The 72,089-nt window shown below is 42.2% G+C and overlaps 1 protein-coding gene across 1 annotated transcript; it reads right to left on the bottom strand.

The window, feature by feature from the left end:
- Positions 1-25,078: 25,078 nt before the first annotated feature.
- Positions 25,079-57,100, bottom strand: UFM1 (ubiquitin fold modifier 1). Its single transcript, XM_073662573.1, has 6 exons — positions 56,971-57,100; positions 43,785-43,841; positions 39,949-40,006; positions 35,570-35,609; positions 32,001-32,033; positions 25,079-27,288 (listed from the first exon to the last, which is right to left on the bottom strand). Coding segments are annotated over exons 1-6 (258 nt in total). The 5' UTR covers positions 56,973-57,100; the 3' UTR covers positions 25,079-27,220.
- Positions 57,101-72,089: the final 14,989 nt, after the last annotated feature.

Genomic DNA, 72,089 nt, shown 5'->3' with positions numbered 1-72,089 from the left:
ACAAGGGTACAAAGTAGAATGGGGACATTATATCAGGATGGGGGACATTGTACCAGAATGCAGACATTATACTAGGATGGGAACATTATACCAGGACGGGTGACATCATACCAGAATGGGGACATTATACTAGGATGTGGGGCTTTATATCAGAATGGGGACTTTATACCAGGATGTGGGACATTATACTAGAATGAGGACTTTATATCAGGATATGGGACATTATACCATGATGGGTGGCATTATACCAGGATCAAGACATTATACCATGATTGGGACATTATACAAGAATGAGGACATTATACCAGGATGGGTAAGATTATTACCAGGGTGGGGGACATTATACCAGGAAAGGGTTCAGGATGGGAGACATTATACCAGGATTGGGACATTATCCCAGGATGGGTGACATTATACCAGAATGGGGGACATTTAATCAGAATGCGGACATTATACCAGAATGGGGAACATTATACCAGGATGGGTGACATTATGCAAGAATAGGAACATTATACCAGAATGGGGGACATTAGTCAAGAATAGGGCCATTATTCCAGGATGGGGGACATTATTCTAGAATGGGGACATTTTACCTGGATGGAAGATATTATTCCAGAATGGGGACATTATACCAGAATGAGGACATTATACCAGAATGGAAGATATTATTCCAGAATTGGGACATTATACCAGAACGAGGGGCATTATACCAGGGTGGGGACACTATGCTAGGATAGGGGATATCATACCTGGATTTTCAGAATTATATCAGGATGGGGATATTATACCAGGGTGGATGGCATTATACCAGGATGGGTGGTATTATACCAGGAAGGGGCCCAGGATGGAGGAGATTATTACAAGAGAGAGCTAGGACAGAGGACATTATTACATGGGGGGCTAACACGTATGTTTTTATAGGATCTAGAGTGCTACAAGGGCACAAACATCTGACCAACATATACAGTGGGGAAAAAAAGTATTTAGTCAGCTACCTATTGTGCAAGTTCTCCCACTTAAAAAGATGAGAGAGGCCTGTAATTGACATCATAGGTAGACCTCAACTATGAGAGACAAAATGAGAAAACAAATCCTGAAAATCACATTGTCTGATTTGTAAAGATTTTTTTTTCAAATTTTGGTGGAAAATAAGTATTTGGTCAATTACAAACAAGCAAGATTTCTGGCTCTCACAGACCTGTAACTTCTTCTTTAAGAGGCTCCTCTGTCCTCCACTCATTACCTGTAGTACTGGCACCTGTTTGAACTTGTTATCAGTATTATTATTATTATTATTATTATTATAGCGCCATTTATTCCATGGCGCTTTACATGTGAAAAAGGGGGTATAATACAAGAACAATTTCAATAATCTTGAACACAATGTGACAGTGACTGGTACAGGAGGAGCGAGGACCCTGCCCGCGAGGGCTCACAATCTACGAGGAATGGGTGAGGATACAGTAGGTGAGGGTAGAGCTGGTCGTGCAGCAGTATGGTGGAGCGGTGGTTACTGCAGGTTGTAGGCTTGTCGGAAGAGGTGGGTCTTCAGGTTCCTTTTGAAGGTTTCCACGGTAGGCGAGAGTCTGATACGTTGGGGTAGAGAGTTCCAGAGTAGGGCGGAAGCACGGGAGAAATCTTGTATACGGTTGTGGGAGGAGGAAATAAGAGGGGAGTAGAGCAGGAGATCTTGTGAGGATCGGAGGTTGCGTGCAGGTATGTAACGGGAGTCTAGGTCGGAGATATATGGAGGAGACAGGTTGTGAATGGCTTTGTATGTCATGGTTAGGGTTTTGAACTGGAGTCTCTGAGCAATGGGGAGCCAGTGAAGAGATTGACAGAGAGGAGAGGCCGGGGAATAGCGGGGGGACAGGTTGATTAGTCGAGCAGCAGAGTTTATGATAGATTGGAGGGGTGCGAGAGTGTTAGAGGGGAGGCCACAGAGCAGGAGGTTGCAGTAGTCAAGGAGGGAGATGATGAGGGCGTGCACTAGTGTTTTTGCAGATTCATGGTTTAGGAATGTGCAGATCCGGGAGATATTTTTGAGTTGGAGTCGGCAGGAAGTGGAAAGGGCTTGGATATGTGGTTTGAAGGAGAGTTCCGAGTCCAGGGTTACCCTGAGGCAGCGAGCTTGAGGGACTGGGGAGAGTGGGCAGTCATTGACTATGATGGATAGGTCAGTTGGGAGGGTTGAATGAGATGGCGGAAAGATGATGAATTCTGTTTTGTCCATTTTAAGTTTTAGAAATCTAGCAGAGAAGAAGGATGAAATAGCAGACAGACATTGTGGGATTTTGGTTAATACGGAGGTGATATTGGGTCCAGAGAGGTAGATCTGTGTGTCATCAGCATAGAGGTGATAATGAAAGCCATGAGACTCTATGAGCTGTCCCAGGCCTAAGGTGTAGATGGAGAAGAGCAGGGGTCCTAGAACTGAACCTTGGGGGACACCGACAGATAGGGGGCGAGATGAAGAGGTGGTGTGTGAGTGGGAGACACTCACACACCTATCCGCAACCTCAAACAGTCACACTCCAAACTCCAGCTCTTTGGTCTTCACTTCCATGGTGAAGACCAAAGAGCTGTCGAAGCACACCAGAAACAAAATTGTAGCTCTGCAACAGGCTGGGAAGACTGAATCGGCAATAGGCAAGCAGCTTGGTGTGAAGAAATCAACTGTGGGAGCAATAATTAGAAAATGGAAGACATACAAGACGACTGATAATCTCCCTCGATCTGGTGCTCCACACAAGATTTCACCCCGTGAGGGTCAAAATGATCTCAAGAATGGTGAGCAAAAATCCCAGAACTACACGGGGGGACCTAGTGAATGACCTGCAGAGAGCTGGGACCAATGTTATACAGGCTTCCATCAGTAATACACTACGCCGCCAGGGACTCAGATCCTGCAGTGCCAGACGTGTCTCCCTGCTTAAGACATTACATGTCCGGGCCCGTCTGAAGGTTGCTAGAGGTCATTTGGATGATCCGGAAGAGTATTGGGAGAATGTCATATGGTCAGATGAAACCAAAGTAGAACTGTTTGGTAGAAAAACAACTCGGCGTGTTTGGATGAGAAAGAATGCTGAGTTGCATCCAAAGAACACCATACCTACTGTGAAGCATGGGGGTGGCAACATCATGCTTTGGGGCTGTTTCTCTGCCAAGAGACCAGGATGACTGATCCATGTACATGAAAGGATGAATGGGGCCATGTATCGTGAGATTTTGAGTGCAAACCTCCTTCCATCAGCAAGAGCATTGAAGATGAAACGTGGCTGAGTCTTTCAGCATGACAATGATCCCAAGCACACCACCAGGGCAACGAAGGAGTGGCTTTGTAATAAGCATTTCAAGGTCCTGGAGTGGCCTAGCCAGTCTCCAGATCTAAACCCTATAGAAAACCTTTGGAGGGAGTTGAAAGTCTGTGTTGCCCAGCGACAGCCCCAAAACATCACTGCTCTAGAGGAGATCTGCATGGAGGAATGGGCAAAAATACCAGCAACAGTGTGTGCCAACCTTGTGAAGACTTACAGAAAATGTTTGACCTCTGTCATTGCCAACAAAGGATATATAACAAAGTATTGAGATGAACTTTTGTAATTGACCAAATACTTACTATAAATAATATATTATTTTTCATCTTTTTAAGTGGGAGAACTTGCACAATTGGTGGCTGACTAAATACTTTTTTTCCCCACTGTAGGTGAGAGCCTAGGTCCAAATTTTGCATTGGGGTCCATCGGACTCTACACTGTGTTCAGAATTATTAGGCAAGTTGTATTTTAGTGAATTATTTTTATTATTGATCAACAACTATGTTCTCAATCAACCGAAAAGACTCATAAATATCCAAGCTTAATATTTTTGGAAGTTGGAGTGTTTTTTTTTTAGATTTGGCTATCTTAGGAGGTGCAGGTAACTATTACTGTGCAGAATTATTAGGCAACTTAATAAAAACCAAATATAATCCCATCTCACTTGTATATTTTCACCAGGTCAACCAATATCAGTGCACAAAATTTAGAAATAAACATTTCTGACATGCAAAAACAAAAAAACAAAAAAATTAGTGATGAATATAGCCACCTTTCTTTATGATGACACTCAGCAGCCTTCCATCCATAGATTCTGTCAGTTGCTTGATCTGTCTTCGATCAACATTGCGTGCAGCAGTCACCACAGCCTCCCAGACACTGTTCCGAGAGGTGTACTGTTTTCCCTCCCTGTAGATCTCACATTTTATCATGGACCACAGGTTCTCTATGGGGTTCAGATCAGGTGAACAATGGGGCCATGTCATTATTTTTTCTTCTTTTAGACCTTTACTGGCCAGCCATGCTGTGGAGTAGTTGGATGCATGTAATGGAGCATTGTCCTGCATGAAAATCATGTTTTTCTTGAACGATATCGACTTCTTCCTGTACCACTGCTTGAAGAAGTTGTCTTCCAGAAACTGGCAGTAGGTCTGGGAGTTGAGCTTCACTCCATCCTCAACCCGAAAAGGTCCCACAAGTTCATCTTTGATGATACCAGCCCATACCAGTACCCCACCTCCACCTTGCTGGCGTCTGAGTCGGAGTGGAGCTCTCTGCCCTTTATTGATCCAGCCTTTAGCCCATCCATCTGGCCCAATCAAGAGTCACACTCATTTCATTAGTCCATAAAACCTTTGAAAAATCAGTCTTAAGATATTTCTTGGCCCATTCTTGACGTTTTATCTTATGTTTCTTGTTCAAAGGTGGTCGTTTTTCAGCCTTCCTTACCTTGGCCATGTCACTGAGTATCGCACACCTTGTGCTCTTTGATACTCCAGTAACGTTGCAGCTCTGAAATATGGCAAATCTGGTGGCAAATGGCATCTTGGCAGCTTCATGCTTGATTTTCCTCAATTCATGGGCAGTTATTTTGCGCCTTTTTTGGCCAACACGCTTCTTGCGACCCTGTTGGCTATTTGCCATGAAACGCTTGATTGTTCGGTGATCACGCTTCAAAAGTTTGGAAATTTCAAGACTGCTGCATCCCTCTGCAAGACATCTCACAATTTTAGACTTTTCAGAGCCCGTCAAATCTCTCTTCTGACCCATTTTGCCAAAGGAAAGGAAGTTGCCTAATAATTAAGCACACCTTATATAGGGTGTTGATGTCATTAGTCAACACCCCTCCTCATTACAGAGATGCGCATCACCAGATTTACTTAATTGATAGTTGGCTCTCAAGCCTATGCAGCTTGGAGTAGGACAACATGTATAAAAAGTATCAAAGTGATCAAAATACGCATTTGCCTAATAATTCTGCACGTGGTGCAGTTTCACCACTGGCAGCAGTAGTGCAACATACTCTTAGGCTGTGTGCCCACGATGCGTATTTCATGCGTTTTTGGTGCGGAAATCTCCGCAGCGTAAACGCATGATAAACGCATGGTAAGCCTTCTGCCATGGTCCCCTATGCAATTCCGCACTTTCAATGCCCATGCTGCGGATTTTTCCGCAGCGTTTATGCTGCGCTCCAAAATCCGCAGCATGTCCATTAATTTTGCGGAAGCACAGCGTTTTCGCCGCCATTGACTTGCATTAGAACGCGCCAATAACGCAAGACTGCATCTGTACTTGCGTAATTGGCGCGTTCTAATGTGCGAATGGTACCCGGGTGTAGAGGAGAGAAGACTCTCCTCCACACCCAGGTACCATAGAAACTGTAAAAAAAAGAATAAAATAAAAAATAAAGATTATACTTACCTTCTGATGGCCCGCGCTGCGCTCCTACTCCTTTGCCGGCACATCGCGTTGGACTGTAGGACCTGCGGTGACGTCACAGTCATGTGACGGTAGGTCCTTCAGTACACGGCATTGCGATATCCTGGCAGCGAGGAACGAGCGCAGCAGCACACCCCGGGCCATCGGAAGGTAAGTATCAGGTTTATTTTTTTATTTTTAACCATTTAAAGGTCACACTATATAAATCCATGCTGTTTGCATGGATTTATATAGTGTGACCTAGTTGTCAAGCACTTTCAAAGTGATGCTAAAATCGCTTTGAAAGTGCTTGTCAATCCGCATGCGGAAACGCATGTGAATCCGCATGTATTACGCAGGAAAAACGCATGTACAATCCGCATGCGTTTTTTTCTGCCAGGGAGATGCAGAAATGCTGCAGAAATTTTCTGCTTCATTTCTGCATCGTGGGCACATAGCCTTCGACTTTTCTATCCCTACCTCTAATGATGAGCTCTGCCTTCTAAACTACTATCTCTAAGCTGTAAGGCTAAGTGCCCATAAAGCAGAAATGCTCCAGATTTTTTCTGCATCTCCCCGGCAGGAAAATTGCATGCAGATTGTACATGCGGATTGTACATGCGTTTTTCCTGCCAGGTAGAAGCGTTGGTGAAGCGTTTTTGCATGCATCTCCGCATGCGAGTTGTAAAGTGCTTTTCCAAGCGATTTTAGCATCACTTGGAAAAGTGCTTGACAACTTGGTCACACTATATAAATCCATGCAACCGGCTTGGATTTATATAGTGTGACCAAGTATTGATGCTGCAAATCCAGCATCAATAGTAAAAAAAAGAATAAAATCGTGAAAAATAAAAATAAAACATTATACTCACCTTCCGATGGCCCCTGGTCACTTTCTCCGGTGTCTTCGATGGCTCGCGGTGGTGTAAAAGGACCTTCGATGACGTCATTTAGTCATGTGACAGGTCACGTGACCGCTGACGTCAGCGGTCGCGTGACCTGTCACATGACTAAATGACGTCATGGAAGGTCCTTTTACACCACCGCGAGCCGCCGAAGACACCGGACGCACTGTACAGGAGACCGGGGGCCATCAGAAGGTGAGTATAATGTTTTTTTTTATTTTAATTCTTTTTTAAATACAGGTACTATGGTACCCGGGTCTGGAGGAGAGTCTCCTCTTCTCCAGACCCGGGTACCATCCGCGCATTGAATCGCTTAATATCTTATTGTGCACATGTAGTCATGCTGATATTAAGCGATTCAATGCAAGTCAATGGCGGCAAAAACAACGTGATAACGCAAAATAATTGGTAGTGCTGCAGATTTTTCCGCAATGATAATCTGTAGCGGAAATTTACGCAGCATGTGCTCAGCACATGCGGATTATCATTGGGGAACATAGTGCATAGTGGGCACACAGCCTTACAATCGTCTGTGCACTGTAGAGCTGGCTGTTAGTCAGTGCCAGGGTGTGGTTACAGCCGCCGCTTTCACTGCTGTGAGTGGTGACTGTAGTGGTGTTGGCCATGACTGAAAGCCAGCAGCTCCCGAGAGGAATAATGTTAATTTTTTCCTTGGTGCTGCACTTTCAGTACTGCGGCTGGGCACTTCCATAATGCTATTAACCTGCAGATTAATCCTGTATCCGAAGGTTAATAGTGTTATCGGACCTGACAAGATCCCTTTAAATGGTAGTTATGTAATACATGTACTCATGCGAATATTATGCGATTCAATGCAAGTCAATGGCGGCAATTACGCCGCGTATCCGCATAATTAATGGACGTGCTGTGGATTTTTCCGCAATGATAATCCGCAGCGGAAACTTTGTCAGCATGTGCACAGCACATGCGGATTATCATTGGGGACCATGGGGCTCGTATTACCAAGCGTTTTTAAGCGTTTTCGCTGTGGAAATTCCGCGGTGAAAATGCTTGAAAAACGCATATTGGGCACGCAGCCTAAAACTCTGAAATGGTGACTGCTTTCCTTGCCTCATCTTTAATAGTGGCTGTAATTGTCCCCCCAAGACTGACTGCTCTAGACTATGTGATGTAATAGCGGCAAAGCATTATGAGGAAGCCCACGCAGCCGTGTTTGGCATCATGTGAGCATGCTCTATAACTGAGGAAATCTTCGGCAATGTGGAAAATGGTACTGGGCATTTTTTTTTTTAGCAATCTTCATGAATTGAATTGCAAATTGTTAATATATGTCAGGACATGCAAATTTCATGAAATACACTGAGGATTCATTCAATCATCAGTAGACAGCTGGTTTGGGGCTCTTGCCCCTCATCAGTGAAGAATAGATTAATGAGAAAATAAATAAATATAATGGAGCACTCCTTGAGAGAGGTCATCCTGGGAGATTCATGGATTATATATGTCACACTATAGATAAGAATTCAACCAGAAAACTCAGATAACAATAATCAATACTTTCCTTTATGACAGGAGATAAACATTGCACAGCGGCCACTAGAAACCTGTTCCTTATATTGGAAAATATCACTTGGTCTGATTAGGTTTATGTGCCTCCTTAGTGGGTGTGCTGTGACTTTTACAGCTTTTTTCCTCACTACAGAACACCTGTCAAGAACAGTTTATCACATTGTCATTATCTATGGCTGCAGAACATTTTTTAAAACATTGATTCTTAGGATGAAAACTGAGAATGTAGCGGACAATAGATTCCTGCACAGCTGGCTGACCCTTCCACTTATCCTGCCTGCAGGTGAGTTTCATTCATTTCACATTTTTAAACCATGATCTGATCAAAAAATGCTCCAAACATATCACACTCTAACCAGTTCAGGCCCAGGGAATTTTGAGGCTTCAGAAATAAACACAAATTAGCCATTTTTTGGTGTGTGTTAGTTTAAAGGCTAACTTTTTTATTTGTAGATCTATCAAGGTGACTTTTGCTGTAGGAATTTTTTTTATCGTTCTTAAAGGGGTGGTCCAAACCTAACATTTATTTTAATCCTAAATGTCTGCCTATTTAGTGTCATAATTAGTGATGAGCGAGCATGTTCACCACTGGTTGATACTTGATCAAGCATCAAGGTGCTCAGATACGTTCATTACTCGATCGAGTATTGCGGGAGCTCGAGCATGAGTCCCCGCCTCGCATGTTTAGCTGCTGCTAGACAGCCATACACAGTTATGCTGTAGCCATGCTGTGATTGGCCGGCTGCATCACGTCATTGGGTCTTATATAAGACCATATGACGCGAAGCTCGACACACTCTACTGTGGAAGCAGTTCAGGGAGAGTTGATCTAGGAGGGAGAGCTTAGATTAGGACAGGCATATAGGAAGTGTTTAATTGTTATTACAGTACTAAACAAATGTCCTTTTCAGGGCTACATACTGTCCTTTCTCTAGTAAAACTGTTGTAACCTGCATTCAGTGTAGGGATAGCTGGTGGAGGAGGGATAGTTTTGGATTAGAGGCATATAGGCAGGGTTTACTGCCTTATAGTCCTGCGATAGGTCTACTGCTGCTGCAACGTAAAAACAAAAGTTCTTTTCAGGGCTACATATTTTCTTTACCCTATTAATACATAAAAGTTTGCAAGCATATATTAAATATTTCATTTAAAATGTGCAAGGCATGCGGCCCTTGTTGATAATTTTTAGAGGGTCATCAGGCGGTCCTCACTCATAATTTTTAGAGGATCATCAGGCGGCCCTTACTCATAATTTTTAGTGGGTCATCATGCATCCTTCGCTCATAATTTTTAGAATGTAAACAGGCGGCTCTCGCTCCAAATATTTAGAGGGTCTTCAGGTATTCCTCACTTATAATTTTTAGAGTGTAATCATGCAGCCTTCACTCATAATTTTTAGAATGTAAACAGGTGGCCCTCGCTCCAAATTTTTAGAGGGTCATCATGTGGCCCTCACTCATAATTTTTAGAGGATCATCAGGTGGCCCACTCTCACAATTTGTAGAAGGTCTTCAGGAGGCCCTTGCTCATCATTTTAGAGGGTCATCATTCAACCCTCGCTTGTAATTAATTTTTCCAGGGTGTGTATGATGCCCTTCTCAATAATTTTTACAGGATGTGTATGAGGCCTACCTCTACAATTCTCTTACATATATATATATATATATATATATATGTATACCCCATAGGGCTAAATGTTTTTCAGCCCTTGCACAGGCTTTACAAGTCTAGGAGTCCCACTGCTTAAAAATAGGAAAAAAGGCCCTCCACTAGGTGTCTTCCAGGGTGTCTTGCATTCCCTCTTTTAGGTTTTGGCAGTTCTTGCACTTAGTGCATAGGTTTTTTGAGTCTAGGAGTCCCACTATCTAACAATTTTAACCCCTTTAAAGCCCAAGACGTATTAATACGCGTCTGCGCCCTGGGCTTTAAGAGCCTGACCCGTATTAATACGTCTTTGCGATCGCGGGCGCGATCACCGCCGGGTGTCAGCTGATTGTCACAGCTGACACCCGGTACTATGTGCAGGGAGCGGTCCCGCAATGCTGCAATCGAAGTCGATCGCAGCACTGCGGTGGCAAGGGGAGGTGATCGCAATACTTACCTCCTCTTCCGGCCTCCAGCGCTGTCTCCCACGGCTTCCCGGATGTTGCCATAACGACCCGATGTCGTCATGACAACATCCAGGTCACCAGACAGCAGAAAGATATTTTGCGCAGTGCATGACCAAACTATCTTCTCCCTGTGCAGCGCTGACAGCCTGCATAGCACAGGGATGGTGCTCCATTGCTGTGCTGTGCAGGCGATCAGAATAAAAAAAGTGAAAGTCCCATAGTGGGACAAAGTATAAAGTAAAAAAAGTGTCAGAAAGTGAAAAAAAAAATAAAAAAAATTGTAAAAATAGAAAAAAAAATAGAAAAAATAATCCACTAAAAATAAAAATATAATGTACCCATCAATAAATATTATTATGAAAAAAAAAAAAACAATAAAAGTACACATATTTGGTATCGCCGCGTCTGGAACGACCTGACCTATAAAACTGTCCCACTAGTTAACCTCTTCAGTGAACACGGTAAAAAAAAAATATGAAAAACGAAGCAAAAAACAATGCTATATCATCATACAGCCAAACAAAAAATGGAATAACACGCGATCAAAAAGATGAATATAAATAAAAATGGTACCGCTGAAAACGTCATCTTGTCCCGCAAAAAACAAGCCACCATACAGCTCCATCAGCCAAAAAATAAAAAGTTATAGCTCTCAGAATAAAGCGATGCAAAAAAATTATTTTTTCTATAAGATTGCTTTTATTATGTAAAAGCGCCAAAACATAGAAAAACGATATAAATGTGGTACCACTGTAAACGTACTGACCCAAAGAATAAAGCTACCTTATCAATTTTACAACACGCGGAACAGAATAAAAAAAAATAAATAAAAACAATTCCTGAATTGTTGGTTTTTGTTTATTCTGCCTCCCAAAAATCGGAATAGAAAGCGATCAAAAAACGTCACGTGCCTGAAAATTGCACCAATAAAAATGTCAACTCATCCCGCAAAAAACAAGCTGTCACATGACTCTGTCGGCCAAAATATAGAAAAATTATAGCTCTCAAAATATGGCAATGCAAAATCTAGATTTTACAAAAAAATGCGTCATTTAGTGTGTGACAGCTGTCAATCATAAAAACCCGATATGATTCTGGTATCTCTGTAATCACACCGACCTGAAGAATAAAGTCGTCTAATATACCGCACGAGGAACGGCGTAAAAAATAAACTCTCGGGTTAGGGTTGCGCTAGGGTTGGGGCTGGGGTTAGGGTTGTGCTAGGGTTAGGGTTGGGCTAGGGTTAGGGTCGGGCTAGGGTTAGGGTAGGGTTGTGCTAGGGTTAGGGTTGGGGTTAGGGTTGGGCTAGGGTTGGGGTTAGGGTTGGGGTTAGGTTTGGCATTGGGCTAGGTTTGAGGTTCGGGTTGGGCTAGGGTTAGGGTTCGGGTTGGGCTAGGGTTAGGGTTCGGGTTGGGCTAGGGTTAGGGTTGGGATTTTTTTCAAAAGTAAAAAAAAAAATAAAAGATGACAATATGGCAACTAGTGTTGAGCGCAAGTGCTCGCTACTTGAGTTTGCATCGGGTATGCATTGAGTATCGCGGGTGCTCAAGTGACATGCTCGAGTCTCCGCCCCATATGCTTCGCGGCCAAAAAAAACCTTGCGGGGATTGCCTGCCATGCAAGAGCGATCCCCGCATGTTTTTTTTGGGTGTCTAATAACCGTGAAACATGCGGGAGGGGACTCGAGCATGTCACTCGAGCACGCGTGATACATGGTGCATACCTGAGTACCTGATGCATACTCAAGTAGCGAGCACTTGCGCTCGAGACTAATGACAACTTATTCAATATGATGACCTAATGTTATCAAATTCTGTATCGTACCCCATGATAAAATCCGTGAGGGGTGTAGTTTCCAAAATTAGGTCACTTGTGGGGGGTTTCCACTATTTAGGCACATCAGGGGCTCTCCAAATGTGACATGGCGTCCACTCTCTATTCCAGCCAATTTTGCGTTCAAAAAGTCACACAGTGCTCCTTCCCTTCTGAACTCTGCCGTGCGCCCAAACACTGTATTTTCCCCACATATGGGGTATTGGCATACTCAGGAGAAATTGCACAAAAGTTTTTGGGGTTCATTTTCTCCTCTCACCATTGTGAAAATAAAAAAATTGGGGCTAAAACATCATTTTTGTGGAAAAAGTTTGGTTTTTTTATTTTCATGGCTCCATGTTATAAACTTCTGTAAAGGACTTGGGGGTTCAGGGTGCTCACCACACATCTAGATAAGTTCCCTGAGGGGTCTAGTTTCCAAAATGGTGTCACTTGTGGGGGGTTTCCACTGTTTAGGCACATCAGGAGCTCGCCAAATGCAACATGGTGTCCGCTAATTATTCAAGCAAATTTTACATTCAAAGAGTCAAATGGTGCTCCTTCCCTTCCGAATCCTGCCGTGCGCCCAAACAGTTTTTTTCCCCCACATATGGGGTATCTGCGTGCCCAGGGGAAATTGCACAACAAATTTTGGGGTCCATTTTTTCCTGTTACCCCTGCGAAAATAAAAAAAATTGGGTCTAAAATAACATTTTTATGAAAAAGGTTAAATGTTCATTTTTTTCTTCCACTTTCCAAAAATTCCTGTGAAGCACCTGAAGGGTTAATAAAGTTCTTGAATGTGGTCTTGAGCACCTTGAGCGTGCAGTTTTTAGAATGGTGTCACTTTTTGGTATTTTCTGTCATAAAGACCCCTCAAAGTGACTTCAAATGTGATGTGGTCCCTAAAAAAATGGTTTTGTAAATTTTGTTGTAAAAATGAGAAATCGCTGGTCAACTTTTAACCCTTATAGCTCCCTAATAAAAAAAAATTTGGTTCCAAAATTGTGCTGATGTAAAGTAGACATGTGGGAAATGTTATTTATTAACTCTTTTGTGTGACATATCTCTCTGATTTAAGGGCATAAAAATTAAAATTTAGAAAATTGCAAAATTTTCTAAATTTTCGCCAAATTTCCATTTTTTTCACAAATAAACGCAAGTAATATTGAAGAAATTTTACCACAATCATGAAGTACAATATGTCACGAAAAAACGATCTCAGAATCAGGGGATCCGTTGAAGCGTTCCAGAGTAATTACCTCATAAAGTGACAGTGGTCAGAATTGTAAAAATTGGCCTGGTCATTAATGTGAAATCCACCTTGGGTTGTAAAGGGGTTAAGAGAATGTATATGAGGCCCTCCTTTATGCCTAATACAGGGTGTATCGCAGTTCCTCTTCCTTCTAATTTTTGGCAGTTCTTGCATTGTCCGCATAGGCTCTGTGAGTTTCACAGTCTCTTCTTCATAAATTAAACAGGATGTGTCTGACTATGTCACACACACCACATGCCCAGATAAGGTAGTAAAATGTTAAAATTACATTTACTGGTGGGTGTATTTTTATCCCCCCCCCCCCCTACTATGTCATCTATTGTAGTCATAGGCGACAGGGAAATATGGTGAGAGACGGTCCGGCTTTTAAGGCGTGGAGGAGGCTTTTTTTTTCTCTTTGGAATTTTGCCTTACAGTATATACAAGTCATTATACACGTAAGAATGTTTCCAATCATATTTTTCCAGTAATATCCATTTTATCTTCAGTTTTATATGTTTTATTGTCAATCCGTAAAAGTGGAGTTATACTCTGACAACATTGTTCCCATCAACAACCGGGAGTCAGAGATGCATCCAGGGGTCTTCCCCATGCTGTTCCCATTCAATTTGAGCACTGTTTCCATCAATTTGAGCAATTTTCCTGCCTTCCCAGCCCTGCTGTTCAGATCTTCCAGAAAAATCCTCGAGTTTCCCATTAACTTTTATTATACTCGGTACTTGAGTTGAGCCTGTCCAAGCATCTGACCTGCTTGATTTGAGTACTGAGCACTCAAGCATTTTAGTGCTCGATCATCACTAGTCATAATCTAATCTCTTTAATTAAAAAGTCCCTATCGTTCCCTTACTACGCTAACTGCTTTATTTTTATATTTTACCTACTTCCTGTTTGATAACACTTCATTTGAGAACCTCCAGTGCATGCTGGGATACTCAAATGAGACGTAATCAGGGGGCAGAGGCTGCGGTCACTGCCATAGCCTCTGTCCCCATCCTGAAATGAAGCGTCATCAGTGACATCCGTTTCAAGGGCTGGGCTAGTGACAATTTGCTCTGTCGCCGACTCTGATGAGAATTGACGATCCGAAAAGAGAACACACTGTCAGTGTGTATTATAAGGAGAAAACCCGGTGAGCCAAGACCAGCCCCGCTTCCACAAGTGATGTCACTTGCGGGGTTGGGGATGTTCACTGTTCGCTGGGTTTTCTCCACACAATGCGCACTGACAGTGCGCTCTGCTGTCGGATCGTCAATTCTCATCAGAGTCCTTGAGTTAGCTACATGTCAATGTGCTTTAAAATGAATATTGCACAGTGACAAGATCCTACTGAGTATATGTCGGAATTGACAACCGACGCATGCACTGGGGGTTCTCAAATGAAGCGTCAAATAGGAAGTAATAAAAAATAAATAAAATAAAGCTGTTAAATAGTGTAGTGAGGGAACAATAGGGATTTTTAATTAAAGTATATTAGAAAAGAGATTAGATTATGATATTAAATAGACGGACATTTAGGATTACAATAAATGTTAGTTTAGAACCACCCCTTTACGTTTTAAATTGTATTTAACTGCTAACCTAATGTTAGACTTTTCTATTTTGCCACTGATCTAAATTTTTGACATATCACATCTATTTTAGTGCATATTCAGACATCCATTTTGCACACAAGAAAAAATAGACTGTTCTTCATCAATGTGCTGGATCCAATTTTCATCTATTGTTCGTCTATGTGTCCATTTTTATGAACAGTGTACGTCTGTTTTTCTCGTATGCAAAAGAAAAAAATCCAGACTTTCTCCCACCCTTCAATCGTTTCCCACAAGCCCTTTTTCTACATTTTTTGTGTATTCCTTTATTTTTACCTTCTTGCAAGAGTAATAACTGTGTGAGGGTGTGGCTTTTTTTTGCAACATGTTTTGATTTTGAACAACACTGTTCATTTTATCAAAAAATGTACTGAAAGACAGAACAAAAAATCCAACTGTAGTGAAATAGGGAAAAAAATATTTCTTGAACTGCTGTTGATTTGTTCATTCTGCCTCCCAAAGATCGCAGTAAGGCCTTCGCTCTACACTGAGCGCTTACATTGGAGTTTCTGTGTAAATTCACTGCAATGAGGCAGATGGAGTCACTTTGAACTCCCGTCTAGTCTGTGATACAGCGGTGTTCGTCTTCTTATGCTTCTTTTTAGGCATGCACAAAAGCACGGTCAATCACAGTTTTGTGCACCTTTAAAAAGACGGGCACCGCTGAACAGAGTCCAGAGTAACTCTGCTGCCTCATTATAGTGAATCGGGGTATCATCTGAATCACGTATTTCAGAGATTTAAATGGAAACCCCCATGTAAGTGTTCAGCATAGAGCACAGGATAAATATGAACTGATCCAAAATGTTCTGTACCCCAAAATGCTAACAATAAAAGCTTCAACTCAGCGTACAAAAAACAAGTCCCCTCTCGGGTCTGTCACCTGTTAACGGAAATATAGGGGGCTTCCGCATTACTGGTAGCACTAAGGATTTGAAAAAGTGATATGGCTCCTCCCAAATGAAATCCTGCAAAATGTTTGGCATTATTATATCGAGGAGAACATGCTTAATTTGCAGGGTCCATGTCTCCATGGCTGGGCACTACAATGTTTTGGACACTACAATGGCAAATTTGCAATTTTTATTCTGCAACATTCACTGCATTTGACTCCATGGGCGTTTTCCAGAAACAAAATTGTCACTATACCAGTATATGAAGTCCCAAAGGGGTGTAATTTCCAAAATAGGGTCACTTGAGGGGTGTTTCTGCTTTTTTAAAACTTAAAGGGTCTGCTAATAGAGTCCGCAAACTATTGTAGGAAAATCTGTGCTCCGAAAGGGTATTGACATGTTCAAGAGAAATTGTGAAATAAATTATGGGGCCATTTTTACCTATATCTCCTTGTGAAAATTAGAAAAGTTGGGCTAAAACAACATTTTAGTAGTAAAAATGTAATTATTTTTCATCACGTGCCATTAGTGTCAATATGCTCACTGCAACCTTAGGTGAATTTAATGATGGGTACAGTTTGCAAAATGGGGTCACTTATGGGTGATTTCTGCTGTTATAAGGGGCTCTGCCAATGTGACATGGCACCCGCAAACCATTCCTGCCAGATCTGCACTCCAATATGGCGCTCATTCCCTTCTGGGCTTTGTACTTTGCCTCAAAAGTCGTTTTTGACCACATATGGGATATTGGCGAACTCAGCGGAAATTGTGTAACAAATTCTACAGTCGATTTTCTCCAATTACCCAATTTGAAAATTAAAATCTTAGGGCCAAAGCAACATTTTAGTGGAAAAAAAGGTAATTTTTCATTTTCACAACCCAATGTTATATAATTCTGTGAATCACCTGAAGGTTAAAAATGCTCACTACACCCCTAGATTGGTTTTGGAATGTCAGGGGCTCTTCAAATGTGTCATGCCTTCCGCAATCTATTTTACCCAAAATGGAGCTCCAAAATTCTAGCAGTGATCCTTCCCTACTGAATGCTCAAACAGCAGTTTGCGACCATATATCGGGGTATCGTTGTACTCAGGAGAAATTGCACAACAAATTGTGTGGTCTAATTTCTCCAGCTACTATAGTGAAATGAAAAATTTTGGCCTAAAGCAACATTTTTGAGGTAAAAATTGAAATTGATCATTTTCAAATCTCAATGTTATACAATTCCATGAATCACCTGTGGGTTCAAGATGCTCACTGCACCTCTAGGTGAGTTCTTTGAGGGGTGTCGCTTCCAAAATGGGTTCACTTGTGGGGGGTTTCTACTGTTTTGGCATGTCAGGGGCAACATGGCATCCATAATCTGTTCCAGCCAGAATAGCATTCCAAAATTCGAATAGTGCTCCCTCCCTTTAGAGCCCTGCCATGCACCCAAACAATAATTTTCCACCACATATGGGGTATCTGTGTACTCAGGACAAATTGTACAACAAATTGTATGGTCCATTATCTCCTATTACCCTTGTAAAAATAAAAAAAAAATAGCTAAAGCAACATTTTTGGGAAAAACATGTAATTTTCCATTTCAACTTCCCAATCTTATAAAGTTCTGTGAAGCACCTGTAGGTTCTAGATACTCACAATACTCATACATGAATTCATTGAGGTGTGTAGTTTCCAAAATGGGGTCACTTGTGTGGGATTTCTGCTGTTTTGGCATATCAGGTGCTCTTCAAATGAAACATGGCATCCATAATCTATTCCTGACAAAATGGCACTCCAAAATTCATATAGGGCTCCTTCCCTTCCGAGCCCTACCATGTGCCCAAACAGTAGTTTCTGACCATATAGAGTATCATTATACTCAAGAGAAATTGCACAACAAATTGTGTGGTCCGTTTTCTCCTGTTACTCTTGTGAAAATGAAAAATGTGGGGCTAAAGCAACATTTTTGTTAAAAAAATGTAATTGTTCACTTTCATTTTCATGTCCCATTGTTATAAAATTCTGTGAAGCACCTGTGGATTCAAGATAGTTTACACACACCTTGCCGATTTCCTTGAGGGGTGTAGTTTCCAAAATGTTGTCAGTTGTGAGGGGTTTCTACTGTTTTGGTACCTCTGGGGTTTTGCAAATACAGCATTGCATCCGTAATTTATTTTAGCCTAAATTGCGCTCCAAAATTCAAAAAGCACTTCCCTTCCCTTCCGAGGCCGGCCGTGCACCCAAACAGTAGTTATCCCCCACATAGGGGGGATCGTCGTGCTTAGGAGAAATTGCACAACAAATTGTGCTGTCCATTTTCTTCTGTTACCCCCTCATGAAAATGAAAAATTTGGGGCTCAAGCAAAATTTTTCATTTTTTGTTTCCACTTTGTTTGACTTCCTGTGAAGCACCCGAAGGATTAAATAACATCCTAAATGTGATTTTTAATACCTTGAAGGATACAGTTTTTAAAATAGGGTACTTTTGGGTATCTTTTGACATTTTTAGGTCTCCTAAGTCACTTCAAATGCGAGGTAGTCCCTAATAAAATAGGTTTTCTAAATTATGTTGCAAAAATGAAAAATTGCTGCTAAACTTTTAACCCTTGTACATTTCTAACAAAAAAAAGTTTAAAAATTGCAAATTTTTCAAAATTTTTAACAAATTTTATCAAATTTTTAAAGAAATAAACACAAATCAGACCTAAATTTACTACTAATATGAAGTACCCCATATCACAAAAAAACTATCTCAGAAACACTGGGATATATTGAAGCATTCCAGAGTTATTGCCACATAAGGTTAAAAGACCCCACGGTAGATCGGCACTCAATGGAATAAAGAGCTGCTCATGGAAGAATTTAAAATGTAGATTTCAATTATGTCCCAGCACTCACATTCTAATGAATAAGACTTTTTATTCAATCAACACATAGAGTGCATTTCAGCTCATCCCAGGCTTTCATCAACAATGGCAAAAGAAAAGAGGTTGTTTATCATTTACACGAAGGCCACTAAAGGAAATTACCTCATCAATGAAATATTAAAGAAAATAGCACAAAACAAAATTTTGAAAAGGTTTAAAGAAGTTGTCCCCTTTTTGATGTTTTTCCCTGTGAAAAAAAACCCCACTTATACTCACCTTAAGTGCCGGCAGGGTTCCAGTAGTGTCAGCACTCACGTGCAGTTGTTGACACGTGAGCCCTGTGCCCAATCAACGCTGCTGTCACTGTCCCCGCCTTTGTACGTATACATAATCAAGAGGAAGTCAGAGCTGTGGCTGGCTACTCACTTCTTGATTACTATAGGTCAGAAGTCGGAGACAGCGGTATTTAGATTTGAATAATTTTCCACTTACACAAAATAATTTTGCAATAGAACTGTTGGAATTAGTTGTTAATGATAGGTATGTTGGAATAAAAAATAATTATGTGTAAAAATGTAGATCAGTGATGTGTGCAAAGGTAGCCCTCCCATTGGCAAACCCATATGCAAACGGTTTCATGGCATATTTGGAGAATGTGAGTGCTGGGACTTCATTAAAATCTACATTATCACGTAAACTGACACTGGTCAGAATTGAAAAATTTGGCCCAGTCAGGAAAGTGAAAACTGGCTTCGGCAGTAGGAGGTTAAATAGGCAGACTGACTAATCACAAATTTGTAGACACTTGTGATGCTACTTACAGGGCACATCTTAGTTTAACATGTTTCTATGGTCAAATTATTTTCAATCTTTTCTACGGGTACCATCATTTTTATTATTATTTTTTTTTTTGCATATTTCTGTTAAACCACAGTTCAAAAGCAATGACTGATTTTCATTAGTTGATAGTAAATTTAAACTGAAAATTACTTTTGACAGTTTCCAAGTTATTTCAGGGACCATTGTGGGGTTTTCTTACTGTACCAGACGGGTGCCACCAATTTTGTCCATGTGTGCATCCACCTCTATTTCTCAGCATTAATTCTGACCAGATGCCCAACTCCATTTGCTGAAATGCAGCCCCAAACTTGCAGGACCCTCCACCATGCTTCATTGTTGCCTGACACTCATAATTGTATTGTTCTCCAGCCCTTTGGTAACAAAAGTGCCTTCTGTTACAGCCAGATATCTCACATTTTAGCGCTAATCCAGAGCACCCGCTACCATTTTTCTCTCCACAGTTTCTATGCTATTCTGCATAGTTGAGTTACTTGACATTATTTCCATGATGAAAGTATGTTTTATGGTCCCGATTTTTTCATAAAGACCACTTCTAGACAAACTTTTCCAAACAGTAAGTGGGTATAGCTGGGTCCCAATGATTGCTGCCAGTTCTGAGCTCAAATCCATGTGCTTGTAAATGTGTTTTTCCAACTTCACAATGTGATTTACATTGCTTCTTCTCCTATACTGATTACACGTTAATTAGCATAGACCGTTGGAGATGTGATGTTAATTTGGAGAGATAACAAATTATAGAGATTTCATAACTGTTTTGGAGATAATAGATGAGAATATTGTAATCTTAGATAATCGGATAGGATGTAATTGCTTAGACGTCATGTCAGCTCGGTTTACAACACCTGAATTTTTCTAAATCATATAATGAACTAATGTAGTCATGGTATATAAGTATCATAAAGAATGACTATGCAATCCAGTAATAAAATTGTAAGCCGAGATGCATGAGAGAAGAGATGTTTGTTGGGGATCTTCCTGCATGTTATCTTCACAATAGGAGTTGCTAAGGGAACCCATGTCTTCATTAACATATTAATCAGTAGTTGGGAAAGGACCAGGAAGCAATTTTTCACAGCTGACTTTTCTCATTTACTTGGTATATCTGCTAAAATGTCATTACGGAACTTGCATGCAACATGGAAAAAGTGTACACATGTATAAATGCAAAACAATGGAACAGCTGACGTGTCCTCTAACAATGGACTGGATAGAATGGACGTCATTCAGATGGTAATATTAAAGCACGATTTGCAATCAAGTGGTCACAATGGATTCATTCTTGTGCAAACTTTGCAATTTTACTTGCAAGAAAGAAAATAAAAAGTTGAACAATGATGATGAGCGAAATGGCTTGATGAGACTTTGGAAAATGACAGAGTGCGTTGATGATTAGAGCCATTGCAATGCGTCATTGACATTCTGCTTTGTTTTGGGGGTAAAAATTCCTCTCCACTTATATAGGTGTCATTAAACAATGGCAGGTAAGACCTAGCAGCACTTTTTAGTCTTCATCAGATAAGGCAACAAAGTATGCTCGATGATGACTGACATGCCACTACAGGGAAAAGATGCTGGTAAACTGATTGTATGATGCACCAATATCACCTCCCCATCACACTGGTATAGAAATAACTCTTCCATAACTAGCCATAGCGCTAACATATGAGACAGCAGTGGTGGGGGTCCCTGATCAGGTGTCTTCATTAGTGATGAGGGAGCATGGTCGTTACTCGAGATTTAAGAGCATGCTCGGGTGTTTTCCGAGTATCTTCAGTGAGCTTGGGTGTTATGTTTGAGTCACTCCGTGGGCATGATTTGCAACTGTTTAACAGCTTTAATACATGTGAGGAATGCCTAAGAAACAAGCATTCCTCACATGTATTAAAGCTGTCAAACAGTCACAAATCATGCACACAGAGTGACTCAAACATAACACCTGAGCACGCTGAAGATACTTGGCGAGCACCCGAGCATGCTCGCCGAAAGGGTTAACAGAACAAGCTCACCCATTACTAGTCTTCACTGATCAAAATAATGCAAGAGTCGACTCGAGCCCCTTAGTCCGAACGTAGAGGGAAGATACAGAGATGAGGGAGTTATGAACTCAAGTGTCGCATCTCTCAGATGAGTGCATGAGACTCCACTAGAGATGAGCAAATCGGCTGAATTTGACCGGGAAATTCAATTTGCATCACATTTATGAAGCTCAAATCAAATTACTGTTAAATATTTATTATGCTCTAAGGTCTCTCCGGACCAGAGAACATAAACTGAAGGGTTAAAAAATATTATATTCACGTCTTTCACCTGTCCTGATGCTGCAGCTCCCCCATCCAGTCCTCCACTAGCCTGCTACCTCCTCCGACATCAGTCTTCTCTTCCCTCTTCTTCGCTCTACTGTGCATCGAACACGCCATTTGGGGCCTACTGAGCGCTGAAGAGTGGAGATGGAAGAGAAGACCGGGACTGCAGGGAAGAAACAATCCAATGGAGGACAAGGCAGGAATCTGCAGTGCTAGGACAGGTAAGGTCGGTATAATGTTTTGGTTTTTAAACCCACTGGTGGCCATAAAAATAATAAAACAAAAAGGTGGCTGCATGGCTGTCATTTTGTATGAATTGAATGAACCAAATTGTAAAAAAATCAGTCTCTGGCAACTGTGAATTTGGCAAAATTTGAAGCAAATTTAAATCAATTCCCTTATTTGTAAAGTTAACAAAAACAGAACAGCAATAATAATGCCCTGCATCATTGTATTGTTTGCTAAGAGTTTCCTCTGGCAAGAGTGATGCCATCTGTATCCTTGTGCCTTTACGCTTGTCATACACAGTAGATATTTCTTGGTGGATCCTACTAAAGGAATCTATTACTTGTATGATTTATATGGTATCTAATGTAGGCTTGTCAGACATCTCATCCTATATTACTCCTTTAAAAATAAGCAGCTCCAGGTATCCAGCTACAATTGAAATAACATGCATAGTCAGCCAGTGCGAATGTGCACAATAATATGAAGTCAGGGAAGATGCCACAATGATCTTTTCATTATTTTACTACCTATATTTTGTATTATAGCCCAATGTGCCTTGTACATCACTCAATACACTAAGCTTCAGACTATTTCTTCAGCAGTATATTGTCATTATCTTCTGTCTGCTCTGGAATGGTGTTACAAATAGCTGTCCGCTTATGAGTGATTCCACTCTGTTGGATATATATGCAGGGTGCATTCAACTCTGGGAATCCATAATCCTGAGTATTAACAGAAAATATGATTCACAGAACTTCAATTTATTACAAAGGCACCTTCCAATACCTTGAAGCAATGTGCAGATAGCTCATTCAATAAAATGGGATCATTCTCCTATGTAATAAATTAAGCTGTATTAGATCAATATTCAAAACGGATTTGATTTTAACTTCAGGGATTTTTTTATTTAATTTTGCACAACTGAATTTTTCATCATAAATGTTCAGCTCTTAGAATGGGCCAGCTATGTATTGTGATCAGATATCAGTCAGCAAAGATCATAGATTCGAAGATTCAGTACAACACTGACAAAACGGATAGTATTGCACCATAACAACTGACAACTATGTAATATTAGTGGTTGTGTCTCATACAACCCTATCAGGTGAGCACCCAACCATTGTTCATCCACCTTATATATTTGGATAAGACACTATTGCGCTTTGAAAATTTTTTTGATCAGGCTAAACTTTAGGAACTAGTTAAATGAGTTAGTAAGACCAAATAAATGATTAGGAAGGCTACATTTAAAGAGGTTGTCCACTACTTCAGAATTGATGACATCCTTAGGATAGGTCATCAATGTCGGATCGGTCGGGTCTGACACCCAGCACCCCCCGCCGATCAGCAGTCATCAGTGTCTGCTGCCGCCGACCAGAAATACTCACTTGCTGAGCTGGCCGTCTTCTCATAGTGGTCATCGCAGGGTACTACACATCCGCCTCCAATTGATTTGAATAGGAGGCGGATGTGTAGTACCAAGTCTCGGCCATTATCAGAAGATGGCCAGCTAAGCAAGCGAGTATTACCAGCCAGCGGCTGCTGCCGACACCGATAACAGCTGATCGGTCAGGGTCTGACACCATTGATGATCTATCCTAAGGATCAATGCTAAAGTAGTGGACAACCTCTTTAACATTCCTGTATCTTTCGTATCAACAATCACTTGGATGCTAAAAAATGGAAAGAAAACATTCTATCACAATTATATAATCTTTGAGTATGAAAAAAAAGACCCTGTGTTGGCAATTAGAAAATATTCTTAAGAGTCTGACTATTGAAATGACCAATCTCGGGAAGGGGGGACCAGAAGGTGAACAGAGTAAAAGTGAGTATCTGTGACTACTGCTGCATACATGGTCTATAAGAATTGTGGTAGTTGAAAAGACAATGCCTTCATCCTCATGGGGAACTATGGCTCATTCAAACTCCATGAAGGTCTCTGCAGCTGGACAACTGGTAATTATACATTTTTAATCCTGCGGATAGCTGACAAATGTTTATTGGGCAATCCCTTTAAGCTACTACACATTATTTCTGCCGCAGAAGTTTAATATTACATGACAATCATTGAAATAAATAGGTATGTGATGGATAGTGGAGCAGAGTCCATGATTGCTGTAATTACTCATTGTAGCTTCTTATATAAACTACTAGAAAAAACAATGGCACAATGAAAAAAAAAAATCTGTATGTTCACAGAGAATGTCTAGTGAGGACAGCCCGTCCCCGAGGTGTTTGCAGCTCAGGCAACAGTAGAGAACCGTCTGACCGCACATTCAGAGCGGGGTATGGATTCAAAATGTGAGCTCATGTCCCTTGAGCTGTGCACCACTCTGGAATTTTTTTTTTTTTGAGAGCGATTGGTGGGGATCTCAGGTCTTAGGCCCTATAGATCTGCTTGCAATTAAAAGGGGACATAGGTCCCTGGCCAGCTGTAATGTAGTACGGGGAAGACCTTTATAGAGCAGAGCCAGGATTCGTAACAACGGTACAGCAATCAATCTCAGTTAAGATGCCTGCCAGAATCTTCTATGGATCCTATATTAAAGGGAATCTGTGAAAATTATCTACAGCCCCATTTTGTTTATATGGTCATGTTTTCGTTTTTTTTATTCATATACAAATGAGGCATACGTGCTCTGGGTGTGATCATAGCACTTTTCAAGTCTCTTCCTCTCTATTCCCTGCACAGCCCCATGTTCCTCTGCTTGACGGACAGCTCCCTGGCTTCACTACCCAACTAGCTGCAGGGCAAATCAAGCATCCTGACCGCAAAGCAAACTTGATCTACATTGGTGATTGACTACGTCAGTCCTATAGTCCCTGCAGAGGTGAATTATTTATATTTTTTTCAAAGGGAAACACCCAATGATCCTAATACAATTCAGAAAAATTAGAGAAAATAATAAAAAAATTAAAAACAAAATTTCTACAACTTATACAAACACTAAACTCTCACTTAGAAGCAGTTGAATAATATTTAATCTATAACATAAAAAAAATGTTATAACATTTATTTCTTAGCAAAAATAAGCAATCGCTTGCTGTATGTTGAGTTCTTGATTGAAGCCATGGTCATATTTTGGTTGGTCAATTCAGGGCATTACTGCAGCTCGATAGCATCTCCTTGTAGGTAAGTTATTGGGCACGGACAGAAGTCTATGTTCCTCCACCCAGCTCTGATTTCATAAGGCAAAAAACAATGTGCGATGCTCCAGTATGCCAGAGATATTTTCCTGCAGAAGTATTGTCTATAGCGGAGACTCGCAGTGTAATACAATGCTGTGTTGAGGCACAGAGACGTACTACAGTCATACAGCGCCATAGGGATTATTAGACATCTGGCTCTCTAGTGACACCTATGAAACTCCCTACACCAGTTTGGTGCTTTGCACATGGGGAAACTTTCGCCCCTAGACCTTTCAATCAGCCAACCAGGATCCTACCCCTGCAATGAGAGAGTCATGAAGTGCGAAACATCTGACTGCAGTTGAGGACCGCTCTGTTTGGAGAAGGCACTGGTTTGGCTGAAAGTCATGTGGCAGGATTCATCATAGTGTCGGCATTGACTGGTGGAACTAGAGAGCAAGCAGTCTTCCTCTTATACAGGGCCAATTAACATATCTTTCTTCCCCCAGAAGGCACTTTCTGACCTGTAAGTCTTCCTATACTCGCATGACTTTCCCCACAAGGAGAAACTTAAACTCCTGGAACTCCATAAAAGCTATGTACGATAGGCAACATGATGAAGTGATCCCAAATCAGTGAGAATTAATCAGATTATTAAAGGGGTGATTTACTACTATGATACTGATGACCAACCCTTAGTGTAGGCCAGGTGTCCCCAACCTGTGGCAAGCGGACCCATGATGTGTGGCTCGTGGCTGTCTGTCAGCTTGGTGTATTATCACCAGGTCTAGCAAACAGATATGAAGAGCAGGTCTCCAGATGGTGACTTTTATGAGTAGCCTAGCACAGAAACACAGATCTGGAAGATCGTATACTGGCCTTGGGGGTTCAGAGATCATTTAAGTCTAGTAAGCTGAAGATAGTATCATCCTATCAGTCAGAGGAAGTGCTGGAAACTGGATGGGACAGTGTTGGTAGTGCTTGTTGAAGGTGGTAAGCCCTGGATTTGGTCATACTGCCTCATTGTGATTTCTTTGGAAAAGCTTTGTCTGTCAATATACCAGTAACAGGAGTTTTGGGTGTCACCGCTGTGAGGGGGGCAGGAGCAGGATGTGGCTCACGATTCTCTCTGGAGCATACTATTGCTTGCGACCCTCTTTTAGAGATGCATATGACTCTCAAGGTCAGAAAGGTTGGGGACCACTGGTGAAGGCTATAAAATATCAGATCGGTAGGGGTGAAACATTTGGCAACCCCACAATCAGCTGTTACCAGCTCCACATCTACACATTGTATGGAGAAGAACCCAACAGCTCCATCATATTGTTTAGTGACCGCTCCTCGAATAGGAACTGATCAGCAGTACCCATAAGAGGCCACTAAACAGTGTGACAGATCTTTGCGTTTTTGCTTCAAACACAGTTTACATCTGGCCTTTGCCGGTAGCAGCTGATCGGTGGGGGTGCCGGTGTACCAGCAATCTGATATTGATGGCCTATCCTAAAGATAGCTCATAAGAATCAAGTCGGTGAGAGTCATCAATATCATGGTCGTGGACAACTCATTTACAAATGTTAATTGTAAAGCAAGTATATTTACACTATCTGCATGTACATGATTATCGTTCGACCAAAAAACATAGTAATTCTTTTATATTCTGATATACATCATAATAAAATGTTAAGTACACACATACACAATGAACTCCGTTCTTCAAAAGTGGCAGACTATACTGATAGATTTGCAAAAGCAATATGGTTTTATAGACATGAGAGGCAATAATTAAACCTTACAAATCTTTAATCTTCAAAGTCACTTTGATTTTAAAGGGAAATGGGCCCAACTGAATTAAATCTTAAAACCGACTTAAAATTCAGAGTCTGATTTTTTTTTCAAAGCCTGGAATAAATTAGATATTTTTTTTTTTGTTTAATGTTTCCAAAAGAAATTTATATAGCAAGATGTCCGAATATTAACAGCTGCCCACTCGGTCTCTGGGAATGAGTCTAAGTTCTGATCCATGTTTAAGGAATACATTTCCTAGAAAGAAAAGAAAAAAAAAAGAAAAAAAAAGGATAAAAATGAGACTTGAAAGATCCTTCATGAATATAAAATTCTAGCCTTTTAATAATGAATAATTTATAACAGGAAATAAACCACAAAGTACTTTTTATGAAGCTCAATTTTCCTCCCTGCAACAAGTATGACATTAGAAAATGAAATGTAACAGAAAACAAAATTAATAATGCTGGCTAAAAGGAAAGGAATGGTATGGTTGAGCAAAAAGTTATCCAATTTTTGGACAAGATTTCTGTATTAAAGAGGTTTTGCCATCATTATAAAAGTGCAGAAGGTTTGCAAATTTGTCTCCCCTATATGTAAACATTAATGTTTCCAATTGAATGACAAAGAGCAGCGATCTTAAAAATTGTAAAAAAAAAAAAAAAAAAAAAAAAATCCAAATTTTCACCTATCCAAGGTTTGATAGGTGAGGGCCCCAGCTCTTGAAACCCCCCCCCCCAATCTCTAGAATTTATGTCACCTGTTCACCAGTAGAAGCAACAGTGGAGTGACTGTTCAAGCTTCCATGATGCAGTCACATTCATTGTTATGGCACTCTGCTATTAAACTACTTTATTACCACATTACTTTGCTAAAATGTCAGTGTAGTCTCAGCAGCTTGCCCAAGATCGTACAGCTGTGGGGGAGGGAAGCTGGTTGTCAGACAAATCCAGACTTCCCAGAGAGAACATAAACATGGTCCTAATGTATACAGATTAGGAAGCATTAGCACTGACTGTGCTTCCTCCTCCGGACCCAGAGAACATGTAATCACTGGCTGTATAGAGGGAGCAGGAGCAGATGGGTTCTAGGAGACACAGTCAGCTTTGCTATATAGGCAGAAGGCTGAAATTCCCCTATAATTGGAGGTAATGTATTAGTATATTTAAACTCCCCCTTCTCTAAAGGTCTATTAAGACCATATGGGTGCACACACCAGAAAATAAATGTAAAAAAAAAAGAAAAGGCAAAAAGAATAAAACTAAAAAGGTGAGACACTGCCAGTCTGAATTGCTTTTTTTAGTCCCACCCCCACGGAAAACAAAATATCCAATATATAATGTGTATTGAAAGGCGAATACAATTTAAAATGTTTTCAACAGTTCTTTGTGGTTGTAAAAAATAAATAAAACATTTGAAAAATACATGAGTATTTTCTATTTTTCTTTACATTTTCCTCCAATCAGAAAAAAAGGAATATAGAAGTGCCTGGTCGGAAAGGGAGAGAAAATAGCCAGGACATGAACTGATTAAAGTCAATCCCACATACAATGAATGGAGCAGTATTGTACATTAGCATCCAAGCACTTCATTCGACTTCTCCTTGCCCTAGTTAAGGGTGAATGAAGGACAAAGATCCCCCATTCTGGCAACAGCAGGGGTCCTAGAAATGGTACCCAAACTGATCTAACAATTAGCACCTATCCAGTGTATAGGCGATAATTTTTGGACACTGGAATACCCCTCTATGCCTTATTACGTTTTATATATTGAATATGCATGAACTCATTTTGGTACTTTACAGAACAGAAAAGCACTCAGTTCCAGAACATTTAATGCTGGAGAGGGTCATTAAACAAGCAAATGACAGGTATATTAATTACACAGTAAGGGACCTCAATTAATTGGTTCACGCGTGTTGAAATTGCATCTTGATTTTCATATGATGTGTGAAGCTCTTTGCACCCTGTTGCTGCTGGGACTACATTTTTAATGGCAATGTGGAAAAAAACATCAGGATGAATTTTAAATGACTCGGGATCAAAAGGTCTGAAATTAATTTCGAGACTTGCGTGAACGGAGAGATGGTGTCGGCTGAAGTCAATTACTGTATCTTCCGACAAGGAAATAACAGGACATAACGGCGTGGACATGTTTATTGCTGATCTGAGAAACGGTAAAACGTAATCTGGAGCGTTAGCACTAATTTGTGGCAAATCTAAAGACAAGAACAAGAAACTGCTAAAGAATCCATCATGTAGTTGAAGAAAAGTGAATATTATACCCATTTCATATGAAATTACACTAAAAATAGAAATAAAGGAGTGAAGTAATTTATCTCTAATGTTTCGTTTTTCACTATGAGGACTATTGCTAATTACTTAAAGAGGTTGTGCCAAGTTAACCCCTATCCATAAGACTTGAGGATAACTTATTGATCGCTGGAAATCTGACCACTAGGACCTACCGATCGGTGCTCTGAAAAGCCCCATTTAAATGGAGAAGTGGTCGTGCATGTGTACATCCAACTTCATTCATTCAAAGCCGTTTCGCGCGTCACCCACGCTTCCTCTGACTCCAGGGCTCAGAAGAAGCGTGGTTCACATGCAAAATGGATGTCAGCCATTGTTGTCTCCACATTCTCTTTTATGGAACCGTAATAAAGTGAAATTTTAATGTGAGGTGGCAAGTGCCCCATTCTTCTTTGCATTGGATTAAATTCTTTTATATTAGGGGGGACTCTCAATGATAAACTGATTGCATTGTATCCTGCAGCTGGGACCCCTAGAAACCAGCTAGAATTTGTGGGTGGGAGAGGCACACAGCAAGTGCCCAATTATCTTGCAGTGTTACCACAGAGAAAATTAAGTATTACATGACTACCATTTAAAGGGATCTTGTCAGGTCCGATAACACTATTAACCTTCAGATACAGGATTAATCTGCAGGTTAATATCATTATTGAAGTGCCCAGCCGCAGTACTGAAAGTGCACCACCAAGGAAAAAATGAATATTATTCCTCTCGGGAGCTGCTGGCTTTCAATCATGGCCAGCACCACTACAGTCAACACTCACTGCAGTGAGAGCGGCGGCTGTAACCACACCTTGGCACTGACTGACAGCCAGCTCTACAGTGCACAGACGATTGTAAGGCTGTGTGCCCACTATGCGCTTTTTAAGCGTTTCCGCAGCGGCAATTCCGCTGCAGAAACACTTAAAAAACACTTGGTAGAAGGTCTGCCATGTTCCCCAATGATAATCCGCATGTGCTGTGCACAGGCTGCGGAAATTTCTGCTGCGGATTATCATTGCGGAAAAATCCGCAGCACTACCAATTATTTTGCGTTATCGTGGCGTTTTCGCCGCCATTGACTTGCATTGAATCGCTTAATATCAGCATGACTACATGCACACATGCGGATATTAAGCAATTCAATGTGCGGATGGTACCCAGGTCTGGAGAAGAGGAGACTCTCCTCCAGACCCAGGTACCATAGTACCTGTAAAAAAAAGAATAAAAAAAAAAAAATTCATTATACTCACCTTCTGATGGCCCCCGGTCTTTTCTCCGCTGCGTCCGGTCTCTTGTACGGCTCGCAATGGTCTAAAAGGACCTGCCATGACGTCATTTAGTCATGTGACGGGTCACGCGACCACTGGTTGCATGGATTTATACAGTGTGACCAAGTTGTCAAGCACTTTCCAAGTGATGCTAAAATCGCTTGACAACCCGCATGCGGAAATGCAAGTGAAGAGCGCTTCACATCCGCTTGTCCCTGGCAGGAAAACGCATGTACAATCCGCATGTACAATCCGCATGTGTTTTTTCTGCCAGGGAGATGCAGAAACGCTCAGGAAAAATCCGGAGTATTTCTGCATCGTGGGCACTTAGCCTAATTCAGCGCCTGGGTGTGTTTACAGCAGCTATGCCTCAGTGTTATGAGCGGTGACTATAATTGTTCTGGGCATGACTAAAAGCCGGCAATTCCCAAGAAATATAAATTTTCTCCCGATGCCGCAGTTTCAGTACAGCGACCAGGAACCTCCATATTGCTATTAACCTGCAGATTAACCCTATATCTGCAGCTTAATAGCTTTATTGGACAAGACAGGATCCCTTTAAAATCATTTGGTAATCAGTGCTCTATGCAGCTGCTCTCCACTCTGGCTTATACATCGGATATAAACGCCTTTAGAGGGAACCCGTCAGCGGCCCTAGCCCTCCTAATCTGCCACCATTGCTCTATTCCCTGTTACTTCAGCATTCTGAGCACCCCCTTTTTGTGGTTTTACGATCTCTATATATATTTTCAAAATCTAGTGTTATCCTGCGTTCTAGCTATGCTAATGTTTCATGACTAGTCCGACGGGGCATTGATTTCCCTGGACTAGTCCCGAGTCCCACCATGTAAGCACGCTCTTCCGTGCACTATTTAAATAATTTTCAAGAGTGACGTCACATTTGGGCATTAGCAAATCTCGGGCGTGTGTGCGATATTTTGTTTCCTTGGGCATTCACAGTGCGCAGATAAAGCTGGGGAACAGAAATCCTGCTTCATTGTGCATTTTGAGGGAGGCAGACTACCGGGTGCATGTGTGCGATTTGCAAGGAGCAAACGGTAAGGACGGTCCTACAAATTATGTAAATCGCGCACAGAGGTGCATGGTTATAAGATGGAAAGCAGAACTAATTCGGGGAAATCAAGACCACACCGGACTAGTCCTGAGAAACACAGAATAAGTCTTGATTTTGATAGATCGCACAGCCACAAGAAGGGGGTAGTTAGACTGCAGAAGTAGAGGGGAATAGAGCCATAGTGGATTTTTATGAGGGCAGCTGACAGGTTCCCTTTATGTAAAGGAATTATATGTGAAGCGAAATAGATTCACTTCTAAATACAATTTATCATATTCTGCACATAGATCTCGGAAACAAATTTCGAACCCAAAGCTGCCCAATGCCACTTACCAGCTGTCTGCGCTGGATTTAATCCTACTCCATCTGCAGAACAAAAGCACACATATGAATTTAGAAATAAATGAATAGTAAACTGACTGATATGAAGAATTATACAACAAACAAACCGGAAAAATACAAAGGAGAAGAAATATTGGGTTCATATAAAATAACATTTTTACAGCTTGAACCAATACCAAGATGCTTAGACCGACTGCTTGGCATCTTGCCAGTGCACCTATGACGTCTCATTGCAATAATCCTGTCAAAGGCTTTCCAATCCCAAAAATGATAGGGTTTCACTTGGATATAGTGCAATCTGCTACTAATATTAAGAAGGAAGGGGCCGCAGCACTGGATAATATTTTTTCTCTGGCACAGCAAAGCCTCCAGTAAACCAACGCTCTAGGGATCTGGTAGGGTGAGGTCAGTTAGGCTCCGGTAAGGGTGGTGGACTGTACTATCACGTTCCTACCCCTGAAGACACCAATCGTGTGGTATTGTAGTTTAAACTATGCCCTGTGGTTTTCGGTATACAGTGCATTGTGAAAGTATTTGGCCCCCTTGAACTTTTCTAACTTTTGCCACATTTCTGGCTTCAAACATAAAGATATAAAGTTCTAATTTTTTGGGGAAGAATCAGCAACAAGTGGGACACAATCGTGAAGTGGAACGAAATTTATTGGATATTTTAAACTTTTTTAACAAATTAAAAACTGAAAAGTGGGGCGTGCGATATTATTCAGCCCCGTTGAGTTAATACTTTGTAGCGCCACCTTTTGCTGCGATTACAGCTGCAAGTCGCTTGGGGTATGTCTCTATCAGTTTTGCACATCGAAAGGCTGAAATTCTTGCCCATTCTTCCTTGCAAAACAGATCTAATTCATTGAAGTTGGATGGAGGGCGTTTGTGAACAGCAGTTTTCAGCTCTTTCCACAGATTCTCGATTGGATTCAGGTCTGGACTTTGACTTGGCCATTCTAACACCTGGATACGTTTATTTTTGAACCATTCCATTGTAGATTTTGCTTTATGTTTGGGATCATTGTCTTGTTGGAAGATAAATCTCCGTCCCAGTCTCAGGTCTTTTGCAGACTCCAACAGGTTTTCTTCCAGAATGGTCCTGTATTTGGCTCCGTCCATCTTCCCATCAATTTTAACCATCTTCCCTGTCCCTGCTGAAGAAAAGCAGGCCCAAACCATGATGCTGCCACCACCATGTTTGACAGTGAGGATGGTGTTTTGAAGGTGATGAGCTGTGTTGCTTTTACGCCAAACACATCGTTTTGCATTGTGACCAAAAAGTTCGATTTTGGTTTCATCTGACCAGAGCACCTTATTCCACATGTTTGGTGTGTCTCCCAGGTAGCTTGTGGCAAACTTCAAATGAGACTTTTTATGGATATCTTTGAAAAATGGCTCTTCTTGCCACTCTTCCATAAAGGCCAGATTTGTGCAGTGTACGACTGATTGTTGTCCTATGGACAGACTCTCCCACCTCAGCTGTAGATCTCTGCAGTTCATCCAGAGTGATCATGGGCCTTTTGGCTGCATCTCTGATCAGTCTTCTCCTTGTTCGAGATGAAAGTTTAGAGGGACTGCCGGGTCTTGGTAGATTTGCAGTGGTCTGATACTCCTTCCATTTCAATATAATCGCTTGCACAGTGCTCCTTGAGATGTTTAAAACTTGGGAAATCTTTTTGTATCCAAATCCGGCTTTAAACTTCGCCACAACAGTATCTCGGACCTGCCTGGTGTGTTCCTTGGTCTTCATGATGCTCTCTGCACTTGAAACAGAACCCTGAGACTATCACAGAGCAGGTGCATTTATACGGAGACTTGATTACACACAGGTGGATTCTATTTATCATTACCAGTCATTTAGGAGAACATTGGATCAGAGATCCTCACTGAACTTCTGGAGTGAGTTTGCTGCACTGAAAGTAAAGGGGCCGAATAATATTGCACGCCCCACTTTTCAGTTTTTAATTTGTTAAAAAAGTTTAAAATATCCAATAAATTTCGTTCCACTTCACGATTGTGTCCCACTTGTGGTTGATTCTTCCCAAAAAAAAAATAGAATTTTATATCTTTATGTTTGAAGCTAGAAATGTGGCAAAAGGTAGAAAAGTTCAAGGGGGGAAAATAACTACACAATATACAGTGCATTGTGAAAGTATGTGATATTATGTGAATTCCAATGTATTGTGATATAGAGTGTGATAAGATAATGTACAATGTAGTAGTGTACAGCATATGATAGCGTAGCGTAAGACATAGTATAGGCCTTAGGAAGTAACATAGGCAGGATAAGGTAGTTGACAGTAGTGGGATAGTAATGTTGGGGAGGGATAGGCGTTGATGTTCGGGACTAGCCCACAGTGGGAGAGGATAAGTAAGAAGGCAGTGGGGAACTTTCTGATAGTTAGATAGGGCTAAAGTTAAGTTCGTGTAGGAGGCAAGACCTAGAGAGCAAGGAAAGTACACTGTGTTCTGGGCAGTAAGAGGCCTTACCATTATTCCCTGGGCGAATATACTCCTGTAACATCAGGATCTCAAGGCTCAATTCTAATGCTATGGCGAGTACATTAACCCCTTCTATACGGAGATAGATTGACAAGGAGACGCGTGTGGGAGACGTAATGGACATCAGACGTACTGTGGGACTGGGCTGGGAATCCCTGGGACAGAAGCAGGGCTGGCAGGGATAGTCCAGGTAGAACGTAAGAAAAATCTGTAGGTGCATTATGTTGTGGATGTGTGAAGAATGGAAAGTGTTATGCCCGATACTACGAGATGCAATGTTTTGCACACAAACTGTTAAGTAAAGTTCTTTACGATGAAACAAACGGGATGTCCCCTGATCCATGTGCAACTGCGCCTGAAACTGAAGACCTGGAGACAACTGAGGCTTGCGGCCTACAAGTGAGTGCAAAGCGCTCCACACATCACAGCACATTTAATCGGGGATACAAGTTATCAGTAAAGTGCCAGGGAGACAGAGAGCAGCAACTCACCCACAACTACCGCCATCTGGCAGGGTACACTCCCACCAATCAGAAAATCTCCGTTAGGACTACATGAGCCCGATTAAACAGGAGTCCTATATTAGGGTTCATTCAGACAGCAGTTTTTCTCAAACTAATTCTGTGTTTTTCACCAACAGAACTCGTAACTTTTATAATCCATGGGGCTGTTCACACATCCGTGTATTGTTGCTGCCTTAGAGGTCCGCAGAAAATCATTTTGATTAAACTTGCCAATGCTCCTCTAGGAGTCAAAGAACAAAAAATGATACAGCACTTTAAAAACTGATGAATCTCTGATGGTAAAAACGGACACTGATAGAACTCTGATGACACTCAATCTAATCAAAATGATGAAACTTGGGTCGTTTTTTGAGGACGAGAAAATCACTGACATCTGAATGAGGCCTTAGAAAAAAGAAATAGCCATGAATAAGAAAAAATACTTTTTTTTTTTTTCAATCCTAGATGAATCCTTTACCCATAACTTGCTTGATAGCGGCTAATGGATAAAACACAATGTTGTAATAAGGAAACATTAAAAATCCCTCTTACCATTGGTTATGATGGCGCTCGTTTCTGCAGGGACCTTAAACTAAAGGAAAAGAAAGAACAGAACATTATACCCCTATGCATGCCCAGAACACGCTCCACGGTAAAAGTCAAGCTACTTTTGCTTCTGTCTTTACTAATGGGATTTAATACTAGGTAGTTTCATGCTATTCATAAATATGTAACGAAAACAATAAAAAAAAATATGTTTTTGTTTTATTCATTGCTTGCTGCAATTATAGGGGCATTTCAGGTTTTGGAAATAAAACGTTTTACTTATTACATAATCTTTTCATTTTGCGACATGTCTGTGGGAGGAAACTCTGTACTTAAAATTTCTAAATAAAAAAACACCCCCTCGAACTAAGCTCAGCACTCTTCCTCTGTTATTCCTTATGTAAATGTATAAAGAAACTGACAACTGGGTGTAGCCATGCCCTCCCAAATAGAAGGGTCACCTACACATTCACACTGTAAAGAGGTAAGTTGTTAAAAGGCATAAATGAGGTTCACATTTACGCCATTTATGCCCTGGCACTTAGACTGACAGCTCCCTGTGGACTATAGGCAAAATGACAGGGTGTGCTTATGTGGCACCCCAGGGGTCTGGTTTCCACAGTAACGGCAATGTTATGTCTGAGAGCAGGTGGGAGGTCTCTTGGTCAGGGATCCTGTGCATGCCACACCTCCTGCCCAGTCCTTGGAGGGGAAGAACTTCCCTTATATAAACCTAGGGCTGAGGCAGGGTTAGTGAGTAGAGAAGAAGTATAGACAGAGAAGAGAAGCAGATATAGGAAAGAACATCAGGAGCTCTGTGGGAGCAGTGCTACAAGGAGTCAGGGGCTGGCAGCTGCAGAGCTCGCCCTGACTGAGAAGTTATCACCGGACCCGGAGTCCGAGGCTGTGGGGACTAACTCCTATCCAGCAGCAGAAACCGACCGGCAGGGGATTGCAGGTCCTCTGGCCCAGAAACCCGAAGGCACGGTCACACGCGTGGGACCAGCACCGCCGTCGTGGAGCGGAAGCTACTAGAAGGCCCCGAGTCACCGGCCATACGGGTGAGCACCACACGGTACACTCAGGGACGTGGGCTGCTTATACCCGCTTCTAGCAAGGTAGCCAGAAGAGTATCGTTAGTTTGGGAGGCCTACAACTCTGCCTGGCCAGGGGAGATCCCATCTGCTCAAGGACTGACCAGGCCCCAATCGCTAGCCAGTACTCCGGGAGGGTCTATCGTTGTCACCAGTAAAGACCCTGAACTACACCGTACCGTCTCTGAGTGGTTCCTGCTACCCCCATCATCCACGTCGGCTGCCCTGAGGCCATACCCCTCCCGTTGGGGGTTATACTATCACGCTGCACAATCCTACCACCGGCCTCAGCGGTCTGCCCTGCAGCAGCAGCTCCTTAGCTGTACTCAACGGGTGGCGTAGTCGTCCAACATCTACCGCTAATACAGCGCCACTTAGTCCGACTCCCTGGGCACGGACCGGATCACCGCCACGAGACTACAACCCTCAAGAGATCCGGCTCCGGGTAAGCTCCCGCATGCGCAACGCAGCGCGACACAGGCCCAGGGGCGCGTCACTTACAGCCGCCGCTCACAGTGCAGGGAGTAGTGAACTGTAGCCGCTCACGGTACCTGTATGAATGAAAGCCAGTGGCACCGGGAAAACTAAAGTTCTTTTTCTCCTGGGAGCCGGCGGCCGGACACCTTTCTAACACTATTAACCTGCAGATTAGCCCTATATTTGCATAGCGCTATCGAACAAGACCGGTTCCCTTTAAATCCATTGATAAGGGTAATAGTAAAATTTAGATGTCACTTCATTCATACATTTCCAGGAGGACATACGAATATTGGCACAACACAGTTCTAAGAGAAGATGCTCCAATATTGTTATTTTATAGAGAATGCATGTAGTAAAAGGAGCATCACTGCTTGTCATTGTAGGGGATCTCAAGTGCATATAAGTAGCCTCCTATTACTGTCTGTGCAATCCACAGGGGAACCAAAAAATTGTCCTGGTCATATAATGGACACTGAGGTGCACAACTTGTTACAAGTCATAGGATGCTTGGATGTCTCTGCCCTGTGTGCAGCAGATCAGCAGCATGTTCACAGGAGTAGCATCCACTCTGTTTAACGGGGCAAACCCGCAATGTTCCCATCTGAAATACTCCTCATTTCTTGCCAACATTTTATTCTTTGTGCAGTTGGAAATCTGCAAGTAAAATTTCTGGTGCATGTACACAAGTTTGCAGAAACACCATTCACATTATGGTATTATGGAATGTGGATCTTATGTGCATTAAGGGTAGGTGCACACATTGATTATTTGGATGCAGAAATTTTGCATCTCTTGCTGGGAAAAATGCTCATTTTTTGGCGCATTTTTGGACAGCAATGAATGCTAGAGAAATATATAATAAATATAGTTAGATATAGACAGAGACAGACTTATAACAGCACAACCCCCTGGCACTCTGTGGAGCTTAAGGAACAGCTTTTTATGATTACATAAAAAAATGAAAAAAGTTACGTCCCCCCCCTCCTTCATTTTATGTAACCAGCAAAGGTAAAGCAGACATCTGAGAGCTGATATTATCAGGCTGGGAAGGTCCCTGATTATTAGGCCCTTCAAAGCCTAAAAATACCAGCCCACAGCCACCCAAAAAGGGGCACATCACATGATATGCATCAATTTTGGTGCTTTGCCTTCGCTCTTCCCAATTGCCCAGGTGCGTTGGCAATCGGCGTAATGGGGCTTATGTCAGCGGTGAAATGTCCAAAAACACAGCTAACATCAAGCCCCTGTACAAGTAATGGAGAAAAATGGGGGGGGAGGCACATCGATTTTTTCATTTATTTATTTAATAATAAAAATCTGCCCAATAAGCTCCACAGGGTGCAATTTTATTATATGTTGGGGGGTGGGTGTTGTACAATTATATGTCTATATGTCTGTCTATATCTATCTATTATCTATAGTATTCACTGCTGTCTGAGACAGCAAACAAAAACGCTACAAAAACGCAGCAAATCCGCAATCATTTTTAGACCTGCGTTTTTATAGCGTTTTTAACTGACTTCATGGAAAGTCAATGGGTGAAAAAATGCTGCAAAAACGCTGAAAGAATCGACATGCGGCAGACTTGATTCTGCACCAAATCTGCAAGTCACAAATAAGAGACGTGTGCATGAGACTTCAGCATTCTCATTCACTTTGCTGGCATCAGGATTCACTTCAGGTTTTGTGACAAATCCGCACGATAAAAACGCGGCGTGTGCACACAGCCATAGGGTCAGAATCCACATCGAAATCCGTGTGAAATCTGACAGATATAAACATACCCTAGCTGTAATGAGCCGTGCACCAATGTGTCTATCACGTGGCAGCGACAGATTTTTATCTACCAGAAGTAGAGCTACACATGGTTTCCACTGGTGGAGAGGAGAAAGCTGCTGCCAATCACCTCTAGTAGTGACCCATCTCCTCTAAAAAAATGGTCGGGTGTTAAAATTACAGCTACCTAATCCTTTTCTTCCCCGACTTTATCTGTTCAAATGTTCATCTAGTCCTGTCGAAATGTATGAATTAATCCCACTTTCATCTAAATGTGTATGGGGAGCGGGACTTAAACCATAATGACTGCCATCCATGACTGAAAGCAGAGATCTTGAAAGTAGAGATGGTGTGAATCCATTTTCGAGTCCCATTCCATCGTCCACAACAGTGGTCTGTTTGCACCATGGGAGCAGGAGAACCTCTCATCTCCGAATGTCCGTGACTCTTTTTGACTAATCGGCCGCGGATGCTGGCAGGTAAGAGGTGGTTCTCCCCCTCCTTCGGTCGCAGGGTGGTCTTCAGAAAGTGACCCTTTGATGACAGTTTAATAGCAGGAGGTTTTTTTTCTTTAGATAGAGATTAGCCCCCAGGTGAGATACTAACATCTAGCTGTTGACTAGTTACTGCCAGGGATGGGTAGGGGGGAAGCATGTCAGAATCTTCATGTCATCCCCACAATAAAGGTTGCTATGGAAACCTGCTCCGGCATTGACATTTTAATCAGCTGGTAAAAAGGAGCAGGAAACAATCTTTTCCAGACGACTTCCCTCGTTTACTTTGCCCGTCTCCTATAAGCACATTATGGAAGATTCACAAATGCAGCAAGAAATAATCCGCAAATTGGAAAGAGCGATGGAAATGCAATGAAACGACTACTCCATCATTTTAAAACAGTAATGGGAGGGAGCAGCAATGAATGTCAATGCCACCACAACAGCTGCTAGACGACCACAGAGGTCTCGGTACGCTGGGTTGGCACATGTAGTAGTCCCGGGAACTGGCGTTATATTAAAAGATTAGCTCTGTGCTCACCTCCTCTGCTGCAAACTTCAGGACCGCCGTGAATGGCGTACTCTCCGGGACACACAGCCTGCCGACGAAATGTGACAACCTTAGGGAACGCTCATGGGTACAGCAAATCTGGATGAATATGATACCGATTTGCCACTCCACATTGCAATACAAGGATGGTTATCGCTTTTAACTGTTCAGCAAGTAAAGCCAGGCCATTCCCCCAGTGACAAAAGCTGATTGGGAAAGAAAGGCCCACAACCATCAGCTTATCACAGTCCGAACTAATTAAAAGGGTTGTCCACTACTCAAACAACCCCTGTTTCCCCCTTGCTACATAATAACACCTATAATCACCTCTGATGCCAATCCAGTGGTGTCAGAGGAGAACGAAGCCAGCACTGATTGACAGCAGGGATCACATGACAATGTCACACAATCCCTGGGAGAGCCAATGATGACATCGGCAGAACGGCGCCCGCACTAGAGGGGAGTATAAGTGTTATTATTTTACTAGGGGAAACATAGGGATTGAGAAGGCGTTGTCCCAGTAGTGGACAAGCCCTTTAATTAAGAGAGTCTAGTAAAATGAATAACATCTGTATATAAACGGCATACGTAAGCTCTTGTCATTTTAACCCTGTAAACCGACCTTCATACTGTGTTAGACTTTTACCTTGTATTTCCTACATACTAGTCTCACTATAAATTCTATGAATGTGTGCTGACTGCCCCGGGCATGTGCTGTGATGATGGGTATATTTTTAAAGCTGCAGATGCTCAGAGCAGCAGTGACTGACAGGTTTCCCAGCCTGAACTGTAAAGTGAGCCGGCAGAAAGTGCGCATGCGCAGCATTCATACAGTGCATCAGGAACAGTTCAGTCATCAATGAAACCCCAGGGGGTGTTACTAGAGGCTCTAAAGCTTGACTGTTTTGGGATCCAGCACTTCCCACTTGAAAAGAAGCAGATAAGCAAACTAAGTGTGAACACAATAAAAAAATGTGTTTTCTTGAAGAAATGCATGGGTAGTTTAGTGTTACCATAGCATGTATGGAATACAGGCAGAAAGACAAAGCACTGTGTACAGCAGGGGGCCAAAATGATGGGACAGGTTCCCTTTAAAAGGGTTGAAAAGAAATAGAACATTATGGCTTTGTTTTACAAAAAGTGCCCCCCTGGCCATGGGTTGTACGTGATATTGCAGTTAACTCTATTCACTTCAATGGACCCAAGTTGTAATTCCAGACAACATCTATGGTCAGAGGTGGCGCTGTTTCTTTGAAAAAAAAAAAAAAAGCAGTTATGTTTCTAAGCATGGATACATCCTTTTGGCTTGGCTCTCCTGACAGTTCTGTTTAGTGAGCACTTGTATTCTTCATGATATAACAATTCTGGAGTATCTTTTCTTAGAACTTGAAGGGGTTTTTCCAAGAACAAAAGTTCATTTTAATCAATAGATCTTGGAATAATAATAATTTACACAACTGGATGTGTTTAAATAAAATGTTCCTGTGCTGAGATAATCTTATAAATGTGCCCCTGCTGTGTACTGTGTAATGTCTGTGTCTGACCGTACAGGAACATGGTCTGATCATACCACATCTCCTGAGCAAAAGAGTATACAGACAGGACAGCAGGGGATCACAGCTGATTCTTGATGTGAGGTAAAACATTTCGCTGTCTGTTTTTAAACAATGTTTTACCTCAAAGAAAGAATCAGCTGTGATCCCCTGCTGTAATGTCTGTATAGTCTCTTTTGCTTCCCCCCTGCCCAGGAGCTGTGGTATGATCAGACCATGTTCCTGCACGGTCAGACACAGCCATTACACAGTACACAGCAGGGGCACATTTATAAGATTATCTCAGCACAGGGACATTTTATTTAAACAATTGTTGAAACGATAATTATTCCAAGATCTATTGATCAAAATGAACTTTTGTTGGTGGGAAAACACCTTTAAGGTTGAGATGTTCCTCTGTCATTCATATTGAAATTTATGAATAATTGACATTTAGGTGTTACCTGTTTGGGGGGGGTGTCTGTATAGGACACACCTCTTTGACAAAGGATGCTAACTCTTAGTTTTTAAGTAATTTAGAGTTTTTGAGGAGAAATAACAGTGGAACAAAGCAAGAAAGGATGTTCTAGAATTGTTACTTTATGGGGACTACAAGTATATAAACTGAGCAAAAATGACAGGAGCAGTGACAGGTCCCCTTTAAAGGGAGGTCCCCTTTAAAGGGAACCGGTCATCTGTCATCCTAAACCGCAGGCACGATTAATCAGAGTTTGGCTACATGAATGCAGTCAGGTATATTTTTGCTCAGAAACGCACCTGCAGCGGCGCTGGAAAGGGCCGGCCAGAGGCGAAGCTGAACTAGTCTCATCTATGCTATGCTCGCCGGGTATCTTTGCGATATACCAGACTGCATTCATTCAGCCAGGCTCTGATCATGCTGCCTGTGGTTTGGGCAACATTAATCAGATGACAGGTTCCCTTTAATGGGAATTTATTGCTGTAACAGTCCCCCTGAACTTCCAGAACAGGGAATCAATATGCGTTATGTTTATAAACTCAATGTAGTAACAAGTATCTGCATAAACCATAAAATGATTTTGGTGCACAGAGAACTCTGCATTGTGCCGTTCCTCTGTTATTCCTCCTGGAAATGTGTGAATTAGGAATTTATGGTGAAATCCACAGAATAATTTAACAACGGCAGCGTCAGTCAATTTACATTGCAGGCATTTTCCAGTGTCTGGGTCAAATTGTGTAAGATCGAAAATGCTGCTACAGTAATATAAATTTTCTGTTTGGAAAATCTGGGCAGAAAATCTGCAGCATATACATCAGCCAACCTCAACCAACAGATGTTGTAGCAGCTCCGATTACTCCTGCATCTACATTTAAGGTCCATGCACACGGGACACTTCCTCTGCAGCAGCAAAAAAAAATCCACAGTGACAAAAAAAGCACCACAGAGTGGAAAATGCTGCTATTTACCGTTGTAGCATCAGATAAAGCTATGGTAAAAATTCACAGTATAAATTGAAAGACTGAGAACATCAAATATTCAGCGTCAATCAAATCTTGGAGCAGATATTTTTATCCGCAGTGCATGGATACAATATTACTAAATCTTTACGATGATCTAAACGATAAATGTGCTCATAACTTAAGGAGGCTTTTACAAGTTAAAGGAATCTGTCAGTAGATTCAACCCTCCTATGCCGTCTATATGGGCATGCAGGTTATAGAAAACTGGATAAAAAAATACCTTGATATCTATGATATGAGGTCTTATTCCAGAGAAATCCACATTTTTCTTAATATGTAAATAAGCTGTTAAGATCTATGGGCTGGACATAGATCTCCCTGAGAATCTGCCTCCAGAGGTTATTATAAATGAATGCCAACTCTCTGCTCTCCTGACCTATACACTGCCTGACAGAAGTTATGTCACTTATCCATGTTATGTAAATAAAAGCTTATAACCTGACGTTAAATTCATCCATTGGTTTTATAAATTACTCTCATGAAAACTGAAACCCTTCCAAATTTGGTTTAGGTTAAGAAAATAAATTGGCATCAATGCTGAAATATTGATCATTTCATGAACACAGAAGGGTCAGATTTTGGCAAGACAAAAGTTTTGTCACCTGTTTCATATAAAGCACCCAATCCTAGTTTACATCCTCAGTGCTCAGTAAATGATCGGTTAATTAGTGGGTGTGTATAAAAAGATAGCATCACTTGGAAAAGTGCTTGAGAACTTGGTCACACTATATAAATCCATGCAACTGGCAGGAAGGGGTTACGGTACGAAAGCTCAGAGGAGGGGTTTGTACTTACACTTTGTAAGGAAGTCGGGGGTCCGCTGTAAGCGTAATCTTAAATGTTACCTTTGACCTGAAATAACAAAACATCATTACAGTAATTACCGTGCTGACATTGCCTCCGAAAGCAGCTGACATTTCACTTCCAACCATTGGCCATCACATAATAGCATTATACTGATTGATGTGACATATATGTACATATATATATATATATATATATATATATATATATATATATAATCTGCAGTAATAAAATCCCACACTGCCCTTATACAGTCGGACTCTGAACGGACATAAAAATAAGTAGTAGCCTGAAGATGGAGGGAAAATCAGCGTATATATGTATACACACATATATACACACACACACAGATATAGATATATATATAACATTCTCTCTATGTGTCCATATTGTCTTCTCTACTAGTAAGGGGTGAGGCGACTTTATCTCTGGTTAGGAGGCAGCTCCCTGCAGATGAAATAGGCACACAACGCCCAGACAAGTTCCTATTGCAGTAAAAAAAGAAAAATTGGACCACACAGGGTCTCTCTTTATTAGATGCCTCTATATCAATGTTCCCTCATCTCCAGTCCCCAGGACCCCCCAACAGATCAGGTTTTCAGGATCTCGTTAGTATTGCACAGGTGATGGAATTATTTTGAAGGCATTAAAAAAAATGCCACAGGTTCTCTCACCTGTTCAATATGAAGGAGATCCTGAAAACCTGATGTGTTGGGGGGTCCTGAGGACTGGAGTTGAGAAACACTGCTCTATAGTGTATTGTGAATGTGTTATAAAAGGACTCTTGGCATAGGATGGGTCAATGGCACCTTACGATAACTGAGAAAGTCCGTGCTCGTCTAGTCAGAACGTGGCCGGAAGTATGCAAATCCCATACATGTGTCACGTGACTGTTCACTCTAATCAATACCATTGGAGAATCATAACAGTTGCGCGGTGCTCATGCTGTAAGGATTCACAATTGTGATGTCTGATTGCGGGAGTCCAGACAAACCCTTTTATGTGGTGTTAAAATGTGATGTCAACTTTGCCTAAACCTTATTCTATGTTTATTCTCAACTCTTCATTTAAAGGGGTTGTCTACTACCACTTATCCTTAGAATACATCGATATAAAATTAGCAGGGGTGGTCCGATCACCAGCACCACCAGTGATGAGTGAACTCAAGGACCCTAATGCAAAATCTCCAATTATCATGGGGTGTCAGTAGGATCACCCCTCCTAAGTCGTCTATATGGGCATGTAGGTCATAGTAAGCTGAATAAAATGATACCTTGATGGGCACAATCAGATGTCTTATTCTAGAGAAATCCACATATATAAATGAGCTGCTAAGATCTTTGGGCCGGACATACAGTACAGACCAAAAGTTTGGATACACCTTCTCATTTAAAGATTTTTCTGTATTTTCAGGACTATGAAAATTGTACATTCACACTGAAGGCATCAAAACTATGAATTAACACATGTGGAATTATATACTTAACAAAAAAGTGTGAAACAACTGAAAATATGTCTTATATTCTAGGTTCTTCAAAGTAGCCACCTTTTGCTTTGATGACTGCTTTGCACACTCTTGGTATTTATAGGTAATCATGCCCTCTAGCAGGGGTCGACAAAGTTGTTCAGAATCTAGGAGCCAGCCAAAAAATTTAAGAGCCAGAATTTTTTTTAAGCAAACTTGGTTTTTAATTTAACAAAAAAAACATTACAAATGTTATAAACAACATTTTACTTTTAAAGATAATAAATATTATATTTTGATATTTTAGATTTTAGGCAACATTCTAGTGTTTTTCACTTTGCTTTTTGTGGCCATGAACATGCCTTGTGATTTTAGAGCTGAAGTACCAGTGGTCCACAGCCTTGGCAGGATCAAACGCCTTCACAGATGGCCCATTCATGGTGATCATAAACAAGTCACTTAAACTTTCTTCTTGCATCCTTGATCTGAATTTATTTTTGACCATGTTCATCAAACTAAATCCTCTTTCACAACATGAGGTTGAGACAGGGAGCACCGCCACAATCGACAACAGGTTTCCCAGAACTGGAAATCTCTCGGTGTTGGAGAGTGCCAAATCCAGAAGCTCACACAGTTTCTTTCCTTTTCCAAGGACCTTAGACTCATACCACTCATTGAGGAGTGAGTGAATGCATTGGTCATCACTTTCAGGTGGAGATAGCTGTTTACGAAAATGATGAGCCAATGCAGTAATCTCAACCACACCGTAGTCTTGCAATGTTGTTCCTGCTGGCCAGGCAAAGGTGTCAAACACTGCGGTGGATCTTTCAATATTTATATCACTTAGAAATCGCACTGTCAAGTATTTGGCTGTGTTCACACGATGCGTATTTCATGCGTTTCCGCGGCGTTTTTGCAGTTGCGTAAACGCCGCGGAAACGCATGAAAAACGCATGGTAGAAGGGAAGCAATGTTCCCCAATGGAAATCCGCATGTGCTGTGCCCATGATGCGGATTTTTCCGCGTTAACGCTGCGGTCAAAAATCCGCAGCATGTTAATTAATTTTGCGGAAACGCGGCGATTTCGCCGCCATTGACTTGCATTAGAACGCGCCAATTCCGCAAGACAGCATTTGTACTTGCGTAATTGGTGCGTTCTAATGTGCGGATGGTACCCGGGTGTGGAGGAGAGGAGAGTCTCATCCACACCCAGGTACCATTAAAAAAGCTGTAAAAGAAGAATAAAATAAAAAATAAATGTATTCTTACCATCTGTCGGCCCGCGCAGCGCTCCCGCTTGGTTCCCGGCACTTACAGTGAGTTGTAGGACCTGCGGTGACGTCAGAGTCATGTGACGGGTCACGTGACGCTGACGTCGGCAGGTCTTTCAATTCAAAGTTGCCGGCAGCCGGGAGAACAGATTGAGCAGGACAGCGCGGGCCATCGGAGGTAAGTATATACACTCTCTCGGGTCACACTATATAAATCCATGCTGTTTGCATGGATTTATATAGTGTGACCTAGTTGTCAAGCACTTTCCAAGTGATGCTAAAATCGCCTGGAAAGCGCTTGTCAATCTGCATGCGGAAACGCATGTGAATCTGCATGTGGATCCGCATGTATTCTGCAGGAAAAACGCATGCACAATCTGCATGCGTTTTTTCTGCCAGGGAGATGCAGAAATTTTCTGCTTCATTTCTGCATCGTGTGCACATACCCTTTAACTGCATGATTAATTAAATTAGCTTTTTCCTGCTGAATTGATGCAGCTACAGTGTTGCTCAGTCCATGTAGCTGTACATTTTGAAACAGTCCTTGAAGAGATGTTCCTGAGACAAATCTGGCTTCATGTTGTTTTGGTGCATCTCTAAGTGAATTGATTGTTGAAATTGTGCTTTTCACATGCAACTCAATTGTGCTTAAAAAAAGCTCTTCCCTTTGAAATATAAGTGACAAGTTTTTAAGAATTTCCAGATAGTCCAGTAGAAAATGGAGCATGTGAACAAATTTAAAATCTGTGAGCTTTCTCAGTAAACCATGGGCAGCTGCAGAGGCACTGTCTTTTTCCGCAGCCACACTTTCTAGGTGGATTGTCACGCATTTCCAGTCTTTGACAAGTGCAGACAGAGCACCGACTTTGCTTGCTACCCATCTGACATTATGCAAGTATTGGAATTTCAGAATTGTAAGCTGCAGGTTTTCTGCTACTTGCTTCAGCTGTCGCATTCTCTTAGGTGAGTATTGATAAAATTGGTAGAGTTTCTTTAAAATAGAGTCAAAATCATCAATTAATTTAGCTTGTTTTACTGAACTTAATACACTTAAGTTCAATCGATGTGCAACACAGTGAATGCCAATTAAATGACTGATGTTTTGGCGTATTTTCTGCACCAAGCCATTTTCGGTCCCAATCATGCTGGCAGCACCATCTGTACCAATGGCAATCAAGTGACTTGAAGAAAGCCAGCCTACAAGACCAAGTGTTCTAAGTTCTTCTGTGAGCGCTTCTAAATATCCATCTGCAGTAGCCATTTCAAGAGGAGAAACAGAAAGAAATACTTCTTTGACCCTGTTGTCCTTGATGTACCTGACATACAGAATCAGTTGTTCAACCCCTGCTTTGTCAGTTGAGCCATCTAGCATCAAGCTGACATATTTTGCCTCTTTGAGCTCACTGATTAGGTTTTTCCTGATTATTTCTGCAATATGGGAAATGAATTCTTTGCATCTTTTATCGTTTGCATATTCCTGTCGCACAGCACTCCCTAATTTCTCCGTCAACTCTAGCAACCCTTCAAAATCTGTGAAAGGTCTGTTGTTTTTGGCAATATAATAGGCCACATTAAATAGAATGGTCATATGTTTAAAAATGTCTTCATCCATTTTCCTTATACAAGCAGCCAATGGAGTAGCTTCTGGATCCAACGCTGCATGTTTAGCCTCCACACAATTTAGATGCTGGAGAGACTTTGCGTGCTTTTTGAAGGTTTCAAGTTTAACCACTTCGCGCCAGAGCCTGTTTTTGCCTTCGTGACCGGGCCAATTTTTTCAATTCTGACCACTGTCAATTTATGAAGTAATTACTCTGGAACGCTTCAACGGATCCCCCTGATTCTGAGATTGTTTTTTGTGACATATTGTACTTCATGATAGTGGTAAAATTTCTTTGATATCACTTGCGTTTGAGTGTGAAAAAATCGGAAATTTGGCGAAAATTTTGAAAATTTTGCAATTTTCAAACTTTGAATTTTCATGCCCTTTAATCAGAGAGATATATCACACAAAATAGTTAATAAATAACATTGCCCACATGTCTACTTCACATCAGCACAATTTTGGAACCAAAATTTTTTTTTTGTTAGGAAGCTATAAGGGTTAAAAGTTGACCAGCGATTTCTCATTTTTACAACAAAATTTACAAAAACATTTTTTTTAGGGACCACATCTTATTTGAAGCGACTTTGAGGAGCCTTTATGACAGAAAATACCCAAAAGTGATACCATTCTAAAAACTGCACCCCTCAAGGTGCTCAAAACCACATTCAAGAAGTTTATTAACCCTTCAGGTGCTTCACAGGAATTTTTGGAATGTGGAAGAAAACAATGAACATTTAACTTTTTTTCACAAAACTGCTACTTTAACCTCAAATTTTTAATTTTCACAAGGGCAGCCAGAAAAAATGGACCCCAAAATGTGTTGTGTAATTTCTCCTGAGCACGCTGATACCCCATATGTGGTGCAAAGCCACTGTTTGGGTGCACGGCATGGCTTGGAAGGTAAGGAGCGCCATTTGACTTTTGGAATGGAAATTTGACTGGAATGGATAGCGGACGCCATGTTGCATTTGGAGAGCCCCTGAGGTGCCTAAACAGAGGAAACCCCCAACAAGTGATCCCATTTTGGAAACTAGACCCCTCAAGGAACTTATCTAGATGTGTGGTGAGCACCTTGAACCCCCAGGGGCTTCACAGAATTTTATAATGTTGAAGTGTGAAAATAAAAAAACACATTTTTAACACAAAACTGCTACTTTAGCCTCAAATTTTTAATTTTCACAAGGGCAGCCAGAAAAAATGGACCCCAAAATGTGTTGTGCAATTTCTCCTGAGCACGCTGATACCCCATATGTGGTGCAAAGCCACTGTTTGGGCGCACGGCATGGCTTGGAAGGTAAGGAGCGCCATTTGACTTTTGGAATGGAAATTTGACTGGAATGGATAGCGGACGCCATGTTGCATTTGGAGAGCCCCTGAGGTGCCTAAACAGAGGAAACCCACAAGTGACCGAATTTTACAATCTACTCCTCTGTATAAATTAATCTAGTGGTGGGAAAATAAGTAGATAGGTAAATGGTCACTAAACCCATAGATGAATTCCCACAGAGGTGTCATTTCTATAATGGGGTCACTTCAGGGGGGATTATGCTGTTCTGGCACTTTTCAGAGTACCAGAGCTAAAGAATCCCCCCTGAAGTGACCCCATTTTGGAAATGAAACCCCTCTGGGAATTCATCTATGGGTTTAGTGACCATTTTAACTCAATGGATGATTTCCAGAAACAAGCACGCAATGGAAGGTTTAGATTCTGGAGAACCCCCCCTGGAAATTAAGTGAGCTCTACTCGAATGTGTCATTCACTAAATGAACCAAATGTTTGAATGACAAATTGGGATACATTTTTACAGTTTAAAAACGTGGTTCTGTGTGGAAGATTTTAAAGCAGTCAGTGACGCATAAGGCTGGCAATGATGGGCATTGTGGGCAATAGTAGCGGGTATCACGCCTCATTCCTCTCTTAGTACATACACGACATCTTTTCTGGGGGTTCCTTCTTGTTTCCGTTGCTGGAATAAGTGCAATAAAATGTCGCTCAGTGAGTCTTTTCACATCCTCAGATTCTAATGGATGAGCGGGGCTAACACTTTGAAAGACAAGATTTTCAATTACCTTTTCTTGATAATCAAGAAAAGGATCTGAATTTCCTGCTTTTTTGTACAACACAAAAGAATTGTATGTGGCCACCTGAAACAAATAAATAACCAACTTTTTATACCAGGTATAGGACTTTCTTGATACCTGGTATGGCTGTAGAACCTGGTCTGCAAGGTCCACACCCCCCATGTGTTTGTTGTAGTCAATGACTGACACGGGTTTTTGCTTCGGAGTGGTGGATCCTAGTTCTACAGTGGCCCTTGTGGCATCTGTGTGGATCGAGCTGAGGACAAAAATATCCCTCTTATCCCTATATTTCAGGGCAAGCAGCTCTCCGTTGCGTACAGCCCCTGACTGCCCCTTTTGAAACTTTTGGTTGACCAATGGTTGTGGAAACCCCTGACGGTTTTTACGGATGGTCCCACAAGCCCCGATGTTGTGTTCAACCAGACTTTTAAATAGGGGTATGCTGGTGTAATAATTGTCCACATATAGATTGTAGCCTTTTTGAAAAAATGGACTTATCAGCTCCCAATTTTTCCAGATGTCCCCAGATAAGTAGGGCATCCTGGTGGGTTTAGTTGGCTATCTTTCCCCTCATATATGCGAAAAGCGGATGTGTATCCGGTTGAACTTTCGCACATTTTATAGCGCTTTATTCCAAACCTTGCCCTTTTAGATGGGATAAATTGCTTGAGGTGCAGTCTTCCTTTGAATTTTACAAGGGACTCATCTATAGAAATATTTTGTGTTGGGGTGTAGAGGCTTAAGAATTTTTCTGACAAATTTTCAATGATGGGTCTAATTTTATATAACCTGTCATGTTCTGGGGCATTTCTGGGCAGGCATTGACTATTGTCGTTAAAATGCCAAAACCGCATGAGCATTTCATAACGGGTCCTAGGCAGAATGACTGAAAACATAGGGGTGGCTTGAACAGGGTGGTTGGACCAGTAGGATCGAATGCTCGGTTTTTTAACAAGCCCCATGGCAAATGTAAGTCCTAAAAAATTTTTTATTTCCGGGACATTAGTTGGTGTCCATAAATTTGCCCTAGCATAGTAAGATCGGGGATTCTGGCTTATTAATTGGGACGCGTATAAATTTGTTTGCACGACAATATGCTCTAGCAAGCTGTCTGTAAAAAACAAATTAAAAAAATGAATTGGTCCAAAATCTTCCACCTCCACATTTATACCAGGAATGGTGTTGAAATCAGGGCTGAATGGAGCAGCCGAATCCGAAGCCTCCCATCTGGGAAATGCTAGATCATGTGGCAAAGCCCCTTGTACACTGGCGTGCGCCAATTCACTAGTAACAGGGACAGCGCTTGTACTGGGCAGTGTTCCCTGATTTGGAGACGTTTCTCCAGTAGCGCTATTTGCCCCTATTGCTGTACTGGTCCTTGGGCTTGAGGATGGAACAGAATCACTGCTCATTTCTGGGCTCTCAGTGTCGCCGCTACTAAAGCCCTCAAAATCCATATCTCCATCTAAGATTGCGCTGTCATCAGTGTCAGAACACAGCAGGGCATACACCTCCTCTGCGGTATAAGTCTGACGGGCCATTTTATTTTTATATTTTTTGACTGGACTGAACGGACCGGACTAAAAGGACGGGACCGGACTGGACTGACCGGACTGACTGACAGATCTGACAGGACTGACTGACTGACAGATCTGACAGGACTGACAGATCTGACAGGACTGACTGACTGACAGATCTGACAGGACTGACTGACTGACAGATCTGACAGGACTGACTGACTGACAGATCTGACAGGACTGACTGACTGACAGATCTGACAGGACTGACTGACTGACAGATCTGACAGGACTGACTGACTGACAGATCTGACAGGACTGACTGACTGACAGATCTGACAGGACTGACTGACTGACAGATCTGACAGGACTGACTGACAGGACTGACTGACAGGACTGACTGACAGGACTGACTGACAGGACTGACTGACAGGACTGACTGACAGGACTGACTGACAGGACTGACTGACTGACAGATCTGACAGGACTGACTGACTGACAGATCTGACAGGACTGACTGACTGACAGGACTGACTGACTGACAGATCTGACAGGACTGACAGGACTGACAGGACTGACTGACTGACAGGACTGACTGACTGATAGATCTGACAGGACTGACTGACTGATCTGACAGGACTGACAGATCTGACAGGACTGACAGATCTGACAGGACTGACAGGACTGACAGATCTGACAGGACTGACAGGACTGACAGATCTGACAGGACTGACAGATCTGACAGGACTGACAGATCTGACAGGACTGACAGATCTGACAGGACTGACAGATCTGACAGGACTGACAGATCTGACAGGACTGACAGATCTGACAGGACTGACAGATCTGACAGGACTGACTGACAGATCTGACAGGACTGACTGACAGATCTGACAGGACTGACTGACAGATCTGACAGGACTGACTGACAGATCTGACAGGACTGACTGACAGATCTGACAGATCTGACAGGACTGACTGACAGATCTGACAGGACTGACTGACAGATCTGACAGGACTGACTGACAGATCTGACAGGACTGACTGACAGATCTGACAGGACTGACTGACAGGACTGACTGACAGATCTGACAGGACTGACTGACAGATCTGACAGGACTGACTGACAGATCTGACAGGACTGACTGACAGATCTGACAGGACTGACTGACAGATCTGACAGGACTGACTGACAGATCTGACAGGACTGACTGACAGATCTGACAGGACTGACTGACAGGACTGACTGACAGGACTGACTGACAGGACTGACTGACAGATCTGACAGGACTGACAGATCTGACAGGACTGACTGACTGACAGGACTGACTGACTGACAGATCTGACAGGACTGACTGATCGACAGGACTGACTGATCGACAGGACTGACTGATCGACAGGACTGACTGATCGACAGGACTGACTGATCGACAGGACTGACTGATCGACAGGACTGACTGATCGACAGGACTGACAGGACTGACTGATCGACAGATCTGACAGGACTGACTGATCGACAGATCTGACAGGACTGACTGATCGACAGATCTGACAGGACTGACTGATCGACAGATCTGACAGGACTGACTGATCGACAGATCTGACAGGACTGACTGATCGACAGATCTGACAGGACTGACTGATCGACAGATCTGACAGGACTGACTGATCGACAGATCTGACAGGACTGACTGATCGACAGATCTGACAGGACTGACTGATCGACAGATCTGACAGGACTGACTGATCGACAGATCTGACAGGACTGACTGATCGACAGATCTGACAGGACTGACTGATCGACAGATCTGACAGGACTGACTGATCTGACAGACTCACTAACCCTAACTCTTACTTTCTTTTTTATTTATTTTTTTTTTTACTTTCACAGTGGCAAGGCCGACAGCTCTTGTCACACTGTTTCTCCTCTGCTCTCTCACTGAGATCGGAGGAGAAACTGCATTTATCAGGCAGATCGGCCGGGAAAGTTTGTTGCTAAAACAAACTTCCCTGGTGATCTCTCTGATTGGCTGGTGTGACGCTGACATCATCGAGACCTGAGCCAATCAGGTCTCGATGATGTCAGAGGTCACAGCACCGGGATCCCCGGCGCTGACAGGTATGTGGGGGGTCCCGATCGCCGACCACCGGCTGTCCCTATCTTTTAAATGCCGCGATCGCTATGGATCGCGGCATCTAGAAGATAGGAACAGGTTAACATCATGGGGACCTGATCCAATCAGGTCCCCATGATGCCACATGTCAGAGCAATCGCTCTGAACCGGTACCGCAGCGCTAGCAGGACCCTGGGGGTCCTGAGCGCTGCGGGACCACCCACCGTTTTTAAACGTCGGCGCTGCACAGAGCCCAGGCAGCGCCGACGTTTATGTACAGTGGGCGGTCCTGAACCGGTTAAAGGGTCCTGAAAATCCTTTTACGATCCTAGATGCTTGGTCAGCAATGCCAGGGAAGGAAGCACAAATCTCGCATATAGCTATACCAGTTGTAAGGTCAAATTTAAGCCATGCGAGTTCTTTACACCACTCTTGCCTAAATCTCCTGGGTCCAGCAGTTTGACAACGGCTTGTTGATGGGGACTCCTCTGCTGGTGGGTCAACTCTTGTTTCTTCAGTTACCTGTTGCCCGGCACTTTCTACCTGTTGCACTGCGCTTTCAAGAGAGGTCTTTGTAAAGAATTGTGTCATTTTCAGTTGCTTTTCATTTTCTGGTATTCTCTCTGTTGCTCTGCGCTTCATTTTTTTCCTGAACCCAGAAAAGAAAAAAAAATGTGCACTTTGCTCTGCTATGCCAATTATAACTTACACATGATCTCTTTACCCTTCTTTGTCCGAGTGGACGAGGCAGTACTCCGGCTTCGTTCTCCCGGCGGCACCCGACTTTGTTCTTCCAGCAGCACTCCGCAGTCCGCCATATAGTACCCATATAATAATGGGATACACTGTGAATATACTGCCATATAGTAACCATATAATTACAGCATATACTGTGTATATACTGCTATACCCTACTTACAAAAAGATTTAGCAATGTAGGAAACTCCATTCAGTGGTGGTCCAGCAGGATAGGGTCTCTCAGCACTTCTAGAGAAGATTAAAAATCAATCTGCCTTATTATCCATATATTTTATTTTCTAACCATAAGAAGTTTCAAATCCTTTTTTGTAGGAACAACACTTTTCTAAATCAATGAAACAACATACTCACCTTAAATGTTTTTTGGAGGGAAAAGTAAAGATAAATTGTTGTTCCGTTTTTTTCTTGACATTTTTTTTAAAATTTTTACGAATGCTTTAAAAATTGCTTTTTAAAAAAAAATAAATAGATGTCATTACATTTATAAATTTTTTATATTCTCAGTTTTTTTCTCAGAAAAATCAAAGAAACTAATTTTTTTAAAAAAAATGCCTGTTCCGTTTTTTTGCTGACAAACTGTACATATAGACCCCCTCACACACGGCATCTCCCCGGGGAGCACGGCCTTTGTATGTACTTACACAGGTAGCGGGAGATGAGAACGGGCCCCCGGCCACAGCGATCCTTCCCCCGTAACCCAACTCTCCCTGTCCAGTCCCGGAGCATAAGGGGGGCGGAGCAAAGTGGAGAAGGCGGCCTGAGCGATACTGTCCCTGCTTCCTCCGATTGGATGACTCCGTGCAGGAGGTGGGATTCGATTGAGAGTATTTTTTTTTCTTCTCAACTCCTCAAGCACCAGGCAACATTTTCTAGGCGCCACTGGCGACCAGGCGCCTGGGTTTGTCGAGCCCTGCCCTCTAGGACAACTTATATATACCAGGGATTTGTTGCAATTTTTTGTAAAGACATATTTTCAGTTGTTTCACACTTTTTTGTTAAGTATATAATTCCACATGTGTTAATTCATAGTTTTGATGCCTTCAGTGTGAATGTACAATTTCCATAGTCATGAAATTACAGAAAAATCTTTAAATGAGAAGGTGTATCCAAACTTTTGGTCTGTACTGTAGATCTGCATGGGAATTTGCCTCCAGAGATTATTATAAATGAAAGAGGGAGTTATCAGTGTGAGACATGTAATGACAGACAGTCTGCTCTCTGGATCTACATGTCTCACACTGGTAACGCCCCTTTCATTTATAATAATCTCTGGAGGCAGATTCTCAGGGAGATTTATGTCCGGTCCATAGATTTTAACAGCTCATTTACAGATTGAGAAAAATGTGGATTTCTCTGGAATAAGACATCGGATCACAGATATTTAATTCAGCTTCCTATAACCTACATGTCCATATAGACAGCTTAGGCGGGGTGATCCTACTAATAGATGCCCTATAATATATGGAACGAAGGAGCCTTAGTGAGACTGTAACCCCAGCACTTATCATACTTACACCCTTGGATAACACGTCTGATGGCCAAATGTTAGTAGTGTACAGAGCAGTACAACAGAGTGTAGTGGCCGCTGACGGTTACTGCAGATCAGCTCCGCTGGAACTATGGTGTTCCATTCATACACGGATTACAGACGTTCAGCTGACAAAATCACGGCTGATTGGTGGAGGTACCGGAGCATCATGGATTTTGTATTGATGACCTATCCTAAGGATTTTTGTGTTTCGATGCCTATTGCTCCCGCGCAGCTGTCCCCCGCTATCCTCCTGCAGCATCATTGCGGACGTGCAGGACTGGGAATTCACTTCAGACATTGCTTGCTCTGGACAAGTGAGCGCTGTGAATAAAGCTAACGGGAAGTGCAGCACGGTGGTCCAAGGAGCCTTAATTTGCATATCACAATTATTCTGAAAAAACTAAAAACTGACATCTACAACACAGGGATGATGTATATGGAGCAAAGGACTGTTTACGGGGTATAGATCCAGTTTTGGGGGGCAGGCTCCCTTTAAAGTGAGGGGCAAGATCCACATGACATATTTCCTGTGGATTTGTGCTGTAAAGTTCCACCATGACCGGATATAAACGTGGAAATTCACACAGAAAAGAAAAACCCAGCACAAATCTCCCTGCTGTGCAATCTACGGGTTTGCAGCTCTTGTACTCCGCCATGGACAGTGGCATCTCCTCTACCCAGGCATTGCTGCTTTACTGGACTTGAGGCAGTGCCCAGAGGTATGACCACAACCTGCAACTGTGTAACGCTGGACTCTGCTGACATGCCAGCTGTATACGGCAGAGCTGTCACTACTGCCCCGCAGGACACAAGGCGCCGCCATGATACTCACATGTTGTATGAAGATCCGTTCCCTCCAAAGTATCACCCACTCTGCCCAACACAGCTGCAGCCGCACCGACGTCTACGTCACCCTCGTTTACGGCTGTCCACTGTGATGCCTGTAAGGAGATGCCTCACATAAGCGCGCAGAAAGCAAAGCAGTTACTACACATCTATTCTGTATGGTGAGGAGTCGCTTAACTGACAAAAGTTTCCAGATATTTAAATATAAAAAAGTGGATATTTTATTATTTGCCTTGTATAGGCAGAGCAGGACACCCCTCTGAGGGTCCTGACATTTTATTACGTGTTCATTGGCTTCTAAGGCAGGCCGTGACATGACGTCACTGTGTATGAGTCAACCGGCGGCCATGTTTAGTGAGGGCAAGACGCTGACGTGGGCGAACGTCAAGTGTATGTTTCTGAAATATCTTTCTTGGTGATGCGTTTTTTTTTATCAAGACACAATACAGTTACTTAAATAATTATGATGATATGCTGAAGGCATGCTGAAGGCATGAGCTATACATAGACTCTGCAGATATCTGTAGTGAGAACATAGTAAATACGTAATAAAGTAAATAGAGATGCACACTGTCAAGTTTCTTTAATATTAGCCTCCATATTTCTTTTCAGATAAGCCAAAAAAGATTAAAGAAGACCTGTCACCTGCTCAAAAAATTGAGTTAAATACCTTATAAAAGTCTCTGAGCTCGACTGATTCTGCCATTTTGTTTTCATTCTGCGCTGCGTCGCTTCATGACAGATATCCACAGTTATTGCCTTTGGAGCGCATTATGTGAAATCTCTGCTTGCAGAACAACTGGACATTTCTTCTAAGTTCTTTCTGGGGGCATTCACTTTCATCCCTCCTTCCCAGACGCTGCCAATCACAGCTCGGGAGCTGATCTAGCAGTCTCAGATGCTGCTGAGCTGTGATTGGCAGCATCTGGGAGGGAGGGGTGAAACTGCACGCCCCCAGAGAGAACGTAGAAGAAATGTCCAGTTGTTTTGCAAGCAGAGATTTCACATACTGCGCTCCAAACCAAGAAATATGAATATCTCTGCTATGGAGTGACGCTGGGCAAAACGGAAAAGAGCAGCAGGATAAGGGAAGCGCAGGGATTTATTTATTTTTTTACAAGATATTTAACTCAATTTTTTATGCAACTGATAGGCTCTCTTTGAATTAAATGTATGAAATGTAAATTTTGTTAGTCACTACATAAAATCCCCTACAGTAACACTTTCAAGTTATAAGCCAAGGATGACTTAATCACAGTAATAAAAATCAACAACTACGAGAACATGTTTCAAACCATGATAATAATGAGTAGGCTGGTTTTACACTTCCAACATTTATGGCCCGAGTCCAGACAACGATGTCTATGAGATGGTTGAGTTCGTGTCAGCAGAACCACGGCTTGTCTGGACATCGCGGTCTACACTCGGATAATGAATGTTTGATCTGTGAAACCTGTCTAAAGCACAATGAGCTTTTATCCTGGTTTTGACGCTGCTTGTTTTCCCTGGGTCAAAAACGCAGCTTCTTAGGGTACGTACCCATTATCAGCATTTGCAGCGTTTTGGACGCAGCTCACCTGCGCTGCGTCCAAAATGCTGCGTTCTACAGTACAAGTGTGACGCCTCTTCCTCAAAAAGCCCTTTTCTTTACCCTGGGAGATGGGGGACTCGGAGTCGGGTCCTGTGATGTAGAGATGGGGTGCAGCCGTGGCCCGGACCCGACCCGTGCTCAGGGCTGTCACATTAAAAAGTATGGTGGGGGCTTATCCGGGTTGAGTGGCTGATTTACGACTACGCCACCTGTGGCACCTGGTGAAGGCCACCAGCGCCGCCGCAGTCCGCTGAGGCATGGTGTTATGGCGGCCAGAGTTATTACTACTCCCCACAGGTGGAGCAAGGCCTCAGGGCAGAGGGACAGGATGGAGGGGGTAGTAGTAGAGGGAGACGGGCGCCCCGTCATGCGGTGTAGCGCAGAATAAACAGTCTGGAGGCCATAGGGGTGAACTTCGAAGGCTTTACTCACTTCAGAGATGGCAGAAGGAAGGCGACTCCCTGCTCCCCGCGGAGTCCTGCGGTCACCAGGGACGGGGGTCCGACAACCTCCGAGTAAGTCCAGCGTACAGTCGTGACCCTACACCAGAGTGTTCCTGAACTACAGACCGAATCCTTTCCTGTCCGTGTGTGTGCGAATAGGCCGGGTCTCCCTCTGAGCTCCTCTCAGAACAAGGGTACGTGTGGCAGCCCCACTCCGTCTGATACCCGGTGGGATCCTCAGGGCCTACCGGGCTTTCCCGATCAGGACATGGAGTAGCAAGGTCGGGTGTCGGGGGGCCGGTACCCCTCGCAGCCTGACTCCCTCTGAATATATCAGCCTGGCGAGGACAGGTGGCGTACACCGCTCCGTCTGCATCCTGCCTGGGATCCATTTGCTGTGGAGCTACACTCTTAAGCTCCGGGCCTTCTTGGTCGTGGTCCTTGACCGGGTTGAGACATTCCTCGTCTACAACCTGCCCCTCGCCCCAAGGCCGGGGTACGAGGGCTGTGTCCCCATCCGCTGCAGGCCCACACAGGATCCACGCTCAGGGAGGCAGATCACAATACCAAAGACAGTACTTCTTGACTAACAAGGACCGTTAAGGAACTAAACTACCAGGACCAAGAACCAAGATGGCTTTTTATTAAATATGAAATTTAAAGTGTAACTAACTTGTAAGTCCTCCACCCTCATCCACTAACTGGTTCCCCTAACTCTTGGTTCCCCAGTCTCCCGGTAGCCAGGGGAGCAGCACCTAGTGCATTCTAGCCCCCTCTGGTGGAGAAATGTGGTGTTGGATGCAAAGGTTGGGTCACGACTATCACACTGTTCTTACCTCAGAGGAGGAACACTACACTCCATTAGAGAAGTGCAGTATCCCTGTGGCGGTCGAACCCTCAGAGGCGCCACACAAGCATGGTGGATAAGATTTATAGAAATCCCATGCCAACTGTGCTTTTATTTAACTCTGCGTAAACTCACCGGCAGCGCGGCTTTACGAGCCACAGCATATCAATTTCCACAATAGAATGGATAGGATGCGGTAACTCCACATTGTTCAATGAACACATGCGGAAATACCTGCATAATTAGAACGCAGTGTTTTGGACGCAGTGAATATACGCTGCTATAACCTGATCGTATGCACATAGCCTTATAGTTCCAGCAAAGTGGATGGGATTTCTAGAAATCTCCTGCCCGCTGCGCTTCTCATTCACGCTGCATAAACTGACCTGCGGTGCGTTTTTCAAATCCAAAACATGTCAGTTACTCTTGCAGGGACGCTGAATTTTCAGTATGGAATTTTCCCCATAGACTTACATTAGATGCGTAAAATCCACAGGTAAAAAATGCACATGTGTTTATAGTGCTTTTCCGTGGCAGAATCGCATCAAAAACGCATGTAATCTGCACCTAGGTATGTCAATTAAGTTCAGTGAAATCAAAATACTAGAAAGTTTCAAAAACAAAGCAGCTTTATTTAACGAATGACACATCAGAGACAAAAATCACAGCTTCAAAAATGTGATAAAAATGCTTGTTAAAATACACAAAAAAACGCAATGAAAAAACGCAAGTAACCTAATTAGTAGGACATGGGGGACAGCGTGAGGGCACAGTATGGAGGGAACAGTATGCCGAGGGGTGTGTGTGAGGAAAGGGTACAGTATAGAGACTGGGCGCGATAGGGGGGACACTGTGAAGGGACAGTGTGAAGAGGGGGCCCAGTATGGAAAGGGACAGAGTCGGAATCATATTTTGTGCAGGGAGCATAGTGAAGGGCAATTATTCAGGGCACAGCATAGGGCAAATATTTTTGTTCAGGAGCATTATAATAATACTCTTTTAAGAGCTATGTTTTGGGTTGTGCTGCAAAAGACCAGAGAAGCTGGAAGTCTGCAAAGACAAACAGTGGATGGGAAAAGACATCATGAAGTCTGGACAAGATGGAGAAGAAAAGAAGGGGAACGACTCCAATTAGAGAAGATGTCACCTATAAGGTACTTGGATGTAAATGTTTATTTGTGATAGTGACTAATTCTCATGAGTGCCATGGTTCCTGTATGGCCGCAGTCTGATAATGACTGTTAATATCAACTCTCAGTGTCTCATTGCCATCATTAAGGACTTACTGGGAATTATAGCTTCATGTGATGCAAATGAATATGAGGCTGACCTGACATTGCAATTGACCGCTATACTTAGCTTGGTGATGTATTCATGTACTGATGGTGGTTTTGATACTTTATTCCTGTATTGATAGTTCTTCTAATGCTATACTTAGGTACTGTTATTGGTTCTGATCCTATACACATGTAACAATCCATAACTTGTGAGATAACTTGAGACATGGCTATGTTAATAATGTACAACGTATGTGCCATCTGGCAGGTTAAACGTTACTACTCGTGCATTTATGTAGGGAGCATTAATTAAAATGAAGCACTGTAGCATGCCAAAACCTAACAGCATGTGATATACTCACTGTCAGGATTCAGCTCTGCTTGCTGATTCCCAGCGGTCATCACATGATCACTCATATGCGATTTTCATACTTATAACGCCTATTAAAAATTAACTCCTATTAAGAATATAAGACCAAAAAGGGGGAGGAATAAGATAAAGGGGATCTCTATGGTATTCAGAATAAAGACCACATTCCAAAAAAAGAGATAGCCGGAGAGTGAGCTATTGAACAATATATACATTTTTATTAATTAATCATAACAATAAAAAAGATATTCTCTAGTTGAGAGTTACAATAAGTGAACGTGGTAATGTGAGAGGCATAACTAGATCAAGGCAGATGGAAAAGTGCCAAGAGAAGGGAGACCAAATCCCTGTCCACAGAATCCAAACACACCCATAAGTCCAAATTAATCACATGTGTATAGGACAAAGATGCTCAACTAGTAAATGAACATACAAATATACCCTATACATAAGTCAGTTGAAATATATATGATAGGATAATCTTACACAAAGTAATATAATAGTAGTCATTCAGAATGTCTAACAATAAAGGTAAGTAGCAGTTGATACTATTAGTAAGTATGAAGATCTATAAATCTTGCTAAACCATATGGTATGTAGCCTAAGTATTACTTAAGCAAGACAAAAAAGAGATTAGGAATGACATATAGTGTACACGTGTGAATGATCAAGGTTATATTGAATACATTATGTTGGAAATAATATTAATTACCTTGAGACATATTGGGCATGTCGGTGTGCGGGTACTGGTTACAGAGAGCTGTCAGCGCGCCTGGTAATGTGCCCACTAGCTTAACTTCCTGCTTCCCTCATTGATTTTTCGCTAAACATTGAGACAATCAGCAAGAGCAGCTAGTTGGTACTTGACTGTAAGTTTCCAAATCGCATTTGAGCGGTCACATAACTACTCAAACCGCTTAAGCTATGTATAGGAGGGGGTACCAAGCTGATTTTTTGCCCCAGGTGCAGGAAAACCTAGATTTGCCTCTGTTCTCACTATCCAGATTCACCGCAAAATGGCTTCTGCATTCCGTGCCTTGACATTTATGCAGACTATGATAGTCTTTCCTAATTGGTTGTGCTATGCCATGTGATTTGATAGTTGCAAGGCATTATGGTGAATGTTTTATGAGCGTTCTCTGACTGATACAGTCTTTTGCAAATGGATTTGCAAATTGTACAAATCACCACATTCTAAAAAATTCGACATTAATTCAAATCGATTTGCACATCACTAGTTCCCACTAATTTGCCAAAAGCTTGGGAATTCAGTCATCACCACATTGAAATCAGCATTTATATGTGCATATTCATAATTGAGAATTATGCTGCTTACGGACTTAAATGGGTATTCCCATCTCCAAGATCCTATCCCAATAGGTAGTAGGTGTAATAATAATAATAGCAAATTCCTCCAATTAGAAATGTAGCTTAGTTCTTCAGATTCGCTGTGTCACTTACCTATTGTGCAGGGCATTGCAGTAGCTTGGTTACGACCACTAAGAGCTAACTAACTGTCACTATATGAGTGGTCATAACCATTGATACCTAAGCTACTGCAGTGCCCTGCACATGGGGTATGTGACATGGTGAATCTGAAGAACTATGCTACATTTCTAATTGGAGGTATATGCTAACAATATTATTATGATACATATATTGGGATAGGTTCTTGGAGATGGGAATGCCCCTTTAAGTCCCATAAGGCTTTCAGAATCTGTCAATTCCAAGAGTCTGGCATTTCTGATAAGTAGAACCTCATCAGTAATATTCTCTCCTAAGGATAACACGTATTGGCATGATAAACAGTATTAGATAGTTGTGTCCTGCAATAACAATGAGATCCCTAATCTGCGTGTAATCCGTAGATCTCATCTCACAGCCATTTATGGACCTGGATTGGTTTTCTACTTGCGCAACAGCAAACAAATAACTACTTTATTTGGCTTGTTCAATTTTACTTTCTTCTAGGTCATCAAGAAGATACATTGTAAGTGACTTCAGATGTAGCACGTATCATGGCTCTCTGTACTGTATGTTCCTTCTGACCGTGGCTTTATCTGAGTGTTACTATGTATTATTTATATGGCATCCACAACGCTCCCAGCTCTCACTGGAGTAGGCAGCAAGAAGCAGACAAGCACATTAAAGGAGAGCTGAAGGGCACAAATGCTTCAGTAATAAGCGACATAAGTGCTTTATATTGATAGGCTAATAATTGGAAATAATAAGCAAATTATTACAATATGCAACGTGGCATGAATGCAATAATACTTGTTTTTATTATGTATACCCTTTTTCACATATAAAGCACCATGGAATAAATGGCGCTAAAATAATAAATAATAAACAAAAAAAAGCTTAACTTTTAGAATTATTTTCTGCTAATTGAGGGCTTGTTTTGTTCATTGTGAGCTGTGATTTTAATTGCTACCATTTTCGGATTCATATAATGTTTGATTTTTCCCCATTTTTGGGGGGAGGGGAAGTTCTATTTTTTTTTATTTTTTTTTGCTTCATAATGTTCATCATATGGCTTAAGTAACTGTATATTTTGATAGTTTTTTGTGAACGTGGAAATACAAAATATGTTTATTTTCTTCTTTGTTTTAAATGGGGGAAAAAAAGGTGATTCAAATTTTTATCATTTTTGAATAATCTTAAAGGGATTTTGGCATTAGATTTTTGCTACCACACCTGAGAGCAACATGATATAATGGAGAGACCCTGACTCCAGCGATGTGTCACTTACTGAGCAGCTTCCTGCAGCTTTAATACAATCACTGTTTTCTCTGCTGCAGATCTACCAGTTCTCTGAATGCTGAGCTCTGTATAACCCCACCCACACCACTGATTGTCAGCTTTCCATGTACACTGTGCATAGGCAGAAAGTTGTAAATCACTTGTGGGGGCGGGGCTGTACAGAACTCATGAATATGGAGGACTACCTGGCAGCATGTTTAATAGTCTTCTAGTGATAATCTCCTGATGATAAAACAGTGATTTTATTAAAACTACAGCATTGCTCGAATCATTGACTCTGTCTCTATACTATTCTTCTCTCAGAATAGTTGGTAATAGTTTCCCTTTAAATTATTTTTTTATTATTCATTTATTTTTAAGTACTCATAGAGGACTTGAACCTGATTGCTTTGATTGCTTACTTTGTATGCAGGACTACCATATTATTGCAGTATATGGTGTGGCAAGATGACTCACTCGGCTGCTTCAAGAAGTAGACTCAGGACACTGTTTCCTCAGGTTTATTGTAATGGCACAAGTACTGCAGATTTGGCAAAATAAACAAGGCCTTTCCGGCGTAACGGAAAAACAAAAACATAAAGCATAGCACAGTCCATAAGTGAGCTTGTTCCACCCGCTCTTGGTATCACAAGCCGTTCAGGCAAAAGTCCTTTTTGTGGAGCTCCCTAGCTTCCACACATAGCCTGGAGATTTCACTCTCCAGATCACACAAGAGACAAAAAAAATAGTGACTGAACATTTAACCTTGCTCAGCCACAGCCTGGGGGAAGGTAGGGTGAATGACTTCCCACCCGATCTCTATGTCATTCACACCAAACCACTCCCTTCACAATGGTGATTACACCCCCAACATATAGCATGCTGGGGAAAAATTGTAGGTTCAGTTCACACAGGCTAGCAGCAGTTGTGACACATACTGTTATGATCTGCAACATGTACTAAGGAAAGATAGGGGAAAGCTGTCCCTACAGTAAGACTAAGCTGAATCCCTACGATGTTGCGGGTTGCCTGTTCCTAGTGAACAGACCCGCCTTAGTCCTCGACTAGTCTGAACGAAGACCTATAGAATTAAGGGGAGGGGTCCCTAAAAGAACTAAGGACTGGAACAAAAATGGGACATGTCCTAAACAGAAGTTGTTTCAGAACACAAAAGACAAACTGACAAAATGTACTAGAGGTCCCAGAGGACCAAGCGAACTTGACAGAGAAAGGCACAGAAGCACCAGGCTAGAGAGACAATAGAACACTGAAGTCCAGCACAGCCAGAAGGGCGGAGCTGGAATATAAAGGCGGATGGTCACATGAGCGCAAACCACAAGATAGAAAAAACAAACAGGAGGGTTCTAACAGTACCCCCTCTTTTATGAGGATCCTCCGGATCCTCCAGGCCCAGGCCTATCCGGAAACCTCCTGTGGAAAGCTTTAACCCCTTTAAAGCCCATGACGTACTAATACGCGTCTGTGCCCTGGGCTTTAAGAGCCTGACCCGTATTAGTACGTCATGGCGATTGCGCGCGCGCACAGGCTGATTGTCACAGCTGACACCCGATACTATGCGCAAGGAGCAGTCCTGCACCGCTCCCAGCACATTAACCCCCGCAATGCTGCGATCGAAGTCGATCGCAGCATTGTGGAGGCAAGGGGAGGTGATCGCCGATACTCACCTCCTCTTCCGGCTTCCAGCGCTGTCTGCCGCGGCTTCCTGGGTGTTGCCATGACGACCCGATGTCGTCATGACAACATCCGGGTCACCAGACAGCAGGAAGATTGTTTGGACATGCGCAGTGCATCTCCAAACTATCTTCTCCCTGTCCAGCGCTGACAGCCTGCATGGCACAGGGATGGTGCTGCATTCCTGTGCCATGCAGGCGATCAGAATAAAAAAAATGAAAGTCCCATAGTGGGACAAAGTAAAAAAGTAAAAAAACTGTGTGAAAATGAAAAAAAAGAAAAAAAAATGGTAAAAATATAAAAAAAAATAAAAAAGATAATCCACTAAAAATAAAAATATAATGTACCCATCAATAAATATTATTATGAAAAAAAACCAAAAACAATAAAAGTACACATATTTGGTATTGCCGCGTCCGTAAAGACCTGACCTAGAAAACTGTTCCACTAGTTAACCCCTTCAGTGAACACGGTAAAAAAAAAAAAAAAAAAAAGCAAAAAACAATGCTTTATCATCATACCGCCAAACAAAAAATGGAATAACACGCGATCAAAAAGACGAATATAAATAAAAAAGGTACCGCTGAAAACATCATCTCAACAAGCCACCATACAGCTCCATCATCCGAAAAATCAAAAAGTTAGAGCTCTCAGAATAAAGCGATGCAAAAAAATATTTTTTTCTATAAAATAGCTTTTACTATGTAAAAGCGCCAAAACATAGAAAAACTATATAAATGTGGTACCGCTGTAAACGTACTGACCTGAAAAATAAAGCTGCCTTATCAATTTTACCACACCCGGAGCAGAATAAAAAAATGTAAAAAAACACAATTCCTGAATTGTTGGTGTTTGTTTATTCCGCCTCCCAAAAATAGGAGTAGAAAGCGATCAAAAAATGTCACGTGCCTGAAAATGGCACCAATAAAAACGTCAACTCATCCCGCAAAAAACAAGCCGTCGCATGACTCTGTCTGCCAAAATATGGCGATGCAAAAACTAGATTTTACAAAATATGAGTCTTTTAGTGTGTGACAGCTGTCAATCATAAAAACCCGATATGATTCTGGTATCGCTGTAATTGCACTGACCCGAAGAATAAAGTAATCTCATCACTTATACTGCATGAGGAACGGCGTAAAAAATAAACGCTAGGGCTGGGGTTGGGGTTGTGCTAATGTTAGGGTTGGGGTTGTTTTTTTTTTCCAATGTTAAAAAAAAAAAAAATGACGATATGGCGACTAGTGTTGAGCGCAAGTGCTCGCTACTTCAGTTTGCATCGGGTGCTCGGGTATGCACTGAGTATCGCGGGTGCTCGAGTCTCCGCCCCATATGCTTCGCGGCCAAAAAAACCTCGCGGGGATTGCCTGCCATGCACGAGCGATCCCCGCATGTTTTTTTGGGGTGTCTAATAACCGTGAAACATGCGGGCGGGGACTCGAGCATTTCACTTGAGCACCCGTGATACATGGTGCATACCTGAGTACCCGATGCAAACTCAAGTAGCGAGCACTTGCGCTCAAGAGTAATGACAACTTATTCAATATGATGACCTAATGTTATCAAATTCTGCGTCGTACCTCTGGGTTCAAAATGTTTGCTATACCCCTTAATAAAATCCTTGAGGGGTATAGTTTCCAAAATGGGGTCACTTGTGGGGGAGCTCCACTGTTTAGGCACATCAGGGGCTCTCCAAACGCGACATGGTGTCCGCTAACAAATTGAATGGAAAATCGGCTCAAATTGTTAGCGGACACAATGTTGCGTTTGGAGAGCCCCTGTGTGCCTAAACAGTGGAGCTCCCCCACAAGTGACCACATTTTGGAAACTAGACACCCCCAAGGCACCTATCTAGATGCATAGTGAGTAGTGTTGAGCGAACATGCTCGACACTGCTCGGTACTCGCCCGAGCATCACGCTACTCGGGATGTTCGGCGAGCACCGAGCATTTCCGGGTTACTCGGGCGGGAGCTCGGGTCTCCGCACTGCATGTTTGGCGCTCTTTACAGAGCCAATGAACATGCAGGGATTGCCAGCCAGTCACTGTAATGCCGCAGCCATGTTGTTTGTGGGCATTACAGTGATTGGCTGGCCGCACAGTGTCACCTCGAGTATTTAAAACCGGGCGCCGCCATCTTGGACACAGTCGCTCCGGATCAGACAGTGTAGGGACAGTGCTGCTGATTTAGGGAGAGATATATCCTGCAAAATAGTTAGTGTAGGGTCTGTAAAGGCTGCCAGATCAAACAAACAGTCCTTCTCACGACTAATATCCATCCCAGGTATATCAGGCAGGCAGGCAGGCAGGCTGTATAGGAGACGCAGTGGTTATACCAGCAAACGCTGCATTACAGTCCTGTGTGCTGCTCCTGTTGCTGAAATTGCTGGACTTAGCTCCAGGTCCCGGGGGCCAGGAAAAATCCTTTTTTTTTTATCTAAATCCTCTTTTTTTTTTCCTCCTTCACAATGTACAAATACCCATCTTATTAACCTTTTGGTGCCCCCCCCCCCCCCAAAAAAAAAAGTGTGCCTCTGATTTTTCAGACACAAATATATCTGTTGAAAATAGTCTGGTGTAGACCAGAGAAATAGAAGTGTGGTTTTGCAGTTCTATGGGCCATTTGTATCTAAAAAAAACAGTTTGAGTGTGTCGCTCACTGTTCCGCCGCAAATATCTATATTTAAAAAAGCCTGGTATACACCAGTAAATTATTACTGTGGTTTTGATGTTCCACGGTAAAACATCTCTATTATTCAGGTTTTGGTAGTTTTTTCCGTAAAGAAAAACAGTAGTGTCTCCTGACTAGAGATGAGCGTTGTTCTACTCGAACTGTTCGCCAATCTCAAATTTGAGCTGTTTTGGGCGGTGTTCGAGCCGTTCGGCGAACACGAACAATTTGAGAAAAATTCGGCTGTTCGAGGTTATGTTCGATAACTGTTCGTGCACCAAAATCATAACTGGATTTTTTCTCAGTAATGATGAAAATTAATGTTAATACGCAGTTTGAGTGTACAGCGGGGTGGTGGGAGGAGCAGGGGATGGATCTCTGCAGGAACAATGAAGATCTCCATTTTTTTTTCTCTTTCCCGCATTTACAGTGGGGAGGTGCAATCTGTCAGCCTATCAGCAGCGCACACACGGAGCGAAGTGCTTTTTTTCACACAAGCAAGGGCATGTGTCATTGGCAGTGTATGTCACATGTCCTTGCCCTATAAGACCAAGCCATTTTCCCCGTCGCCACCATTTTCTCACTGCTGCAGCTGCGTGTTAGACGGCACCGCTGTTGCTGTGTGCGCTATACCTTGTTAATTTCAAGCCAATTTTCGCACAAATATACAGATAGCTTGGGAGTAGGGAATAGTTGTGATTGCAGTCCTTTTAAGGACTAGGTTACAGCATTTCCTACGACTTTTATCAGGCAGGTCTGTGCTCTTAAATAGATAGGTTGTGGGAGTAAAGACTAATTGTAATTGGAGTCCTTTTCAGGACTAGGTTACATCAGTTCCTATCAGTTTTTGCCAGGCAGGTCTGTGCCAGTGCTGTGCAAGTTTTTTTCACAGCATTTGGCTGAATCTAGCAAAGCTAATCCTTTTTGGCCTATTGCAGAGTGTGTTAGTCAGTGGAGTAGCCTATCTGTGTTGCAAGATATACCACCTGTGTATAGAATACCAATTTTTTTACTGCACCTAGTGAAGTAAAATCTTTTGGGCATAGCATCATTCTATTAGTCCATCTATACTGACCTCCATCAGGTTGCAAACTGAATCTAATTTTTTTCTGCATCTAGCTCTGAAAAAATATTTGGCCTTCTAGCAGTGTGTCGGACTTTCTCTATTAGTCCATCTATACTGACCTCCATCAGGTTGCAAATTCAAAATAATTTTTATCTGCATCTACAGTACCTCTGAAAAAATATTTGGGCTTCTAGCTGTGTGTGGGACTTGTTGTATTAGTCCATCTATACTGACCTCCATCAGGTTGCAAACTGAATATATTTTTTTCTGCATCTACCTCTGAAAAAATATTGGGCTTCTAGCTGTGTGTGGGACTTGTTGTATTAGTCCATCTATACTGACCTCCATCAGGTTGCAAACTGAATATATTTTTTTCTGCATCTACCTCTGAAAAAATATTGGGCTTCTAGCTGTGTGTGGGTCTTGTTCTATTAATCCATCTATACAGACCTCCATCAGGTTGCAAACTGAATATAATTTTTTTCTGCATCTAGCTCTGAAAAAATATTTGGCCTTCTAGCAGTGTGTCGGACTTTCTCTATTAGTCCATCTATACTGACCTCCATCAGGTTGCAAATTCAAAATAATTTTTATCTGCATCTACAGTACCTCTGAAAAAATATTTGGGCTTCTAGCTGTGTGTGGGACTTGTTGTATTAGTCCATCTATACTGACCTCCATCAGGTTGCAAACTGAATATATTTTTTTCTGCATCTACCTCTGAAAAAATATTGAGCTTCTAGCTGTGTGTGGGACTTGTTGTATTAGTCCATCTATACTGACCTCCATCAGGTTGCAAACTGAATATAATTTTTTTCTGCATCTAGCTCTGAAAAAATATTTGGCCTTCTAGTAGTGTGTCGGACTTTCTCTATTAGTCCATCTATACTGACCTCCATCAGGTTGCAAATTAAAAATAATTTTTATCTGCATCTACAGTACCTCTGAAAAAATATTTGGCCTTCTAGCAGTGTGTCGGACTTTCTCTATTAGTCCATCTATACTGACCTCCATCAGGTTGCAAATTCAAAATAATTTTTATCTGCATCTACAGTACCTCTGAAAAAATATTTGGGCTTCTAGCTGTGTGTGGGACTTGTTGTATTAGTCCATCTATACTGACCTCCATCAGGTTGCAAACTGAATATAATTTTTTTCTGCATCTAGCTCTGAAAAAATATTTGGCCTTCTAGTAGTGTGTCGGACTTTCTCTATTAGTCCATCTATACTGACCTCCATCAGGTTGCAAATTCAAAATAATTTTTATCTGCATCTACAGTACCTCTGAAAAAATATTTGGGCTTCTAGCTGTGTGTGGGACTTGTTGTATTAGTCCATCTATACTGACCTCCATCAGGTTGCAAACTGAATATATTTTTTTCTGCATCTACCTCTGAAAAAATATTGGGCTTCTTGCTGTGTGTGGGACTTGTTGTATTAGTCCATCTATACTGACCTCCATCAGGTTGCAAACTGAATATATTTTTTTCTGCATCTACCTCTGAAAAAATATTGGGCTTCTAGCTGTGTGTGGGACTTGTTGTATTAGTCCATCTATACTAACCTCCATCAGGTTGCAAATTGAATATAATTTTTTTCTGCATCTAACCCAGCCAATAGTTTTGGCCTAATACCACAGTTTGGCCACTCAGCTCTGCTCGGTTACCATCCATTGTTTTTTTGTGCAAACAACTCCAGAGTTGTGAATTAGTTAACCACCAAAATGAGTGGAAAAAGGCCTGCTGCTGGTGGAAAGGGGAATAGGCGTGTTGGGAAGGGGAAAAAAGGTTGTGTCCGTGGGGTAGGTGTTAAAGCAACAGTAACATCTGCAGAAGAAAGACCATCTTCCAGCCAAACTAAAATGTCTACTTCTTTTAGCGGACAATGTGATAAGATCCCTTTCTTACGGCCACGCCAATCGCTACAAATTCCAGATGAGGCACAAAAACAGCAGGTGCTTCAACGGATATCAAGTGCTCCTTTAAGTGGGCTCTCCTCCACATCAACTTCAACATCACAAATACTCCAGTCCTCAAAGGTGTCACCCAAATTGCACTTGCTTCCTCACAGCTCCCAAATCTCCAGCTGCCCGTCTGAGTATGAGGTAGAACAGATGGTTGAGTCTGCAGAGCTGTTTACTCATACTATAGCCTGGGAATCAGAGGTCGACTCCAGCGCTTCTGTGAATCCAGACGAGGAAATGATCTGCACTGATGCCCAGAATCTTTATGAGTTGGATCCAGGACCAGACGCAGAAGGTTCTGACCATAATGTAGACCCTCATTCCCAAACTGTAACTCCTGTTGGTGGAGACAATGAGGAAGACGATGATAAGACTCAAATACCTGATTGGAGCGACAACTTTAGTTTTTTGTCAGGGCAGGAACAGGTTGGCTCTGAGGACGAC

This window comes from Phyllobates terribilis, unplaced genomic scaffold (assembly GCF_046119375.1).
Source record: "Phyllobates terribilis strain yellow unplaced genomic scaffold, ASM4611937v1 Scaffold_2__4_contigs__length_985480577, whole genome shotgun sequence".
In the NCBI taxonomy this organism is placed as follows: Eukaryota; Metazoa; Chordata; class Amphibia; order Anura; family Dendrobatidae; genus Phyllobates; species Phyllobates terribilis.
The sequence above is the reverse complement of the archived record's forward strand: the minus strand, read 5'-3'. Positions and strand labels throughout refer to the sequence as shown.

Coding starts and splice junctions, on each gene's coding strand:
- UFM1 (XM_073662573.1), bottom strand. Junction 40,007..43,784: donor CCCCGACTTCCTTACAAAGT/GTAAGTACAAAC, acceptor TTTCGTCGGCAG/GCTGTGTGTCCCGGAGAGTA. Junction 32,034..35,569: donor GAGCGCCATCATAACCAATG/GTAAGAGGGATT, acceptor TTTGTTCTGCAG/ATGGAGTAGGATTAAATCCA.